Raw genomic sequence first — 72,089 nt, 5'->3', positions numbered from 1 at the left:
TGGTGCAGAAGGTGGAAGGTGGAGTTGTAACAGAAGCCTGTTTGTCAGATCATATAACACCAATATTGTGTACCACTTTTATTTTCTCCTGATTTGTTTTTCCAGCCCAATGGAAATTCTGGTTCTTACCGTTAAAGTCCTAAACACATGAGAGGCCAAGAGAATATCTGAAGGGCCACCTCCGCCCTTGTGAACCTAACCCACATGAGATCTGCAGATGAGGCCTTGATCCAGCATTATCTGTGTTGTGGGTATACAAAACAAGTGAGGGGCTTTTTGGCATGGCACCTAGAATGTGGGATTTGTGACCTTTAGAAATACACCTAGCTCCTTCCATGCTTGGATTTCGTCACCAGACAAGGATTGTTTAAGCAAACATTTGGCCTGGGTAGCAGTTGAAAGTTCTAGGTCTTTTTTGTTTGTTTTACTGTCGCTGCTGTTTTATTGATTTATTGATTGATTGATTGATTGATTTTATTGATTTATTGTTGTTATTGGCAAGTGGGCCATTTTTTAATATCTGTATTGTGTTTTACTACAGTTTTCTGTTTATTATGAATCACCTCCAATGCCCCTTGTGGACAGAGTGGCAGGAGAGAAATATTCCAATTAATATTTTTTTTCCTCTCTTGTTCAGATGTCTGGGGGATTTTCAACACAAATCCCATTTTACATGACTGACCTGCACTTCAAAAATGCACTGGAGGATACTCCAAGACTTCTGAGGAAAGCCACCTTTATTGAGAATTGGCAATGAATGCAGCAGTGATGCTTCTCTGTTAATGGTTACATTGAAAAAGCATCTTGGAGGTTGAGAGATGAAATGTTTAAGACAAAGAGACAGCTGGGACATGGTTGGATCCAAAGGACTGGTTGAACCATCAGTAGGAAAATCAAGGAGTGCTGTCTATATTTGTAAGAAGAGCCAGAGAGTCCTATGAAGCAAATTTTGGCTTTGTCCTCCTTCAACTTCTCAGGATCATTGAAGAGTTTCCTTCCATCAAGGGGCAGATCCTGCACTCTTTGCCAGCCATCATGCTGTGCAACAGAGGTACTGAGGTACGCATGACACTGTAAGGAAGTGGAGGTAGCTAAAGGAAATGCAGAACAGTCAGCTGCGCATCTGGATGTACAGAATGCTAGTTTGCCACTTTTATAGTCATTGCTGCCCAAGAATAAGCCTTCTGGCCCATAATGTCAAGTTTGCAGACTTCCTTGTCAAAATGGGAGGAGTATCGAGTAGATCATCCCTTAATCTGGATAGCATTAATTGTTAGGGAAAGAGAGCGTTCCACCCCCAGTGGAATCTGTGCTGGAACCACAGCTTGCAGTGGAGGCCGAAGCATTTCTAGAATGGATTGAGAACTTGGTGTGTTCCAACAGCAACTTTCAATAATATGGCCTTCTCCAAAGCGTGAGAGGCATAATTCATGAAGATCCCTCATCCTCATTTATTTATTAAAGTACTAACAGATCAGATTTGGGAACTGTATTCCTACAACTGGAGATTTAAAAGCAAACCAAACAACACAACCTTGTTGCCGTGCCCATTGGAAAGGTGACATAACATGGAGGACAATAATTTTCTGAAGGAATAAGTGGCTCTCACAGATCATTTATCAAGAGAGGTCCCTTCCAGCTGCTGCTTTCTGGGCGGTCAGAAAAAAACAGAGCTGGCTCTGCCTCCTCAGCCCCACACATGGGATGCTACTGTGTATGGATGTGGGGGAGCTCTGATCCTAATCTTCCACAGCTTTATAGAAGATTCCACCAGTGGTGTGCAGAGCCACATTCCCATATGTAGAACTGTACAGAAATCACAAAGAAGAACACCTGTATATTGTATATTGTATCAGCTTGCCTATTTTCAGCTATCAAGATGTAATTTGATTTATTCATCACCATGCCTTACATAAATGTCCACAAGTAATGACTGGAATATAGAGAGGATGTGGTTTGTGAGGAAAGGAGAAAACTTTCTTTTTTTATCGGAAGGGTTCCTCTTTCTCTTCAACTCCTGTCCAGAACTCTCTGTGACATGTACAGGCCATGCAACCCTATCTGTGACTAATAGAGAAGACCTCTTCCATTTATGTTCTTCTGGACTTTCTGCAGTGTGGGGGTAGTGTCATTATGTAGTGTAGTCCAACACGGTGCCCTCCAGATGTTGTTGTAATACAACTCCAATCAGCCCCAGCCAGCATGGCGAATGGTTAGGGATGATGGGAGCTGTAGTCCAACAATATCTGGAGGATATCACTAAGTATCACTGGTCTTAGTTGCATCTGGGTAGAGTCAGGTGTTTCCTGCTGCTGTTCTGTTCTTGTTTAAGAAAAACAATCAAGTCCTTGTCTAGCTTCCAGAGCAACTAGTGTATCCCCTACGCCTTCCATGACACATAAACATCATGTACATTTCTCCCATTAGCTTGCCACACCTCATAATTTAGAATAACTATTGTGCTGGCTATCTCCTTGGCTAAATGAGACTCAATTGTAGTTTAAAAATCTATCATTTGCTTTATTAACCATCACAAACCTGAACTATCCACTGAACAGAGGGAATTGTGTAAGGAGAGTGGAAATAAATAGGCAAGACACAAGGTATGGGTTTAAACTAGGGCCACTTTATTAAACACCAATGAATTTCTGATCCATATAGGTAAAATTCACTGTACAGGAAATAGTTCAGACTGATTATAATGATCCTAAGCCAGTCATAATTTGGGAGAGCTTACTTGCACAGTCCTCCCAAGTCCTGGCAAGCCTCCAAGGTGAAGACCAGAAAGTAGCTTCCTGCTCATCTTCCAGTCCCACCACAAAGTCACTCCCACCCAGACGTCTTTTGAGGCCGGATGGAGGAGAAATAAAATCATGTCACATACTAGCACAAAGCTCCCCAAACTTTTGTGTAAGGAGCCCTGAAATAAATAAGACACAAGGCATGTGTTAAAATAAGAGCAAATGGTTGTGGAAACCACAGATTTATACACTTTACTTTCTTCCATTTTTAATTTAATAATTGCAACGTTAATACATGTATTGTGTTCACTTATGATATATTTAATGCGCTGATCCAATCCTGCTTCTCTCCTCACCCATGCTGAGTCTCAGAAGTGTGAAAGAACAACACAAACTACAGAAGAGTTTGCTCCCTTCTACTCCCAACTTAAGTCACTGTTCTGGGAGTACCTCCTAATAGGCAGAGATCCAGATGAGGAACGCAGACCCATTAAGTCCAACTGGACTTAACCCCAGGTAAGCGTGGATTGGATTCCAGCCTTACACAGAGACTCAGTGGGCAGTTTCCTCTGCAGGTGAGCTCTTTGGGACCATAGGCACTTTTTCATTATTTAAAACTACTTCTCAATTCATATTTCACATTTTCACACACCAAATTGGCGTGCTGCACCACTGACCAATGGTGCCCCACTTCTACAGAGATCCCACTTCTACGGTACATTGCCATATTTTCAGAGCTTGGAAAAGTTACTTTTTTGAACTACAGCTCCCATCAGCCCAATCCAGTGGCCATGCTGGCTGGAGCTGATGGGAGTTGTAGTTTTAAAAAGTAACTTTTCCAAGCTCTGCATATTTTAAATGTGTCATTACTTGGATTTCCAAGTTAGGGAGAGGGAATGATTCCTAACTAGAGTACTGGAACTTCCCACTGAGATGTGCCAGATACATCGCTGCACTCGCTAAAATCTTGCTACAATGTAGGGTTACCAGGTGTCCATCTCTCTTGTGTGCAGGAGTTAAACAGGATTAAATTTCCTGGGCTGTTGAACAGAGCACTGTTTTGAAAACCTTCCCAATATGAAGCTTTAATCCAGTACTTGATTTTCTGGGAGTAAAGCTGCAATGCTAATCCCACATACCTGGAGTAAACCCCATTGAATTCAATAGGACTTACTTTCGAGTAGACATGGTTAGGATTGTGCTGTAAATTGATGGGACTTCTGAGTGAACATAACAAAGAATTGTGTTTGTGTTGTAAATCTCTCCTCCTCCAATCCTATTTTTTAAAGCAATTAGGCAGGGCTTACATAGGTATCACTGCTTTTATTATGTAGGAAACTAATACTGATTTTTTTAAAAAAAATATTCTGCAATGACCAACTGGTTTTGACAATAAACTATTATATGGGGTATATGAATTTTACATGTCCAGTGTGTGTGTGTATATGGAGTCTTTCCAACTACTGTGTGAGGTAGGGTTGCCAACTGGAATCCAAGGCAGCTCACAATAAGAAATAAATCCCTTTAACATCCAATAACCATAAAAACAAGTATACACAGTTGCAAAACAGTTTAAAGTGGCATGATTCTGAATTTTGGGTTGGGTGAGTGAAGTTGCTTATTACTTGAGGTGTCAATTCTCTGCATGCTTCCCTGTTTAAGTAAGCCCCACTGAATACATTGGGACTTGCTTCTCAGTAAACAAATTTAGGATTGCACTATAAATATCTTTACCGGTTGTGTAAATAATAAACATATTTGATAGTCAATATAAATTATTAATATATAAATATTTCTTCATACTATGTCCCGATAAGTATCTGATTTCACACTATGGTTGTACAGTATTACTTCCTCCACATTTTCAGTGCACCCTTCTTCCTTGGGGTGGTCATGGTTCCCCTCTATTATTTTCATCCTGAGGGGCAGATTAGGCTGACAGTTGGTGAGTAGACCATGGTCACCCAGTAAACATTATAGCTTATTTCCATTTAAAAATATTAAAATATTTACTTGCAGGCAAAGTTTATTAAGTGTGATTCATGTGCTTCAAATATGTATTGAATGTGCTTTAAATGAATGGTATGGATCTGCACTAGGTATGATGTGCATTCATTAGTGAATTGAAAAGAACAATTCGAAAAGAATTTTTTTAAAACAGGGGAAGTGTTGTAGCTCAGTGGTAGGGCATATGTTTTGCATGCAAAGGTCCAAAATTCAATTTCTGGAAAAGACTATTGCCTGGAATCCTGGAGAGCCAATGCTAGCCCATGTCATCAGTACTCAGCTAGATGGCACCAAATGGCCTGAGTCAGTATAAGGCAGATTCCTTTGTTCCTAAAAATGGAAGGAGACCCAAGGGCCACAGTGACTCTAAAATGTATTTATGTATTTTAATTAAATCATTTATATACTACTTTATTGTAAAAATCTCAAAGCAGTTTACAGAAAGAATTAAAACAGTAAAATTATTGGCAAAAACAATTAAAGACAGGTATTTAAAAATATTCAAAATAATAAAATCAACAATGAGTTAAAAATAGATAAAAACGTAATAGCTTCTATATGCCTAGGTAGGCTTGCCAAAACAAAAAATGTTTTAGCATGTGCCAAAAAGAGTACAATGAAGGCACCTGCTAATGTCAATAGGCAGGGAGTTCCAAAGAGTAGGTGCTGACACACTAAAGGACTGGTTTTTTACAAGAGCAGAACAAGTACTATGTAGCACCCATAACATGGAGAGCACACCTTGAACTTGACCTAGTAGCAAATCAGCAACCACTGCAGATTTCAGAGCAGAGGTATTATGTGCTGATAAGATCTCACTCATGTCAGCAATTGTGCCACAGCATTCTGCACTAACTGCCACCTCCAGGTCAGGTCGTGCTGCATGGGGATTTCTGTGACCTTGGCTAACTGGCTGCTGGGATTAGTTTTGGTTTTGGTTAGGAATCCTGACTGATTGTGGGATGCTGAGTTTTCTGCCTTACTCATAGGAATCTTGATGTAGTTGGTATGGTACTGCATTGCTGTGTTTTGTTTTGTTTTTCTATTTGCATTTCATTTATCTTTAACCTCACTCCCTTACATCCATAAAAGCAACAACAGTTGTCCCATGCGCTACGCTCAACCGCCTTAAACCTGCTGATGATGCACCTTATTGGTTGCATGACTGTTTCTTGACCAATAGTGGTAAAAGAGAATTCACATACTGGGCAGCATGGCTGCAATTGTTGTTGTTCCCAAGCTGCTGCCTGTGAAGGTAGACCAAACCATGTGTTTTCTCTCTGTTAATTATTATTCACTGGAACTGGGTTGGCTGTGAAAGTGAGTGTATAGCAGCACACAGTGTAGACAGAAAAGAGTAGAGAATCTTCTTATTCTTACTCATTTCTCAGACTTCTTTCTGAACTGAAGGGTCAAATCTGTAAAGAGGTTCGGAGCAGCCATGTTAAAAGGTCATTCCAGGCAGGGCATTCCAGGCAGGGGGTTACCAACCCTACTTGGATATGGATATCTTTGCAGAGGATCAATAGGGAAGCTTTACCAACAACATAATCCAAACCATATCTACTGAGAAGTAAGTCCTATTGAGTTCTATGGGACTTAGTCCCTTAATATGTTTAGAACTGCAGCCTTCAGGGGCATCCATCTTTACTCCTGAGTACTCCCATCTAACATCTCCAAAACCCTAGGCTCTCTTCCTACAATGGCCTTCTTGTGACTGGCCTGGCCTGAGAGCATTTAAACCCTTTTTGCTAGAATCAAGTAGGCTAGATTAAATGTTCCCTACCCAGGCTCCTTCTTTTAGCTAAGATTTCTATCTTAATTTCCAATCAGAGAAATGTTTTTGTTTGAATTGTATGCGCCAAGCAACTGTGGTTGATTCTTAATGTATCATGCTTAATGACATCACTCGGGCCCTCCCCATGACATCACTCAGGTACACCCCATGATCACTAGGGCCCGCCCCCCAAATCTCAAGGTTTGGGATGCTTCTGACCTGGCAACCCTACCACAATGCATAAACTTACCTTCATATTTTTTTAAAAAATTATATATGGGGCTGCCTTTAAAGACAGTTCAGAAATGACAGTAGTGTAGAATTCAGCAGCCAGATTGCTGACTGGGACCAGAAGGTCTGAGCATATGCCACCAATTCTGGCTTGACTGCACTGGCTGCCGATTTGGTACCGGCCTCAATTCAAAGTGCTGTTTTTGAACTATAAATCCTTATGCAACTGAGAACCCCAATGTCTCAAGGACTGCCTTCCCCATATGAACCTGTGGTCTTTATCAGAGGTCCTTCTCTGTATGACTCATTCAAAGGAGTTGAGGAGGGTATATTCACATAACAGACCTTTTCAGTGGTGGCTCCCTGTCTGTGGAATGCTCTTCTCAAAGAAACACACCTGGCATCACCATTGTCAGTTTTGGGGCACCAGAGTAAGACATTTTTATTTACTCAGGCTTTTGGTGGTAGATTAGCCTCTGTTGTGCTGCTCATCTTTTATTGAGTGGGGTAGGACTTGTCCTTATTGTATTGCTAGATTAGCATTTTAAGAATGTTGTATTGTACATCATTTTAAATTTGGCTTTTAATTAATTTTACCTGCTTGTATTTTATTGTTTTATTCTTATGGGCACATTTTGCTCTTCTTCCTCACCCTTTACGTCAATGGGAAAGGACCATAGAGCTATAGTAGCAAAGTCAGACCTACTTCAAAATGCAGATAGGGGAGCTCTGTCAGAATCTTATTTCTTTGTTTGTTTATTTATAAGAATTCTTGCCCAATCTTCCCCATAAGGTCCAAGGGTAGGCTACAACAATAGAATATACAATTATAAAACAAGTAAAACCATTCCAAATGGAACTGACAATATAACTTCAGCAAAAGAGATGGGTCCCACAAACCAATATACCTTAACTGCCAAAGGCCAAGGTGAAGAGGTACCTCTTTAGCATATGGCAAAAGCTGTACAATGAAGATGCTAGATCCACCTGTGTGGGGAAGGAATTCCACAATTTAGGGGCTGCCACAAAGAAACCCCTCTCCTGGGCCACCATTTTCTGCACTTCAGAGGGTGGCAGTACTACCAAGAGAGACCCCTCTGCAGATGTTAATACCTGAGAACATTGGTAGGGATGAAGATGGTCTTTCAGATATTTGGGGCCTAAGTCATTTACAGGTTTAAACAATAATGTGAACACATTGAATTGGGCCCAGAAATGAACCGGTAACCACTATAGCTGTTTTGAAACAGAAGTTATGTGAATTCTAAATGGACCCCAGTCAGTAATCTGGCTATTGTGTTTTGGACCAATTAAATGTTCCAAAGTGTCTTCAATGCCATTGTGTCTTAGGCTGCAATCCAATATGCACTTACCTGGGAGTAAATCCCATTGAACCCAATGGAGCTTACTTCTGAGTAGTCATGTACTGGATTGCAGCCTTAGTAGGCACATGCTGACTATATATTACTGGACTATATTTTTAAGCACAAGTATTTCATAGAGGCTAGACATTTTAAAATGTATTTTTCTGACTATGAAATTGTGGCTTCACTTTAAGGTAAAGTCTCTGCTAGCTGAATGAATAATTATACTTCACAATTACTAATATTTCATTTTCTCAATGAACTCGTCAGAATCAAAGTGCTGCAAGGCAATATTGCCGTTCCATGACAATGTCAACAAGAACTCATTCAATTTGCTCACACACATACACAGAGACAGTGAGAGAAGCAATTAACACTTCATTAATATGATATAAAATGCTAATTTACCTTGCATCTCAAGAGACCCAAAATACCCTTTTACCCATATGGGCAAATAATTGTTATCGTGACACAGTGTGTTTGAACTAAGTTTGTAGTGTGCTAGCAGAAATCATTGTATGTATGTTCTCTGTACAATAGTTATCAGTTAATGAGAAGGGTGACACATATTTAACCCTGTGACAAATGAAATCATCCCTCAGCAGTGATAGCTCTTCTTCCACTTGGGTAAGGTCCTCTGTACCACGCCAAGCCTGGGATAAATATGTATATTGGTGAATTTATAAGAGTAGATTAAAATGAAGACCCACAAGCACTCTGACTGTTGTTACAGACAAAAAATGTTCTCCATAAGCTGCACAGCACAGACATTACCCGGCAGTTCCCAGTGTCCAAAGTATTTGACTTAAATAATTTATTTGTACTAGTAAGAAGATATTATCATACCAATGAGGAGTTAAAGATACTCGCACATGCTTTGCGCTTCACAATGCCCTGTGGGTGTGATTAGGCTATTGTACATCAAAGGGATTTGCTCTGAAGGATTTCATATAATAAATTAATAAAAATAATTGAGTTAAATAATTCTGCTGATTGCTGACATCCCTTCTGCAAGATCTGGCACAAGATGCTCTATGAACAGTTAGCAGCTGTGCAGCATTCACATATAGACCCATCTAGGAAAATTTAGAACGTCCCTCAGTTTGAGGTTCTGGTGCCCATTTCAAATTGCTGTGCTGAAATGCATACACTTACACACTTTTGGGTGGAATACACATTGCAATATACATAGCGCTGCAGCTGAAAATGGCAAGCATTTCTCAGGTTCTCCTTCATAGGATGTAGTAACATTTATCCATGTCCTAACATTGTAATGTTCTGTTTCTCCTTACCTCTGTTCTTCATGCTGCTGGCAGAGCCAGAGAACCATTACATCATGATGTAGAGGACACTGATAACTTCTACAGCAGGGCCCCACTCATATGGCAGGTTAGGGTCCAGATCCCCGCCGAAAAGCGAAAACCGCCAAATAGCGGATCAGCTGTAGCACGGGGGTCTGGAACCTAACCCACTGATCGCGCTGAGGAGAAGATCAGCTGTGGAGCTTGATCAGCTCGAGCGCAGGAGTCTGGTCATGCCAGAAGAGGAGGAGATCAGCTGTAGCTCTCTACAGCTGATCTTTCCCCCCCTCCGGCGAGATCAGCTGGAGAGCGGAGAGCTCCAGCCCCCCCTCCAGCTGATCGCCCCGCTTGCGCCGTATTTGCGGAATGCCCTAAAGCGGGGCACCGAGAAGTGGGGCCCTACTGTACTACACATTATGAAAGAGAAAAGAAAGAACTCTACACAAGAATGCTTTTTCACTGGCATGCTCATATGTATTGAAACATGCCATTCTTAGCCATGCTCATACACAAGGGCTTACCTTTAGCTCCTTTATAAATAGGAGTCTTTGTGTGGTATCTTGTATCTATTAGGAGATAACAAGACCTAGGCCCCATGTGCATTAGCCATTTGAAACACTTTAAACAATCATGGCTTTCCCCAGTGAATTCTGGGAACTGTAGTTTGCTAAGGGTGCTGAGAGTTATTAGGAGACTCCTATCCCCCTCACAGAGCTACAATTCTCAGAATTCCCTGGGAAGAGGGATTGTTAAAACTGCTCTGCAAATTGCAGCTCTGTGAGGGGAACAGGGATTTCCTAGCAATTCTCAGCACCCTTAGCAAGCTACAGTTCCCAGGATTCTTTGGGGGGAACCATGACTGTTGAAAGTGGCATAATAATGCTTTCAATGTCTAGTGCAGGTAGGACCCTAGTCTGGTGTACTAGGCAGAGCGTGTTTGACTTGGACCTGGGTGCAAACTCCTGTTCAGCCATAAAAGTTACTGGATGGCATTGGGCCTAATCTACCCCACAGGCTCAAAAGGATAAGTAAAAACAGGAAAAACCAATCCATATTGATCTGAACCCAGGTATTCAAGTTCCAACTTGAAAATATATATCAGAACCATGCTGACATATAGTCCTGGCACCCTGCGAGGAGAGAAACCCAGAAGGCAGACTGCACTTGGCAGAAGCCTATGAGTCAGAGGTGAGTAATGCTTGTTGAATCCAGCTGCTTGTCATTCTACCTGTACTTGCTAAGCCAAAGTAGTGAAACTGCAGTACTCCTGGATGCAAAGTAACAATAATAGCAAAAAAGGCTCCACAAGTGAACTAGGCTTTATTCTAGTTTGTGTTATTTCAGGAAATGTCCTATTTCAAACGACAGCTATTCTTTTTTTGCTCTCTCTACTTATGCTTGCGTGGACCTAAGGAAGTGAAAGTTCTCATCCACAGTTTGGTGCCTGTGATACGGGACAGACAAAATCAGCCTAATCCCATGTCTGTCCCTTTCACATGTGTGCACTCATAAATCTGTTCCATCCTGTTTCTGCATTAAACTGTGATGGCGATGATTATTTTAAGTTCACATTGAAATGGATAAAGATCAAATTCCTGAAGGCTCTCTACTCTGTGACCAAAATGGAGCAGGGCAGCAAATACTAGGAGAGACTGGTGGTTTATTCTTTTTTTCCCCCAACACTGTTAACCATCTGAACTTTGGCATTCTTTAAATGATTCACTCATCTAACATTATGGGCATTAAAATGCTTTATGCTGAGTTGGATCACTGGCCCTTCTAGCTATTGTGGCAACTTGCTGGGATAACAGGCAGGAATCTTTCCCAGCGCTTGATAATGGGAGAGATGTCAGGAACTGAACCTGGGACATTATGCATGCAAGGTACATGATCTGCCACTGAGCTATGGCCTTTGGAGACCAAAACTACATTTCTTTCCCCCCCTCCGGCGAGATGAATGGATTAGCATAGTTCCATTCGGTTCAATACACATGCTTTCCATTCATTGTTCCATTCTATCCTGTATCCACATTGAATGGAAGCTGTTTCTTAAAAAAAATACAAAAAATGCTCACGTCTAAAAATATGTATTTTGACTATATGTTATTCCCTTATGACCTTTTTAACATTCTTTTGAACATGCTTTCTTGAAATATGTGCTTTTTGTGTGTGCTTTTTTAGACAAGAACCATATCAAAAAATTTGGAGATATCTGACAGATCATTGCTCTGCATTCCATCCATTATGTTGGAGGTGCATGAATCAGTTTGGTTCACTTTGAAAAGCGAACGAAATGAAATCTTCAACTATCCCTAACCTGAGATCCTCCTGTTTACCTGGCAACCTAAGCAGGAAGGCTCTGTACACAGCTTTGAACAAGGCCTCAGTAGGTTCAGTTTACATAATGGATATGAGCCTCCACACCTGCCCATAAAGCAGACATCTGTTTCAAGAGCTGCTTACTGTGCCCTCTCCAGTTGCACTCATGCCTGTTCTTAAAATGTTTATTTTTGTCACTGGGCATCAGGAATCAAGTCTCCAGTGTGTCTTGAACTGATGACCTGAAGAATCTCAGGCAAGGATTCATTCTCCAGCGCTGGCCAAGGGAAGGAACTACTGGAAGACCTGCCACACCAGCTGTTCTTAAGCACATACATGATTTTTTCCCCCAATTACAGTAGAAGCAGTAGCTGCAGATACAGGGGACAATCATATCAAGCCCTGACCCCAAACAGATACTGACCCTTTCCATTTCCCTAATAAGGAACATGAGATTATGCTACCAATGAAAGAATTGCACTGGCTGCCAATTAGCTACCAAACTAAGTTCAAGGTGCTGGTTTTGGTGTATACAGCCCTATGCAGCTTGGGACCAGGGTACCAAAAAGATCATCTCACCCCTTAACTCTTATTTACCCAATTGATCACTGCACTCTGCAGGAGAGGGCCTCTTGCTGCAAACACCCTCTTATCAGGAGGACCCTCCCATACGATATAGGAATCAGGCCATTAGGGTGGTGACATAGACCCTTTGGAATTCCCTCCCATCACATATCAGAGAGGCATCATCATCTCCGCCATTTTTTCAGTGCCTATTGAAAGACTTTCCTTTTTCAACAAGCCTTTTACATTGAGATCTTTATCCCAGTCTGTATCAGTATTGGATGTGAAATTGTTTTTACGTATGAAATAGTTTTTAAATATGGAATGGTTTTTAATTGTTTATATATATGGAATTATTTTTTAATTGTTTTTACATATGGAATTGTTTTAACTGTTCTTAATATTGATGTTTTTCCTGTGACATTACTTTGAGATATTTTATGGGAACTGATTCATGAAATGAATCAAATAAATAAATATTTGGAGGACCAGGTTTATGTTTTAAGCAACTCTATGTAGCCTGGACTTAAACCACACATACTCATATCCAAGGTGGTGCTTAGAAAACATTGTGAGGAGCAGACATGCTTTTCAATTGTTTGGGTGTCGGGTTAATTAAAACAATGGTGGGGATTACTCGACAAAAAAACCAGCTCAAAACCTGTAGAAGCACTTCTTCTTTGAAAAAGCTTCAAATATTAAAAGCGAGCTCTGTGGGCTGACAGCTTCTCCCATGACAAGGGTATTTAAAAATCACTTTCAAACGTTATTGCTAAAACAAATCTCCGTGGCATTGGAGAGCTCAGCTAAAGCTGTCCCAAATGGAGGCAGATCCCGGACAGGAAAAGCTACCACAAATTTGAGGGCGTTGATATTTACAAGGACTCATAATTAAAGCGAAAATGGGTCATATTTAGAAGTGTTGAAAAAGTCTAATTAGGCTCAGTTCAGATGTAACAGTCACCCACTGCCCCCATCACTACATAAACTCATCATCATGTGCGACCAACTTGCCAGCTTGCAGCCAACAACCTTCAAGTGGAGGTGTCATTTCTGAGAACTCAACCACCACATACAGCCACTGAAACCCTGTGCAGACAATTAACAGGTTACACATTGAATCCATGGAAAGGGGAACAAAATCACATCTGTAGACCCCACTCCCAACTTCTGGGCAGTTAGCTAGACCTCCAGTCACAGCCTAAACACAGAGTCTACTCCAAAGTTTTAGTGTGCATGGGCTCTGTGCAGAGCTTTGACTGCATTCGTAAAGGGTGGGGCAGACCTACCATTGTGGCCCCAACCCTTCTCTCCATTCATCCAATATACCCTGTTCACTTGTGATTTAAGCAATCATAGCAGTGCATAAGAAGGCCATGGAGACCACATCTGTGAAAACAAATGGTCAACACAACACTGGCCAAGAGGTGTGAATTGACAATCTCAACAGCACTTGTGGGGGGTTGCATTTACACCTTCAACTGATTCTTAGTTAAGAATATAATTCAAGTGCAATGTATAAACCTGGGACATTAAATTATATTGAGAGGGAGGGAAGCATGAATGTGTCAATTTCAGTTTCTCCGTTTTTTTCATTCTTAAGATCAGTTTGCCCCGTTTCCAAATCAATTTGTGTTGTCTGTTTTTTTTAAAAGAAGCTCTCAAAAATTCATCAGCATTTTAGCTCACATTTCTTCTAATATACACATTTTGCAAGTGATTCCCCCCCCCTTTCATTTTGCATGCATATTTTGTTTGGTGAACTGCATTCATGCAATTTGGAGAAGTGTGGAGTTTGAAAGATAGCTGCCTTTCAGTTTGTGCATTGCTTCAGAAACAGCAAATGAAAATGCAGACTGAACCAAATGTCTCCCCCATCCCTAATGAGGAGGGGCACTTTTAACACGCAACGGGAAAAAATAACCCTTCTCCGTATTGTGCCGTAGTTGGGAAGAGAAAGGAGGGTGGTAAGAAGCATTCATAACACTTTGAAATAAGGAGGAATCACAGTGCTTTGCACTTAATTCTTTTTCGGCTGAGAGGCTCTAAGCATTTTGCACTTATTACAACAATACTTAAAACTATTTTTTAACACCGCTAGTGTTTTTCCCCATTATAATTCTGTGCTATGCTGCCAAATCACATGCTAATATCTGAGGGGGCAAAGTTCTCATGTGGGAAGTCTGTCACCTAATTTTCATGTGTAGAAATGTTAACGCAGAGGTAGGTGAAAAAACAAAGGAATCTTTTTCAAATATTTTCACTAGCTTTGTGAGTTTTCTCCCTCTCTCTTCCCCCCCAACATAGGGTGGGGCTCGTTCACACAAACAGCTCCACATATGAAAATGAGGCAGTAAAAAAGTCACCACATGTGAGAACATTACAACCCCCCAAATAAATGTGTAAAGTGGTTATAAACCCATACTGGCTCGCAGAGTTGGCTGAGGCTGCAATCTAATACATGTCTACTCAGAAGTAAGCTCGATTAGGTTCAGTGGGACTTACTCCCAGGTAAGTGTGTCTTGGATTGTAGCCTAAATTCTTAGCATCTCTGAAGGATACCAACATTGCCTTTGACAGCTACTCTCCTGAATACCTGACTGAACTGTAAAATTTATTTATTTATTTATTAAATTTATACCCTACCTTTCCTCCAAGGAACCGAACGTGGTGTACATGGTTCTTCCCTCCCCATTTTATCCTCACAACAACTTTGGTCGTCTTGCTGGGCAACCTTTCCTAGGACAGTGAGAGTGAGAATATGATTGCTGATTGTTGGGCCTCTCAACGACTTTTGATACCATAGCTTCCTGCAGGATCAGTGGGCTTGGACAGGAATTGGGGGCACCACACTCTTATGGTTCTATTCCTATCTGACTGTTTCCAGAAGGTGATAGTGGAGGGCTGCTTTTCTTCACCATTGTATTTTGCTCTGGGGATCTATGGGGTCCCGTCTTGTCCCCCTTTTTGTGTACCATCTACATGAAACCTTTGGGAGAGGTTGGAGGTTTGGAGGAATATACATTCAGATCGCTGGTGACATACAGCTGTGTATCACCTTTCCATCCATTTCAGGTATAGCTGCAGACATACAGAACAGGGTCTTTTAGAGTCTCTAGTGAGTTGGATAAAGAAAGACCAACAAACTGAAGCTCAACCCAGGTAAGACCAAGGGGTGTTAGCTATTGATATGGTTGACTAGGAAAATGGGATTCAGCCTGTTTTGAAAAGCGTTGCACCTCCCCCACACCCCAAAAAAAGGATCCAGTTTGCTGCTTTCATACGGATGCACAAAATACAGCGAACCAGCTTGGCCTGTATGTCAGCAGCAGCCTTCCCTGGAAAAACAAGATATTTGGCAACAGTTGTCCATGCCCTGATAACACCCTAGTTAGATTGCTACAGTACATTCTATCAGGTATTGCCTTCAGAGACTGGATATGAACCTGGGCATATTCCTAAAAAAACCCTGAGAACCCTAAATAAACCTGGGATTCATTTTTTAATTGAAATAATCAAACCTTTCTTGTTATGTATAGAGAAAACAACCTTATACTGAATCAGACCAATGGTTTATCTAGCTTAATACTGTCTACCCTGAATGGCAAGAGTTCAGACAGGAGTCTTTCCAATCGCACCTGGAGTTGCCAGGCCCAGCCTCCAAGAGGTCTTTTGTACCTTTAAAAGTTGTGCAGGGGGAAGGGAGAATTCCACCTTGTGGTTTTTCCCATTACAGTGTTGCAAGACCACCTGCACTTGGCTGACTTTCTCTTCTCCTAAAGATACAGGATCAGTCTCAGGCTCTGAACCTGGCAACCCTAGTCCTGAGGTCTTTTGTGTGCAAAACATGCACTATGACTGAGCTATAGCCCTTTCTTTTCTCTTTTACTTCTCTTCAAGAGGACAGGGTATGAGGTGATGGGTGGGACACCATGCTGAATCTTTTTGCTGATTCTCATCTTCATCTTTCATACATTCCATTTTACATAGCTTTAACATTTCTGATGGACTGCTTCCCATCCCCCTACTCACTGTGTATGTGAGTCCATATGTCTCCAACATCCTACAAGCCAATCAGCATGAAAGGCCACAATCAGCATGTTGGCCACTGAGAAGAGTCTTCTAACGTGCTTCCTTGTCCTTTCCTGCTGAAAGAGAAATGAGGTGAGTCAGCCTCTAAGAAGACTCTTCTCAGTAGCTAACACACTTCCATTACATGCTGATTGGCTCCTAGGGACACCTGTTGTTGTGGGAGAAGGAATTAACTAGCATCTCATTCTCAACCCAGCAGCAAAAATGGGAGGGGGGTGGTGGAAGATGCATGGTTTTGTTCCAGCTCAAATCCAGGAGAAAGGAGGAGGGAGAGGGAGAGAGAGAGAGTTTCAGCTTTTAATGATATGTTATATATGTTTGTGTCATGCATGGTAAGGTGAAATGCAAATGTGTGTGGTGCAGCCAATAACAGAGGTTAAGATCAGGAATTTCCATTCTTAAACTTCCTCCTAAAACTCATAAGCTCTGCCCAAATGCAGTTACTATGAGTCTCAGTATGGCAGCCAAGAAATGAAACTCAGCAAAGGAAGTTCCTTACCTGACAGCATAATAATAACGAGATGGGGGGGAGCCTATGCACACAGCAGGTTTTTTTAAAGTTTGTGCTTTTCTTTATTACTGTAGGGCTTTCAGAGTCAGTTATGCAGGCCCCAATAAGTCTCAACTGCAAGCAAGCCTTTATTAGTTCCTACTTCAAAAAGCCAAGGCAAGTTGTGGAGAGTGAGAATTCTACAATTTTAGAAGAGACAGTGAATCCTAATGATAGCATCCCACCTACATCATCAAGCAGTTTAGCAGCACCAGGAGATAAACATGTAGACACTGAATTCAGTACTTCAAGCAATATCTCTGACAGTGAGAAAGGACAATCAAAGGGTGACAATGGCAGAGAAGCAAACAGTAATATTCAAGTCTGGCCAGATTATTCTATAATCTTCGAAAAGAGCATGGCTGTGACTATCATGAAGGGACCCTGCACTTCTGAATTTGCCACTACAATACTGGATAATACTAGAATCTAATGGAGTCTTAAAGCAGGCGGCTTCTCCCAGAGAATCCTGGGAACTGTTGTATACGCCTCACAGAGCAGTACCTATAATGAACTGCAGTTCCTAGGATTCTCTTGGGAAAGCGACTTGCTTTGAATATGGGTTGAATGAGCTTTAAATGTATGGTGTGGATGTGACCTGAACGTTGGGAGATGAAGGGCAGACAAAAGGAAGCCCTTCTTGACACACTATATAGTTAATCTACGGAATTTGCTGCCACAAGATGTGTTAATGGCCCCCAATTTAGGTGGCTTTAAAGGGTGATGAGATAAGTTCATGGAAGACAATGAATTCACCATGGTGGCTTCATGCTACTTCCAGGATCAGAGGCAGCGGCATGTGTCTGAATACCAGCCCAGTGCAAGAGGGATAGAGCCTTTGTATCCTGCTTGTGGTCTTCCCCAAAAGGCATCTGCTTGGCCACTGTGGGAAACAAGAAGCTGGATTACATGGACCCTTGGGCTCGGCAAGCAGGGCTGCTTCTTACAATAGCCAGACTTGAGCAGGGGAGCCTGTGTGGAAGAAAGTGTTGTTCTTTTCCACCAAACAAAAATCTCATGTTCAAACAACATGATGTTCAAACAACCGACTGGGTTCTCAAGGCGAATTTCAGATCATGCCCATTTGTGTTTTCACCCAAGTTGGCAACTCTTACTCAAAAGGGATGAAACCTAAAACCAGGTAGAGTAAAGCAGGGAGTTTTTTGTTCGTGAGAAGAGGTGTCTGCATTGTGGCCTGCTTCCAGTCTACAAACCACACTCCAAGGTCAGCTGTAAAGTGGGCCAAAGTTTTGCTATTGTGTCGTTTGCACTTATCAGAAGCCCTCAGGCAAGAGGGGTAACAGGAAGTAGGTAGGCTCCAAATGGTTATTTCTAAGAAACACACATTCTTTGTATACCAGTTTAGGTGTACTGTTACACTCAGTTAATTAAGAAAACCCTGCTGGATCAGGCCAGCAGCCCACCTAGTCCAGCATCCTGTTCTCACAGTGGCCAGCCAAATGCCTTTGGGAAGCCCATCAGCAGGACCTGAGTGCAAGAACACTCTTCCTTCCTGCGGCTTCCAGCAACTGGTTTTCAGGCACATACAGCCTCTGACTATGGTAGCAGAGCACAGCCGTCATGGCTAGTAGCCACTGATAGCCTTAACCTCAATGAATTTGTCTCATCTTTTAAAGCCATCCATGTTGGTGGCCATCACTGCCTTCTGTGGGAATGAACTCCATAGTTTAACTTTGTGCTGCATGAAGTTTTTTCTTTTGTCTGTCCTGAATCCTCCAACATTCAGCTTCGTTGGATGTCCTAAGGTACAAGAGAGGAAGAAAAAACTTTTCTCTATCAGCTTTCTGTCCAGTTGTTGGGGGGGGGGCAGAAGTGGTATGGAGAGTTTAGCAACAGTTTTCCATCTTTTCCCCCTTGTAAAAGAACAAAGGCAAGTGAAAATGATAAAGATGCTAACACTCCCATTGCAAAGAGGTGTGATCACATTTACGCTGGCATGCATCCCCCAGTCTCCCATTATCACGCATACATTTAAATCCAAATCTCTAAAATCTTACCTGTAATTGGAGCCAGCTGCAACCTTCTGACACAAACTAATTGCCAGTAATGATTTAAGTGCAGTAAATTCACATGCCCCAATTGTTTTAAATAAGGGAATCTCTTGCAGCTTTTCCATGACTTGTTAATCTTTGCATTTGACTTATCGGATTCTCCTGTCACATGTTTGCCATCATTTTCATGACCTGATAATGTGTTTATTAGAGCCATAACGTGCAGGTGGCAGTATAAAGGTCTCAGTAGCATATAAAACCCGCCTATAATGTATTTACTATGGGAAACCTTTGTTTCACTCTTGTGCTTTCCTATTATAGAAAACAGGGGCTGCCAAACAAAGAGCCTTTTGAGTTAAAAGCTCTTTTGGTATTAGTGTCCCTATGTGATATAAAAACAAAAGGTTTTCTTAAGAGTTGCCAACTCTTTTACCAGATCCTGCTGTTCTTTTAACAGCAGCTTCATCTACGGAAATTAGCGAGTGATAATACTAGTCTCCATGCCATGAAAACCTTCAGTTGCATAATGCCAAGATGCTCATAAAGGGACAGGGACAGGCCAGGTTATCTTTTTCCTGGTTAGTTGGCAAGCCTTTCCTCTCAGTCTCAGACAATGTATTCAGCCCCCATGGCTACGATAATTTGTTAGTCTGATGTCATTCTGCTAAATTCCTTCTCTCTGTAGAAGTGAGTTTAAAAAAACAAAAATACCTGAGCTGCAATTTTTGAAAATGTCTTTCTTGACCATCAGTGGTTGGGGTAGGGGTCAAGTGAAGGCCTTCCAAAAAATCATGGGGGAGATTTAAAAAAAATTGGAAAGGGTTACTACTTACTTTGCCTAACCTTATGAAATGGCCAAGGGTCTTCCATTCCCAACCACCACCCTTGATTGTCTGAGGCCGGCCCTGGTCATATGAGTAAGGCAGAAAACTCAGCATTCCACAGTCAGGATTCCTAACCAAAAACCAAAACTAAAAAAATCTTGGCAGCCAATCAGCCAAGATCACAGAAGTCTCCTTGGAGCATGACCTGACCCAGGAGCTGAAGTTAGTGCAGAATGCTGTGGCACAATTGCTGACATGAGTGAGACCCTATCAGTGCATAATACCTCTGCTCTGAAATCTGCACTGGTTGCTGATTTGCTACAGGCCAAATTCAAAGTGTGCTTTCCATGTTATGGGTTCCACATAGTACTTGTTCTGCTTTTGTAAGAAATCAATCCTTTAGTGTGGCAGTACCTACGCTTTGGAACTCCCTGCCTATTGACATTAGGCATACATCTTCATTGTACTCTTTTCAGCACCTGCTAAGACATTTTTATTTAGACAAGCCTACCCAGGCATATAAAGCTATTACTTTTTTATCTGTTTTAAACTCATTGTTGGTTTTATTATTTTGAATGTTTTTAAATACATGTGTTTAACTGTTTTTGCCAATAATTGTATTGTTTTAATTCTGCTATAAACCGCTTTGAGGGTTTTTTTTTTACAATAAAGCAGTATGTAAATGTTGTTAATAAAAACATAGAGGAGTCACTGTGACCCATGCCTCTCTTTCCTCTTTTGTACAGAGTCAGGCCATTTGGTACTATCTAGCTCAGTACTCAGTAGCTCAGAAAGGCACACTTAAAATATAAAGGAAATAATAATGTACAACCATATTGTGAAATCAGATACTTATCAGGACATAGTATGAAGAAATACTTATACAAGCATGACTGTCCAAGATATTTATAGTGCAATCCTATGTTTGCTTACTGAGAAGCAAGTCCCAATGTATTCAATGGGGCTTACTCAAACAGGGAAGTGTGCACAGAACTGCAACCACAAGTGATAAGGTACTTCACTCACCCAACCCAAAATTCAGAATCATGCCACTTTAAGCAGTTTTGCAACTGTTTATACTTGTTTTTATGGTTATTGGATTTTAAAGGGATGTATTTCTTATTATGAGCTGCCTTGGATTCCAGTTGGCAACCCTACCTCACATGGTAGCTGGAAAGACTTCACATATATATATACACACTGGACATGTAAAAATACATACACCCCATATCATAGTTTATTGTCAAAACCAGTTGGTCATTGCAGAACATTTTTTTAAAAAATAATATCAGTATTAGTTTCCTGCATAATAAAAGCAGTAATACCTAAGTGAGCCCTGCCTAATTGCTTTAAAAATAGGACTGGAGGAAGAGAGAAAGATTTACAAAACAAACACAATTCTTTGCTATGTTCACTCAGAAGTCCCATCAATTTACAGCACAATCCTAACCATGTCTACTCAAAAGTAAGTCCTATTGAATTCAATGGGGTTTACTCCAGGTTTGTGGGATTAGCATTGCAGCTTTACTCCCAGAAAATCAAGTACTGGATTAAAGCTTCATATTGGGAAGATTTTCAAAACAGTGCCCTCTTCAACAGCCCAGGAAAATTTAATCCTGTTTGACTCCTGCACACAAGAGAGAAAATGACTGAAAGCTATATACTTACTCAATTCATGAGATTTTCAGATAAGCAGGAAAAAACAACCTTTTTCCAGCCTTGCAAAGGGGTCCAGCTACTGCCTGGAGGCCAACAAATCCTTTGTCAATCACAACGCTGACTTCCCTTACAAACCTGAAAGGGCAGGGTTAGAGCAGCCAGCTATGAGCTCATTTTACAGAAGTTGCGGGGTGTGTGATGTTTTGGTGTGTATCTCGTGAACCAGACCACCTAGAAACTTAATTATTTTAAAAAATGAAAGCTGAGAGTCTGGAGATCAAGGCAGCTCATGCTTGAAACCCAGAGAGGACCCAAAAAATCTGGAGTCTGCAGACAAAAACTGGAGACCTGGCAACCCTAACTAGCATTCTGATTTCTCTCTGTTTTCTGAACAGAACATTTTACTTTTTTCATAAGAAATCTTACCTGGCCATTTACATACTACAAGAACAAAGTATTGATTGGTGTCTTCAGAGGGGAGGCATGGTTTTTGTGAAATCAAGCTTCCCCTGACACCCAGTGCATCATAATATCTGCCTACCTGGATAATTAACAAAACTGATCATAGCCACAGTGGGTTGAAGGGACATGGGATCAATGACAGGACCAAGCAGAAGGTCTTTCAGGTAATTTGCTCAGGTAAGGAAGACGTCTGACATAAGCAAAACTCTTATGCACTGATAAGAGCATTGAGGCTGATTACCTACAACAGCAGGCTCTACCGTATGTCTAGTGATACAGCCTTCGAAGATCCATCTAGTGAATCCCTATTGCATGGAGGTCACCTGTTTGGAAAATGCAGTGCCTTGGCTAAATGCGGCTACAAATCTCTCAACATGCACTACTTTTTCAGCATATAGCAAACAGCAAACAAATTAGTAGTGGTGTGGCTGCCATGTAACATATGCTAACTCAAGAGAACAAAAAATAATAATTAGCAAGCAAACTTTCTCCTTCGCGTACATAGCTCCCTAAATCATTTGTGGAAGGAAAGTTTGGAGAGTGACTGATGATTAGTGACAGATTGTGACTAGTGACAGAGACATTGCACACTTTCACACAAGACGCTGAATGCAATGCTTGGGAATGAAATGTCCACATTGTCCAGAATACTTATGCACATTACAAATACGTCTCCTTTGTTTTTCCTTCTGAATTCAAAACAATCAGATGATAACACAATGTTCTCCTTCCCCTGTCAGAGACTGTATGCCTCTGAACAGCAGTTGCTGGAAACCTTAGGTGGAGAGAATGCTCTTGCATTCAAGTCCTGTTTGTCTTCCCATAAGCATCTGGCTGGCCCCTGTGAGAACAGGATGCTGAACGAGATGGGCCACTGGCCTGCTCCAGCAGGGCTCTTTTTTATGTTCTTACCTGCATCAGTAGTAAGAGTGGTTAAGCCCCATTTATGACAAAGGGCCACTGTGAGAAAAAAATGCTGGGACTGGATGGCATTCTATGACCCGATGAGGCTTTTCTTATGTTTTTATGTTATGTTAAAGGCACCTCACCTGTATTACAAAACACATCATATTTATTAGCTCAGGTAAGGTAGCCTGAGGTAAAATTGCAACATACACAAGGCAAAGATAAAGGTTACCCTTCGATGGCCAGGTGCATTGGAATGTTATTTTGCATGGCAGAATGTATGACTAGATCTTGACTTGTCACCTAATAGACCTGTTTTAACTTTCTTTAATACTATCTCCAAGTCCAAGCACATTTTTTGACTATGTAATGTTTAGGCACAAACATGTTCTACCATGTCTCCTGTAACAGGATGATATCAAGTTTCTTAAGATAGTCCAGGAAGTTTAAGTCAGAAGATTTATTCTTCCACCCGGAAATATTCCAAGACAGGAATACCAGGTTTGCCATAAGGGCTGCCTGCTCTTATGTGACCCTGCACAGATGGTAAGATCTTCCTCAGATTTCCCTGCCTTTAGAGGAGATGCAAGTGGTGACCCAAGATATAGCCTTTTGAGTGGTGACATCCCATCTCAGGAATGCATTATCCGGTGAGACTCACCACAGTCACTGATATATTTTGGGCATAGCTAAAGACCTTTCTTCTTTTTTTTTACCTAGCCCAGAGCTGGGGAACCCTTGGCCCTCCCAGAGCTTGGAAGTAATTCGTTACAAGTACAAGTTACTTGTGATTCATTACTTTTTTGAGGAACGAGTGGGTAATTCCTTTACATTTTGATTGTAATAGAACTAGGAGTAATTTTATTACTTTTGTGGAGTAATTGTAACATTTCCAGCATTACCTTTGGGCATTACTTGGGGGGGGAAGCAGGGGAAGTCTTCTGTTCCTCTGATTTGTGGATGAAAATCATGTGCCTCAAACTGGGCTTCTGTGCAGTGTCGCTCTTCCCTTGTGCTTTGTGGGTGTTTAGGAGGCGACAAGGGAGAACGTGGAGAGTGAGACAGGGTGCAGCCGAGAAAACCATTGTTTTAAAAAATGGACTCTGGTGGAGAAGAATGGAGTGGAGGGAGAAAGGAGCTGGAGAGCAAGAACATGGATAAAGGAGGAGGAGGAGGCAGCAGCAGAATGGAGATAAAGAACTGTGAAGATGAAAGATGACAACGTGTGTGTGTGTGTACTGTGTTTGCACCTGGCACACAAAGTGGCCCCCACCACCCTCTCTGGCTACTGTGCTGCATTTGCAGTATTTTAACTTTTTTGCATCTCAGGGGAAAATGTTTGCTTGGGTGAGTGTCCCTTAGTTGGTGGCAGGGCAGGGTCCAGGTGGTGGTTAAGTGAGACAGATTATGCTTGCTGGCTGGGGGGGGGGTTGCACTTGGTTTGACGTGCAAAGATCTGAGTAGTGGCCTCTGCCTCCCTCCCCACCACCCTTACCAGCAGAGAGACCACCATTGCTATCTTATGGATAAAAATAATTATGCTACTAGCCCTGTATGTGTGTGTTCATTTTTAATGTTGTTTTAAGCTACTTAGGTGTGCAGCAGCCAAGGCCAGCACCTTGTAGGTGTTTTTGAAAAAAGTAACTGAAATGTAATTGTAGTGATTACTTTTGAGAAAAAGTAATCAGTTACTTTCAGAGCAACTGGAATTGTAACGGTAATTACTACTTTTTTGGGCCATGTAATTGTAACTGTAATTTATTATGTTTTAAAAATAATCTTCCAGGTTCTGGGCCCTCCAGATGATGCTGGATGCCAAATTCATCAGTCCCAGCCAAAGGTACGAATGATCAGGGCTCATGGAGGGTAGAGTCCAATAACATCTGGAGGGCCACAGGTTCCCCATCCCTCACCTTTTAGATCTCCAACAATTTATCTAATTGAGCTTTCTGCTTCCCACAAACAGGACATGAAGGCAATACCCTTCTTGCACTGCCTGTAATCTGGGAGATAGCATATAGCAATAAGGACTAGTAGGATTGCCCAATTTTTCCTTCATGAATATGTCTAATCCCCTTTTAAAGCCAACTAAGCTACTGGCCATCACCACATCTTGTGGAAGTGAATTCCATAAATTAATGATGTGCTATATCAAGAAATCTGTCTGGAACCTCCTCTTGTCTGTCTGGAATCTCCAATTTCATTGGATGATCTTGAGTTCTGGTATTATAAGAGGGAGAAAAATGTGTCCCTTTCCACTTTCTCCATACCATGCATAATTTTATAAAAATCTGTTATATCTCCCTTAATTGCCTTCTTTTCTAAATTCAAAAATCCTGAGCCTGAGTTTTGCAACCCTTTCTCACAGGGGTGCTGGCATGTTAGCCCTGATATAGTCCTGGGTTTTAACCTCTGCTGTTTCGGCACGTTTGATTAAGAACAGCCATCGCCGTGATCATATCACTCCGGTGTTAATAGATCTACACTGGCTACCAGTTGTTTACCGGGCCCAATTCAAGGTGTTGGTGTTGACCTTTAAAGCCCTATACGGTTTTGGCCCAGTTTATCTGAAGGAGCACCTCCAGCATCACCAATTATGCCGCCTAACAAGATCAACCACACAAGACCTTCTCTCGGTCCCACCAGTTAAGATAGCAAGGCTGGTGTGGACCAGAGAGAGGGCATTTTCAATTGTGGCCCCCACCCTTTGGAACTCCCTTCCTTTTGACCTCCGCCATGCCCCTTCCTTGATAGGTTTCCGCCGGGCCTTAAAGACCTGGCTGTTCAGGCAGGCCTACGGGACCTCTGGGGTGGGTTAGTTTTTAATATGGTAATATTATTATTGTTGTGGTCCTCATTGGCTTTTATTGTATTTTTACTGTGAAGTTGTACGTCGCCTAGAGTGGCCATTAATTCAGCCAGATAGGCGACTCACAAATAAAATTTTATTATTATTATTATTATTATTATTTCGCTTTAGAATTCATTGTTCCAGCATTATGTTCATTATTTTATTATGTTCATTCTTGTTAATTACCATGAAGCACTCTGAGTACCCTTCTTGTTAGGTTGACGGAGGTGAGAGAAATGTTCAAAATAAATGAAGAAATATACCACCCATCTAACTAATTGGGAACTTTTAGTAGCAAGGTTTAAATGTTGGTTCTCCCACAAAGTGGCAGCATGGACTCAACAACAACCTCTTGTGAAGATATATTTGCAAATAGGTTGTGGAAAATATATTTGCAGATTTGAGTATCATCATTTATCAGCAGATAGATGATAAATGGTGATACTCAAACCTGGAAATATATTTTCAACAACCTGTTTGCAGAGAGATGATTTTTAAAAAGAAACACCTCTCTGAATAATTGATTTTTATAAGTGTGCAACATGGTCTTGCAAAATACACCGGACATGAGCCAACATCAGCCCTCTGCATATAAACTGGCAATGAAGGCAGAAAACACAGAACAGGAGGAACATTTTTTAAAAAACAAAGTCTCTGAGAGGAGATATGCTGTTGTGCACTGTCCAACATATTGAACCAGTATAATAATTATAATGAAATCCAGCAGCACGTGAAGCAATTGTGCAAGGAACTGGAGGACGGGGGGGGGGAAGACCGCTACAGTGAGACACGTTGGAAAGAGGCTCTGCTAAGTGTGTATGTGCATTGCGTTTGGTGCCAGCAGAGGATGGACAAAGGAGGCAAATGGAACAGTTTAGTTCAACTATGAAGGCTGAGTGCTGGGGTTAACATGGGATTTCTGTCTTCACGTTCCCAGCTTGAACAGTGGCAATATTGGGTCCTAACAAACAATTGGTCTCTGAAAACTATAGAGGTTTTTGCCAAATGTATCATCAGTGGCTGTCTGCCATCTCACAGCCCAGTCCCTAGGGACAATGAGACACTGTCTTGGCTGTTCCAGAACATATGCCAGATTCTCTTTTCCAAAGAGGTGTTTAGAATGCTCAAAGCAAATGGCAAGCTTGCTAGCTTAACATTCTTAAGTGCTTTAACGTTTATAATGTTCTTAAGGCCTGTTCTTGTGCCCAGTAATCTCCTGAATCTTCATTTTATGTAAACTTGATGCCAGTACTGGCCATGCACAGACTAACACCTCTTGGAACAGGGTTTTCTACAGCAGAAAACTGTGCCAATGTAAATAAATGCACCAGTTTATTGGGTAATCTATTCCAAATCTCCTTCCAGCTTTAACCACTTCCAGTAGTTTCCAGACCTGCAACAGCAGCTAATTTAATGGCTCCACCTGAACAAACTGTTTGTTCTAACTTTAATTTGTAAATAGCTGGCAAACTGTTATTTTGCATGCAGGGCAGAAAACACAGCAGTGGGCACTGCTAGGTTTGGCTAGCCAATTGGTGTAATGGCCAGGAGTGGGGAAGTCATCATTCAGTTTGGGATGATGGCAGCGGATGGTTAGGCCAGTCTGCAGAACAAAACAAAATTCCAGCTACCAACATGACCCAATATCACTGTTGTAGTGGCTACGAAAGGTCTCTGCAGTGCTGACTTATCCACCCAACTGCATTACTCCACACTTAGCACCCTGAAAGAAGTCCAGGGAAGTTCTGTAGCTCAGTGGTAGAGCGCATGCCTTGCCTGCAAAAGGTTGCAGATTCAGTTCTTGGCATCTCTAGGTAGGGCTAGGAATAGATTGTCCAGGTGTCCTCTGTTGTTCTGGACAGTCTGCTATTTTAAGATTGGGCCTGGTTCCAAATTTGTCCTCTAAAAATCCTGAAATTCTAGAGGAACGCTGCTATGTGACTGTGATTTTTTAAAATATTTGTTTGTTCTTTTTATCATTCTTTTCGGCAAGGAGAGCACACTGGACAGGCATAAAGTGCTCAGACTGCAAATTTTCATCTGGCATATGTTGCAATGACAAATGCTACTTCTTGCACTGTTGGAGTTCCTACTTTTTTCTGTGGTTCCTGTGCACTTGACAATTCCCTGAAAAGCAGTGACAAGGAGACATTCAAGGGACCAGTGGAGGCAGGTCAATTACAGCAAATGTGTCACTGTCCCACCAACCTCAGTCTGCCCTCAGCCAACCCACCTGCCTGCCTTCTTACTTACAAACAACCCAGGGGATAGCACTTCCTATCAGCTCCTCCCCTTTTTTCTCAGTGTTGCCTATGTAGAACTCAATATAGAGGAAAATCAGGACAAAACTAGAATCAGTTGGCCCCGCCTGTCATCAGCTCTGTCTCCACCTACTGTTGGCCTCTCTGTCTTTCACCCTATCAGCCCCAGTTTGCAGCAGTCACCATTACAAGGGGCATGGCCTTTCTGGCATGGAGGTGCAGTGATGTTAAAAACTTCAGAAGTTGTTGAACTACATCTAAGAGTGCTGGAGATAAGATCAGGAACACAGAAGCAGCATTTTCAATGTTCCACATAGGATCTCCTTGGTCATCAAAACACCACCCTTGATTGCTGGTTGATGGGAAATGAAATATGATGTTCTCTAGTGGCAAGTGCTAAATAATTCCTGGGAAGAAAAGAAGGGCATACATCAGCACATGAAGAAAGGAGAAGTGACATATCAAAGGTCACAAATATGTTGAGGCCCAATATATTGTAAGTTGTAAGATCTTTTTTTCAGAGACAACCAGCTCAGTCTTGAGTAGGGTTGCCATATTGCCCAGTTAGCTAGATTTTACCTGGATTCTAGCCATGCTACCCAATGACCGCTTAGCCCATTAGGTGACCCAAATTCCCAGTGTCATTTAAAAAAAATAAGCAAGTCTCTAGCCCTTGTGGATCCAGAGGGGAAAATGTTCTGCGCATTTTATGGAAAACAGCCTTCCTCTCAATTGCCTCGGTGTCTCAGGGCATGTGGATGCAATGGGAGGGTCAGCATGCCATCCTGGAGGATGAAATAAAGGGGTATGAATCCACCAAACACTCTGTCCCCTGAACAAATACAAGATATAAAAGCAAACCTCTCTGTAGAAAAGACTGAGGTATAAGTATTTGCATTTTTCGGCCGTGGCCCCACCCTCTTAAATTGTGCTTACTCCCAAGTAAAGTTGCATTGCAATGCAGCCTCACTCACCCTGTTGCCTGGCAGAGTCTCTGTTTAGCAATTCAGAAAAGGCTAAAAGTATTTTTGATACATATCCTTCAAAATGATTGGCAGGCATCTCCCCAGGGCTGGCTCCAAAGGGCAGCCAGGTGAGGCCCTGACTGAGGGCCCTGCAGCCCACAGGGCCCCCTGAAGGGCTTCTTGCTGCAGCGCTCCCCTTCCACGGCAAGCTTCCTGCTGCGGATCGCATGGAGGAAGATACCCGCCTGCTCGCCGGCCCGTCCACACCTGCTCTCCCCTGGGCCAGCCTTCCACCCCCCTGCTCCGCTCGCTCCCTTGTTCACCCTCTGCCCCTACCGGCTCCCTCGCTCGCCCTCTCCCCCTGCTTGCCCTCTTTCCCCGCTCACTCCCTTGCTCACCCTCTGCCCCCGCCAGCTCCCTCGCTCACTTGCTCGCCCGCTGCTGTGAATTTGTTCTCCATTCATGATTAATAGGCCTGCTTTTCAGGCCGCAAAATGTGAACCTGAGTTTTAGTTGCTTCTGATTGAGTGATTCAAATAGCCTAAGAAAGAACTGGCAATTAAGCAAGGAATGCACTTCAGGAACCCCCTAAATACAAAACTAATTCCTTGTAGTCTAATTTCAGGTCAAAAGACAATAAGCAGGGGGAGGTCTCAACAAATAATGCTGAAATTTAATGCACACAATTTTTTGAAAAGCAGGCCTAGATTAATTTATGTTATTAAACTGCCTGAGATGCTTGCTTTGTATAACAAAGCAGACAGTAAATTGTAGCCTGACAATGCTGCCATAAAAACAGCAAGAGGGAGGGATGTCTTTGTCATATCATTGTTTACAAGATTTAATGCTTAGTTTGGGTTTGACATGCAAGGCCATGGAAAGTGATGTTTTCTTGCCAATGTCTCCCTGACACTATACATTATGTTTAGTATATTAAGAGCAAAGCCATGGAAGAACAAAAATGATTAGTCATTTATGTCCTGAAACAATGGAGTGGGGACAGACATCTGTGAAGCTTCTCTGTCTGGTCACCTTGTAGGCAATTATGCTTCACCATAGGAGATCAGGTAAAATATTCTTTAACTATTGGAGTGAGTGAGTGGAGATAGAACAGTTCACATGATAATTCAGACTTCTGATGAGTATACAATTAAGTTCTACGCCCATGGAATCCCAGGACCTTCCTAAACCTTAAGCTCACAAAAGACTTTACTGTGTTTACATGATTATTTTATTTTATTGTGATGAGGACTGAGCTTGTAAAGGCCTCAGGCTGTAGCAGATATTCTGCTCTCCCAGCTAGTTCTCACTAGTATGTTCATCACTAGTTGACAGGTTCATCTGGTGATGGTTTACATGTGTAAATGAAACAACACACATCAGGGCTGCAGTCCTAAGCACAAGAACTAAAGAGTGCACCTCATTAAACTCAGAGGGACCTATTTCTGAGTAAACAGGAGTACAGGCGGGCCCCGCTTATACGGCAGGTTCCGTTCCAGACCCCCACCGTAAAGCGGAAATCGCTGTAAAGTGGAACCCCATTGAGTATAATGGGGCGCGTCGCGCAAAAATGACGCAAAAATGCCACAAAAGCGGCAAAAGCGGCTTTAAAATGGGGAATGAAAGCCGCCGCATTAGCGGAACGCCGGGAAGTGAAGCACCGGGAAGCAGGGCCCTACTGTATGCTGTAAATGTTGGTCTTTTGTGCTTTGGAATCACTACCTTGGGTTAAGACTTAGGCAGGGTACAACATATATATAAGACATTGGGCTGGTTCACATTTGATCTCATTACCTGAATACTCAGTACTTGATGAGTGTCAGCTATATTTGAAATATTCACACTGACAAGCTTTAATGGTGGGGATAACAGAACATATTTTGGTCACAATGTCAAAGAAGGATTTTTAAAGATGATGTTAAATTACCATACACCAGAGATGCTTTAGGTTCAACAACATCAATCTCAGATCAAGGGATGGGACTTGAGAACTCAATTAATTTCTTCCACCATATATGGTGTTTGGGTATAAATATGTCATCATGCCTGTTTAAAGTGGTATACCAGCAGAGTGTGATGTCACAGTTCTTGATACATATTCACTAATAGGCAAAAAAACCCTTGCAGTTTAAGAAGCTATTTATAGCCAACAGATATTTCTATCAAACTTTTAAAAGCAAGGAAATTGGGCCGCTACAGTGAATATACCAGGGGAGCAGGAGACCTGACCTCCTCTCTGAGATATTGTACTGCCCTACAAATTGGTAAAAATGCAAACACAATTTGGGTTGGTCTTTCACAGTCCAATCCAATCCTGTGTAGCTTGGAAGAATTTGGTAATATGTGCCACTGTTTTTTGCCTTAGTGAATTTCTTTGCTTTTTAATCTGGGAGGTAAGATATGGGATCTTGTGCACGTTTGCTGCAAATGGATTGATCATTTGCATGATTATTGAGTTCAGTGGGATTTACTCCCCTGCAATCATGGTTAGGATAGGTGAAACTGACCGTAGGGAATGAGGAGGGGCGGAGGAGGGCAGGTTTGAACATTGGCATGTTTATTGAGTTTGGTGGGATTTACTCCTGTGTAATCACTTAGGATAGGTAAAAGAGACCATGGGGAGGGAGGCCTGGAGTGGGCAGGGGAGGAGGAAAAAGGAAGAGGGGAGGAGAGGAAGAAGGGAGAGGGAAGGGAGAGGAGAGGGAAGGAGGGGGAACAATCATGCATAGGATAGGCAAAACTGACCATGGTAGAGGAGGGGGAAGGGAGAGTAGAGGGAAGGAGGAGGGGAGAGGGGAGCAGAAGGAGTGGGAGTGGGAGGAGAAGATTAGGGGCAAAAGGGAGATGATGGGAGGAGAAGGGGACAAGTTTGATCAGTTGCATGCTTATTGGGTTCAATGGGATTTACACTCATGCAATGCTTAGGATAGGTAAAACTGACCACGGGGGATGGGGAAGGAGGGGGAAGGAGGGGATTGGAAAGGAAGGCAGAGGGAAAGGGAAGGAAATTGGATGGGTGGGCACTGGGCAGAGGCGAAACCCCTTTCCTTTCCAAAAGGAAAACATTGTGAACAGTATCATTCTTTTTCAGGGTTTCCCCCACCTTTTTATTCTACAGCAGGCACATGTAGTCTCCCACCCAAATTTAAACCAAAGCTGTCACTGGCCACATCCACACCAGACATTTATTCTACTTTAGACAGTCATGGCCTTCCCCAAAGGATCCTGGTAAGTGTAGTTAGTGAAGGGTGCTGAGAGTTGCTAGGAGATGCCCTGTTCCCCCACAGAGCTTCAATCAGAGTGGCTGACTGTTAAACCACTCTGGCCACTGGAGTTCTGTCAGGGGGATAGGAGTCTCCCCTCAGTACCCTTCCCAAACTACACTTCCCAGGATTCTTTGGGGGAAGCCATGACTGTTTCAAGTGAAATAAAGATCGGAGTGGGTGTGGCCCCCTGATTAGCCAAGCCAAACAGCTGTGAGTCTGGCTTTTAGAACACTGACATTTGGTTCTTACTGAGCATGCCCCAGCTTATCATTGATGTCAGTGCTAAATTTCTTAAATTAATTAAAAATCAGCCAGGCATATTTTTAACTTTTAAACTTCAGAGGATGAAGGTCAGAGTATAGGATTACAGGTACTCTGTAAACATGGCTGATCTTTAATTAATTTCAACAAATTATGAGAATTCTGCTCTCACAGAAAAAAATCCAAAAAGGGTCTGGTTTCTCTCTCTTTCTACACTTTGAACTCTCAATTCTCTCTGACTGTTTTGTGTATTGCCATGAAAATTTAGAGGGCTGTTAAGCAAGCATTTCTGAGTTCAGGACTATAGGTTTTGTAAGGTTTTGTTTTAAAATGAGCTTATGGGAAGCATAAGAATGGCATGAAGGTATTTTCAATTTAACATTGCGGAATGTGAAAAATCCATGCTGGCTATAGTATACAGCCACTCTTGTATACTCTTAGCTGTATAATTTATTGTTTAGTCATATGCTAATAGAACTGCTGTTCAAGGGGTTGGACTGGTGGCCTTCTCACAATCATGTCCCCAGTATTTTGGTACGAGGTTTTGGTGTCTTTGGTTTTCACCAGAACCCCCCTCCACGAGACCAAGTTTATCGATGGCATGTACTGGAGGTTGGGCCCAAAGGGCAGTTTAGGGATTCTACTTGTGTACCGCCCACCCCGCTGCACAGCAGACTCCCTGGCCGAGGTGCTCGAGATGGTCTCGGCTGTGCGATTGCTCTCCCCCAACCTATTGGTTCTGGGGGACTTCAACGTGCATGCTGAGGCCTTTCTCACGGGAGCCCCTCGGGATTTCATTGAAACCATGACTTCTTGGGAACTGCACCTTAGTAATATAGGGCCCACCCATGTAGCCGGTCATGCTCTTGACCTTGTGTTTGTCTCGGCTGGGGAGGGAAGTGCTCTGAAAATGGGGGTTGTTTCTTCTAACCCTGTGTCATGGTCAGATCACTATCTGGTGAATATAGACCTCTCAATGCCGCACACCCTCCGCAGGGGTCAAGGACCCATTAGGATGGTCCTCCCCAGACGCCTAATGGAATCTAAAGGATTCCTGGATGCGCTGGGGGATTTGGAGCTGACTGAAGGACACCCGGTTGAAACTCTGGTGGGGGAATGGAACAGGGAGATCGCTGGGGCGGTAGACCGGGTGGCTCCAAAACATCCTCTCCCCCTGAATAGAACTCAGACAGCACCCTGGTACACGCCACAGTTGCGGGGTCTGAGACAGGAGGTGAGACGACTAGAGTGCCGGTGGCGGAAATCTCGCACTGAAGATGATCGGACACTGGTTAGAGCAGCAATAGCAGCCTACCAAGTGGCAACAAAGGCAACGAAGAGGCAATTCTTTGCTGCCTCTATTGCGTTGGCAGAGTGTTGTCCCAGGAGGTTGTTCCAAGTGGTCCGAAGCCTGGTCGGTCCAGTTGCTCAGGAACCCATGGAGCATTCTAAAGCCTCCTGTGACACATTTGCTAAACACTTTGCCGATAAAATCGAGCACCTGAAGAGCACGATTCCACACGCCGTGTATACAGGAGGTGGGCCAGAGTCGGCCAGTTGCACTCCGGTCTGTTGGGATCGGTTTCAGCCTCTCTTCGCTGAGGAAGTGGACAAGGTGCTCTTTACTGTGAAGCCAACCACCTGTCTGCTGGATCCTTGCCCTTCATGGCTCATCATGAGCTGCAAAGAAAGACTGGGCGAAGGGATCAAGGCAGTGGTAAATGCATCCTTGAAAGAGGGTGCAATGCCATCAGCCCTCAAGGAGGCAGTGATTAAGCCCATCTTGAAAAAGCCCTCCTTGGATCCCCAAGAGCTGAATAACTTTCGCCCTGTCTCCAACTTACCATTCTTGGGCAAGGTGATAGAGCGAGTGGTGGCCAAGCAACTACAGACACACTTGGATGAAGCAGATTATTTAGATCCTTTCCAATCGGGCTTCAGGACTGGGCATGGAACTGAAACAGCCTTGGTCGCCCTGGTAGATGAAATGAGGAGGGCGTTGGATAGGAGTGAATATACCTTCCTCGTCCTCCTGGATCTCTCAGCGGCTTTTGATACCGTTGACCACGGTATCTTGTTAAATCGCCTTGAGGGATTGGGAATAGGGGGCACTGTTTTACAGTGGTTCCATTCCTATCTCTCAGGCAGGTACCAACGGGTGGCATCGGGGGATGAGGTTTCAGACCCTTGGCCTCTCAATTGTGGAGTCCCACAGGGTTCTATCCTCTCCCCCATGCTATTTAACATCTATGTGAAGCCGCTGGGAGCCATCATCAGGAGTTTTGGGCTGCAGTGTCACCAATATGCGGATGACACTCAGCTCTATCTCTCATTTAAATCTTCACCAGAGTTGGCTGTGAAGACCATGTCCAAGTGCCTGGAGTCCGTAAGTGGATGGATGGGCGAAAATAGGCTGAAGCTGAACCCCGATAAGACTGAGGTGTTGCTTGTGGGTGACAAGAGAAGGTTGGGAGATATCGACTTGGTACTTAATGGGGTGAGATTACCCCTAAAGGACCAGGTCCGCAGCCTCGGGGTCATTCTTGACTCCCAGCTGTCCATGGAGGCTCAGGTTTTGGCAGTGAGCCGGGCAGCTTGGTATCAATTACATCTGATACAAAGGCTGCGACCCTACCTTCCTGTACATCTGCTCCCACGAGTAATACATGCCCTGGTCTCCTCTCGCTTAGACTATTGTAATGCGCTCTATGTGGGGTTACCCTTGAAAACGGTCCGGAAACTGCAGCTGGTACAGAATGCGGCGGCACGCTTGATTAAGCATAGCCGCTGCCGGGATCACATCACCCCGGTGTTGGTAGATCTACACTGGTTACCAGTGGTGTTCCGGGCCCAATTCAAGGTGTTGGTGTTGACCTTTAAAACCCTATACAGTTTCGGCCCAGTTTATCTGAAGGACCGCCTCCAATATCACCAATTAGGCCGCCTTACAAGATCAGCCACACAGGACCTCCTCTCGGTCCCACCAGTCAAAACAGCTAGGCTGGTGCGGACCAAAGAGAGAGCGTTCTCAGTTGTGGCCCCCACCATCTGGAATTCTCTCCCTTACGATCTCCAACATGCCTCCTCCCTGATGAGTTTCCGCAGAGCTTTAAAGACCTGGCTATTCAGGCAGGCCTATAAGAACGTTGGGGTGGATTAGTTTTTCTTGATCTTTTAATTACTGTTTTTGATGTTAGATTAATCTGATAAATGTGTTGATTGTATATTGTATACTGTATATTTTATTTTATGTAAGTCGCCTAGAGTGTCCGTTAAGCCGGACAGATAGGCGACTAACAAATAAAATTTTATTATTATTTATTATACAACGAATCCCCAGGTAGCTTAATAGCTCTGCCAGGCTGAAGTTATATGCAGTTGACTCAACACGTGAAATATCTGTGAAGACAGCTCAAAATTAACCTGGTACCTAGCTATATGATTGGTCCCATGATTTTGGATAAGTATTCAGCATAGCTGTCAAAATCCATCACAGATACCTCAATTTCAATCACTAGAATTCAGTTTTCTTTCTTTTTCTTTAACGATGCAGTTATGTTCCAAGACCCCAACTCAGTTAACAATTTTAAGAGCATTGTTACCTTATTCCGTTAGGGGAGTCACCTTATTCTTTATCTACTCTTACTAATGGACACATCATGTTTGTGAAGGGTCAAATCCCTTGTTTGTTTCAAACGAAGGCTGAGCCTAGCAAGTAAAAATGAAGGAGAAATTTAGTTCAGTAAACATTTAAAGCCGAATTTATCAAATTCTCACTTTCCAAAAGCATATGAGAACCAAAACATAACCATCCTTCAAAATTCACACATATCCGAATTTTGAAATGCAGTTCTCCAACCAAACAAGGTTTGCAAAAATGCATAATGGGAAGTGTACATAAAAATGACTATATTAGTCAAAATAATATACAAAAATGAATTATATTAGGAGAAATTGCTTGCAAAAATGTGTACATTAGTGTATTGCCAAAGGTTTTTTCCCTTTCCTCAGGCAAGTAAGTTTGAGATTTCAAAAGGACAATGAACATGCTGTGGTGAAGAAGTTGCATTGTTTAATAAAGCACGTTGGTTACATAGAACTGGCAGTATTTACAGGCAATAAAACACTGAAACGAAACTAATGGCTAATGGGTCCCTGCCTCTCCCCCCTGCCTTTGCTCTTATCTTACATGTATTTCACTGGCTGGAAGCCTCATGAACAGCCACAGCAAGTATCTCTTGTCTGGGAGGAGTTACGGCTCTTCAGTCTTCTTGATGTTGCTTCGAGGCTTGTTGAGTCCCCTGGAGGCTTACTCTCCCTAATCTAGGGGTCCTGTATTTATACCCAAAAAACCTTATACCTATTAGATCATTATCTTCCCAGCATCCAGGTTGCAGGTTTCTGCCTCAGGTGATTTTTATTTATCTTTCCTGACCCTACATGTGCTACAGTTGTGACATTTATTCCCAGCTGCTTTCGCTTATGCCCTCCCTTGATGAGCTCATGGGCATAACTGCTTGTTTTGACTATCAAGAGTTATGTTTACACAAGTAGAGTGAGAACATTTGTAAACCAATTAAGCTCACTGTCCCTTCTGAGCTTGGGAAAGTCATAAACAAGTCCACCTTGCAGAGCAGGAGTGTGAGACAAGCTGGAGTGTTTTGGTTACTTGAACAACTTTCCCAAGTGCTGTTTTTTAACACAGACAGAGTGAAACATTTCTTAGCTTATTATCAGAAAGCCTCTGTTTTAAGCTCTCCAGACTCCAATACTACACAGTTGCAGTGTGTAGAAGCAATAAGCACCCCAATAAATCAGGGGTATGAGATATGAATTATGGGACTAAGGCCATGCACGTGCCATCCTAAGTCTCCTTGTCTACATCAAGATTCTTCCGGATATGGGCAATACAATTAGTCAAAACTGCATACACAAAGATGTTTAGTAGGAGAAATTTGCACTAAAATGCTGGAGAATTTGCATGAGGAGAAAAAATCACAAACTGCGACAGAACGAAATTCTAAGACTGGGAAAAGTGAGAAAGTGAGAGAACCTAAACTGAGAGATCTTTCCGTCCCTACTGGCAAGGTAATATTAAATTGTGTGTTTGCAATACTGCTTAAAGCAGGCTGCTTAGGTTCATACACGTTTACACTCCCACTCTGATCAGGCAATCAAAGCAAATAGGGAACAAATGTGCTTCCCATAGGCATCTGGTTCGCCACTATGAGAACAGAATGCTGGACTAGATGAGCCACTGGCCTGATCCAGTAGGGACGTTTATTCACCCATTGAAAAAATGATTTTAATACCTATTTATAAGTTCACACAGACAAGCTTTAGGTGGCTGTCATACAGCTGAATTGTGATGGGGAGGAAAAGCCTTTTAATTTACATCAATTGAAATAAGTAGTTATAACATGCCAAGAGGCAGTTAATCCACATAAAATGGCATCAACAACAGAACATTGCAGAATAGTGTTTTTTAATCAGATTTAGCTATGTTCATGACTGTATTGAAGAAGACACACACACATACAATTCAATGCTAGTCCTATTCAGAGTAGACCCATTGAAGTTAATAGGTTCATTCATTTCAATGGGTCTACTCTGAGTAGGACTCAGTTCAATACAATCCATACACACGGTCTTGTTCGTCATGTAGAAACAACTGTCTAATTCAGCTTGTGTAATGCGCAGTGAATATGGGTCCTGCACAGGGATGCACATTCGCATCCCAGTCAGTGGGGACCACATGAGCATCACAACGTGGAATGTACATTGTATCACTGCTCCATGTGGAAACTTGCTCCCTGGCCTGATTGATGTGAACAGTTGCTAACAAGTAGTAAGGAAACTCACTTGATGGTAAGACCTAGTGTTCACAGGGGTCTGTGGGGCTGGGAGGTGAATCCTAGAAATGGTTGTAACTGCTATTTAAATTTAGCTTTTATTTTGTCTTTATTTATTACTTGCATTTAGGATCTATAAATGTCCCAGTGTGCCCCTCATCCTCTCCAAGAAAAACCAGTCTGCAAGAAGAAATAGCATTGTATAAACAGTTCTGTCAAGATAGCCTAACCATTACAAATTTCCGAGATATTTATCATGAAAAATTCCTATGAAAACAATAACTCAGCAACCCCAGAGGTCCTTTATATCAACCACAAAAGAGAACGAATGATTCAAAGCTCAAGGGGCAGTATGGGGGAGAGAAAGGGAATCCATGATAACGTTCTTTCCCAAGGAAGACTGAATTATGAGTCATTTTGATAAGCCCTTAGTTATGGATGTGATATGGCCCATGCAGCCATGATGCTAACTGGATCCTAATGTGTGTGTAGACCAGTATATCAGAAACAGAAACTATGAACAGGTACATTATTTTTTCATGTTTGTCCCAACCTACCTTCAAAGATATCGAATCCAGACAGTTACTCTAGTCCAGCCATTCTTTATTGGTATGTGGTATCTGCTGAATACAAACTTCCTCCCTCCTGCTGTATGGACTTGAGCATACAGTTTACTTCCTGCAGTGAAATTAATAGCTCAGTCACCATACAAAACTCCCAACAAAATACATACATTGGGTTGTGTCCAATGTCAGTTCTCCTCAGAATAGACCCACTGAAAATAATCAGTATGACTAACTTAGGTCCATTAATTTCATTGAGTCTATTCCAAGTGTATGATGATGATCATCATCATCATCTCCTGCCCTTTTTCCTGAAGGAGCCCAGGGCAGCAAACAAGACAATTTAACAACAACCAAAAAACATTCTAAAAACAATAAAAAACCTTCTAAAAACAGTCACAGTTAAAGCATTCTGAAAAACCTGCATGAATACAGCTGAATACAGCCCACTGTTTTCTGCAAGAGCACACCTTGGCTTCTTGGAGGAATCTTATAACCTTTTGATATATCTCAGCATCTTATATTTATATCCCACCTTTCCTCCAAGGAGCTCAAGATGGCATACATGGTTCTGCTCCCTCTTCATTTTATCCTCACAACAACCCTGTGAGGTAGGTTAGGCTGAGAGACAGTGACTAGCCCAAGGTCACCCAGCAAGCTTCATGGCTGAGTGGGGATTTGAACCCTGGTCTCCCAGGTCCTAGTCCAACACTTTTACCACTACACCACACTGGTGTCTATGTGGGTCAAAATGGCTAATGCCAATTCACCTCTACCCCTTTCCTCCCTTTTGCCAAGTTAGACCATTGGACCATGTAACTCAGTACTGTCTACACTGACTGGCAGCAGCTCTCCAGGATTTTAGATAGGATTCTTTCCCAGCCCTGTCTGAAGATGCCTGGGATCAAACCTGGGTCCACTGAGCTATGACACTTTCCCAAGCAGTTTGGAGAGGGACTGGCTGGGTCCTCAAATGTTAATGTTTCTTTATGTTATGGGGAAAGAGAGAGAGAGCAATTACCAGTTACCTGTTTTGTTTCACTGGCATGCAACAATTCAGAGACTTCTGACAACTCCACACCTGGTTGATCTCTTGTCTGGTCTGGCCAGGATGCAGGTTTTTTATGCCTGGACTTATTTTATTTTTAATTGCCTGTTCCCTAGGGCTAAGATTTAATACAAACAAAAGATTGTAACACTATCTGCATGATGCATGGTTTGATCTACCTGCCTTTAGGCCCCTGATGAGACGCCAATCTACTGGTCAAGTTTGTTTGTTTTGTCTAATTATACTTGGGGCAGTGATGAGTTTTTCCTTCACTAACTAACAGAGTCTGAGGAACCCTACTCTCTAATGGGTGTGAAATTCACCATTCTTCTCAATCAAAGCCCTATAGATGCATTTATCTGCCTAACCATGTCATTAAATAAACACATAGTTTAGTAAAAAAAAATCGCAATGGTAAACCAACCAGCTCACAACATGGATCATAAATAGATATGGCAACATTACATACAACAAAGAGTCCTGCAGCACCTTAAACACAAAGCTGTATATTGTGGCATAAACTCCTCAAGGAACCGTTACAGCCCACTTCAACAGATGCATGAAGTGGGTAGGCACATTACATGGGTGCAGAAGATGGGGAGTATCTAAAGAGCAAGGTCAAACTACATCATGCTGTTCTGATCTGTATTATACAGCCACAAGAGTGCCTGTATACTATACCCAGCATGGATTTTTCGCATTCTGCAATGTTAAATTGAAAATACCCCCATGCCATTCTGCTGCTTCCCATAAGCTCATTTCAAAACAAAACCTTACAAAACCTATAGTCCTGAACTCAGAAACGCTTCCTTAACAACCTTCTAAGTTTTTATTGCGATACACAAAACACTCAGAGAGAATCAAGAGTTCAGAGTGTAAAACGAGAAAAAAATATCCAGACTCCTATTGGACTTTTTTCTGTCAGTGGTCTCATAATTTGTTGAAATTAATTAAAAATCAGCCATGTTCACAGAGTACCTGTAATCCTGTTACTGACCTTCCCCCATACTCTGACCTTCATCTTCTGCAGTTTAAAAGTTAAAAATATGCCTGGCTGAATTTTAATTAATTTAAGAAATTTAACATTGGAGTCAATGATAAGCACTGGCATGCAAGTAAGAACCAAATGTCAATGTTCTAAAAGCCAGACTCACAGCTGTTTGGCTTGCCTAATCAGGGGGCCACATCCATGCCAGCCATTGATTCCACTTTAAACAGTCATGGCTTCTCCCAAAGAATCCTGGAAAGTGTAGTCTGTGAAAGGTGCTGAAAGTTGTTAGGAGACTCCTATTTAGGGTTACCAGACCTCTGGATATCAGTAGAGACTCTGATTTTTGGGGTCCTCTCCGGGTGTCTAGGTGACTCACCTTAATCTCTGGACTTTCCGCTTTCATTTTTTAAAAAAAGTAAGTTTCTAAGTGGTCTGGTTCCCGAGATACACACCAAAACATCAGACACATACCCCGCAACTTCTGTAAATTGCTCTAAATTCTGCTCTAATCCCTGCCCTTGCAGGTTTTAGCCAATAAGAAGTCAGGGTTGTAATTGACAATAGCAAGAGCTAAACATCATTTCAGGTTCTGAGAACAGTTTAATTTCATTATGTAATTAAATAAATAAATAAATAAATAAATAAAATACTTTCACATCAGGAATTCAATAACTATATAGCTTTCAGCAGCATAAAGAGTACTTTCTCTGTACAGGATTGGGACTTGCTTCTGAGTAAACATGCATAGGATTGCACTACAACAGAAGATCACAGAAGGATCTTGGTAGGCATAATAGGGTACATGTAAGGTTTTTTTAATTACTTGCAAAACTGGTATATTATCCTTTTTATTTTTCAAATAATTTTTGAACAAACGTTTTAAAAAGTGTACATGCTTCAGTGTTATACTTTTCTAATTAAGGAGTCAAACAAAGTTTAAATTTTACAGGACTGTGGAAGAGGGCAGCTTATTTCTCTTATTCATAACCTATTTTGAAACTTCTCAATATGAAAAAATTTTGGGAGTAAAACCTAAATGCTAATTCCACATACCTGGGAACTAACCCCATTGAATTCAGTAAGACTTATTTTTGAGTAGACATGGTAAGGATTGTGCTGAAAATCAGTGGGACTTTTGAGTGAACATAGAAAAGGATTGTGTTGTAAATCTTTCTCTCCCCCTTTGATCCTTTTTTTTTTAAGCAGTAAGGCAGGGCTTACATAGGTGTTACTGCTTTTATTTGGCAGGAAACTAATAATATTTTTTTAAAATAACATTTTTTAAAAAATAAAAGTGTTCTGCAATAAACTGTTATATGGGGTGTATGCATTTTTACATCTCCAGTGTGTGCGTATGTGGAATATTTCCAAACCTTGTGAGATAGAGTTGGAAACCAAGGCAGCGCCCAAGAAATAAAGCTTTTTAAAATCCAATAACTGTAAAACAAATATAGAACAGTTGCAGAACAGCTTAAAGTGGCATGATTCTGAATTTTGGATTGGGTGAGTGAAGTTCCTTATCACTGAATTGCAGTCCCATGCATGCTTCCCTGTCTGAGTAAGCCCCATTGAATATATTGGGACTTGCTTCTGAGTAAACATGCATAGGATTGCACTATAAATATCTTTACAGGTTGTGTAAATAATAAACATCTTTGACATTCATGCTTATATAAATATTTCTTCATAATATGTTTTTATATGGGAGGAAGGGCAGGATATAAATCAAATAATAAATGAATAAATAATAAATAATATGTATGTGATTTCACACTACAGTTGTAAATTATTATTTACAAATTATTATTTCCTCTACATTTTAAGTGTGCCCTTCTTCCTTGGGGTGGTCATGGTCCCCCTCCATAGTTTTCACCCCGAGGTGCAGGTTAGGCTGAGAGATGCTGCGTAACCCATGGTCACCAAGTAAACTTTATAGCTTATTTCCATTTTTAAATTTAATTAAAATGACTTATATGTAGGCAACGTTTATGAAGTAATAGAGATCCACATAATACATTTAAAGCACATCCAACTCGCATTTAAAGCACATGGCTTCTCCTAAAGTATCCTGGGAAGTGTAGTTTCCCCCCTCACAGTTATAGTTCCCACCACCCTTAACAAACTACAGTTCCCAGGAGTCTGTAGTGGGATTCATGTGGTTCAAATATATATTGAATATGCTTTAAATGCATGGTGTGACTCTCCCCATGTATGCTGTGCAGTCATTAGTGAATTGAAAAGAACAATTTTAAAAGATACATATTTTAAAAGGGCTGTAGCTCAGTGGTAGGGCACATGCGTTGCATGCACAGGTCCAAAATTCAATCTTTGGAAGAGACTTTTGCCAGGAATCCTAGCAGCCAATGCTAGTCCATGGCATCAGTACTGAGCTAGATGGTACCAAATGGCCTGACTCGGTACAAAAGAGGAAAGAGAGGCATGGGTCACAGTGACTCCAAAATTTATTTTTTTATTTTATTTACAACATTTATATACTGCTTTATTGTAAAAAAAACAACAACCCTCAAAGCGGTTTATAGCAGGAATTAAAACAATAAAATTATTGGCAAAAACAGTTAAAGACAGGTATTTAAAAACATTCAAAATAATAAAACCAACAATGGGTTAAAAATAGATAAAAAATAATAGCTTCTACATACCTGGGTAGGTTTGCCTAAGCAAAAATGTTTTAGCAGGTGCCAAAAAGAGTACAGTGAAGGCATTTGCAAATGTCAATAGGCAGGGAGTTCCAAAGCATAGGTGCTGCCACACTAAAGGATCTGTTTCTTACAAGAGCAGACCAAGTACGGCACCCGTAACATGGAAAGCACAGACTTGAACTTGGCCTGTAGCAAAACAGCAACCAGTGCAGATTTCAGAGCAGAGGTATTATCTGCTGATAGGATCTCACTCATGTCAGCAATTGTGCCACAGCGTTCTGCACTAACTGCAGCTCTTGGGTCAGGTTGTGCAGATTTCTGTGGCCTTGGCTGACTGGCTGTCAGGATTTTTTTACGTTTTGGGTTTTGGTTAAGAATCCTGACTAGTTGTGGGATGCTTAGTTTTCTGCCTTACTCACAGGAATCTTGTTGTGGTTGGTATGGTATTGCATTTAAGTAATCATCACTGTCTTTTGTTTCTCTTTTTCTATTTGCATTTCATTTACCTTTATCCTCACTCCCTTTCATCTATAGAAGCAACAGCAGTTCCATGTGCTCTGCTCAACCTTCTTAAACCCACTGATGATGCACCTTGTTGTTTGTTTCTTGTCCAATAGTGGTAAAAGAGTAAATCCCACTGAACTCAATAAACATGCAAATGATCAGAGCTTCCTTTCCCCTCCCCCTTTCCCCCTTTCTAGTTCCCCTCCTCTCTCCCCTTCTCTTCCTCCCTTATTCCTCCCCTCTTCCTTCTTCCTCCTCCCCTTCCCACTCTAGTCTTCCCTCCCCATGGTCAGTTTTACCTATCACACTGAACTCAATAAACATGCAAATTATCAAACCTACCCTCCTCCTCTCCCTCGTGCCTCCTCCCCTCCCCCTCCTCCCCTCCCCATCCCCTGTGGTCAGTTTCACCTATCCTAAGCATAATTGCAGGGGAGTAAATCCCACTGAACTCAGTAAGCATGCAAATAATCAATCCATTCTCAGCAAACTTGCACAGGATCCCATTTCTTACCTCCTGGATTAGAAAGCAGAGAAATTCACTAACAGGCAAAAAACCTTGGGGTTTAAGAACGTACCTATAGCTAACAGATATATCTATCAAAGTTTAAAAAGCATGGAAATTGGGCAGCTATAGTGAATGCAACAGGGGAGCAGGACACCTGATCTCCTCTTTGAGATATTGTACTTCTCAACAAATTGGTAAAAATGTAAACACAATTTGGGTTGGTCTTTCATAGTCCAATCCACTTCCTGTGTAGCTTGGAAGAATTTGGTAACATGCCTCTGACCATATGGTGACTGGTGGCAACAGCTGGAATCAGGACTACATCTCCAAAGATGGAGAATTACTTTTTTTGTATGTTTGTTGGTGTTCTTATTTTGCTTCTTTCCTGTGTTACTACTGTTTCTACAGAGAATCTAACCCAGAAAATTATATTTCTCTCATTATTCATCCTAGAAATCTGTGTCAAATTTATATTTATTAATTTCAAAGCCTATTTATTGGTCAATGTCATATGATGGTGAAGACAGTCTTTTGTGTTTCAAACTGGAGGTTATGCTCTATTTCTATTTTGCATCTATTAACAGTTGAATCTGAAACTGCAGTTTGATGTAAAATCAGACTGATTACAATATTTTGCTACTTAATCAATGAATCTAACTGTTGGAAAAAACAAACTTGGCCTGCCCAAGATGCATGTGTTCAGCCTGCTATGCTTAAACCACTCCACTTAAAGAAAGGTGGGCAGGGTCAATTAAAAACATAGAGCACACGTAGAAATTTGCTAGAATATATTTCACCTCCCACTGTTTAATATTATGCAAACTGAGACATTCCTTGTGTCCATTGCAGACTATTCTGCGGAATAGTCAGTGCCATTATTCCAAAATTGTTTTTGGAGTTTTTTTAGTGTAAATTATGCAAAGTGTCTCTGTACTTCACATATTCACAGAAACAGAAGCAAAATAAAATGATTTACTATAGGAAACTTCATTAAAATTGCAAAGTAAATCAAACATATTTAAAGTGACTATCTGAACTCTATCAACTGTCTTAATATTGTTGCTTCCTCCCTGCTAAAACAAGATCAGCACAGCACATGTCTTGTTTCTGTTATTTGGGCTGATTGCAGGTGTTGCCACCACTCACCATATGCTCAGAGGCACGTTACCAAATTCTTCCAAGCTACACAGAAAGTGGATTGAATGGTGAAAGGCCAACCCAAATTTTGTTTGCATTTATACCAATTTGTAGGGCAGTACAATAGAGATGAGGTCAGGTCTCCTGCTTCCCTGGTGCATTTACTATGGCTGCCTTATTTCCCTGCTTTTTAACGTTTGATAGCAATATCTGTTGGCTATATGTACATTCTTAAACCCCAAGGTTTTTTTTGCCTATTAGTGAATATATTTCAGCTTCACATAGAAATGCAACAGACTTTGGCTGCATACACACCATACATTTAAAGCACATTATTTCTCCCAAAGGGTCCTGGGATCTGTAGTTTGTTAAGAGTGCTGGGAATTGTAGCTCTATGAGGAGTAAACTACAGTTCCCAGGATTGGAAGGGGGGAGAAATCATGTGCTTTAAATGTATGGCATGTAATGTATGCAGTCTTACTGCTATTGTTTGCATTTCATGGGGTTTTATCCAATGAAGTTGTTCTGTTAGTGCAAAGTCTTCTGCCTACACAATAGGACTTCCCCTCCATCTCTTCTCCCCACCCACTCCCTGTGGTCCCCCAAATCTGCCCCAAATGGTTGGGGGATACCCCAGAACAGATTTGGCGGGTGCATAGGGGAAGAGAGGGAGGGGAAGTTCCATTGGGCAAGCAGAAGGCCTTGTGCTAATGGAACAACTTTGCTGGATATAACCCACGGACTTTTGATCCCACTTTGGATGTTTGATCAAACTTTTTTTCTGGACCTGCTTATAGATCTGCCAACAAACATCTTATTTATTTATTTATTTATTATTTGATTTATATTGCTCCCTTCCTCCCAGCAGGAGCCCTGGGCAGCAACTTCTGTCATAGTGAACTCATATCCACAGAAATCAATACCAAAATAAATTATTCTATGAGGTGCCACAAGACTCCTTGTTGTTTACGATACAACAAACTACCATGGCTACCTCTCTAGAACTTGTAACATACAGTACATCCTGTAACAAACCAGATGTCATCCTAGAAATCTTCACATGTGGCTCCCTCAGATAAATCCTAAATGGCATGTAATACATCTCTCTAGATCCAAAGCATTTTAACATGACATAACATTACTCTTCAGCACACAGGTTTGAATTTTGAGTTGCGTTGCAAATGGGTTTCTGGCAGTTGTTACCAATTACAATATATAATCACTTCTAGAGTGACTGGCAGAGCTAGCTGCAGGAAGTAGGGAGAGGTGATCTCCATTCTTATCAATATGGGGAAGTGAAGATATAAGCCCCCCTTCCCTATACATTACTTTCCCATGTACAGGGATGGAAGAATATGTCCATTTTGGTTTCTCTCAGTTTCCAGTTATAAGTTTGGTTTGTCCCACTGTCACACCGGTTTGTGCATTTTGTCAAAAGAAATTCTGCATGAACATCCATACGCATTTTGTGCACATATGAATATTAAGAGAAATGTGTATGTTTTTGTACACAATAGAGAAACGTATGTTTTTCTACACAATTTTGCCTAATATACACATCTTTGCAAACTATTTTCCCTTAATATAATGCACTTTTGCAGGTTACTTTCACCGACATACACATTTTTGTTCATCTTTTCCTCAAATATTTACTTTTTTTATTAATACATTCAAATCTCACCTTTCCTCCAAGGAGTTCAAGGTGGTGAACAAACATAGTTCTCCCCCTCGCAATTTTATTCTCACAGCTCTGTGAGGTAAGTTAGGCTGAGAGACAGTAATTGGCCCAAGGTCACCCAGTGAGCTTCATGGCCAAGCGGGAATTTGAACCCTGGTCTCCCAGGTCCTAGTCCAACACTGTAACCGCTACACCAGATTGGCTGTCACACTTGTGCATACATTTTGGTTGGCAAACTGCTTGCCAAATTCGGAGCAGTACAATTTTTGAAGGATAGCTGTGTTACAGTTTGGGTATTGGTTTGAGAAGTATAACTTACGTGAGATCCCGTTAAAATGCAGATGAAAATGAATTTTTCTCCCATCCCTCCCAGCAAGAGTTTGGCTCACCTGCACATCTAATTAGCTAAGGAAAAAAGAAAACATGTAGCTGCATATCATGTATTAAGTACTCATCTAATCTGGCTCTGAGCTGAAGTGTTTAAATCTGTCATCTCTTCTCTCCATTACTGTTGATTTTGTATTTTATTGTCATTTTACATAAAAACAAAAGAAGAGTCCTGCTGGATCAGGCCAATGGCCCATCTGGTCCACATCCTGTTCTCACAGTGGCCAACCAGATGCCAATGGGAAACCCACAAGCAGAATCTGAGCACAAAAACACACTCTCCTCCTGCGGTTTTGAGCAACTGGTATTTGGAAGCATACTGCTTCCAGCTGTGGAGGCAGAGGAGAGACATCATGGACCTTAGCCATTGATAGCCTTGTCCTCTGTGTATTTGTCTAATCCTCTTTTAAAGTCATCAAAGTTGGTGGCCATCATTACCTCTTGTGGGAGTGAGTTCCATAGTTTAACTATGTGTGCTGTGAAGAAGTACTTCCTGTTGTCTGTCCTGAATCTTGCAACATGCAGCTTCATCAGATGTCCACAAGTTCTAGTGTTATGAGAGAGGGAGAAAAACTTCTCTATCCACTTTTACTATGCCATGCATACTTGTATACACTTCTGTCATGTCACCTCTTATTCGCCTTTTCTGTAAACTAAAGAGCCTCAAATGCTGCAGTTTCCTCATAGGGGAGTTGCTCCATCACCTTGATCATTTTGGTTGCTCTTTTCTGAACCTTTTCCAACTCTACAATATCTTTTTTGAGGTGAGGTGATCAGAATTGTAACACAGTATTCCAAATATGGTTGCACCATAGATTTGTATAACAACATTATGACATTGGCAGTCTTGTTTTTAATTCCTTTCCTAATGAACTCTAGCATGGGATTTGCCTTTTTTCACCGCTGCTGCATGCTGGGTTGACATCTTCACTGAGCTATCCACTATGACCCCAAGGTCTCGTTCCTGGTCAGACACCGCCAGGTCAGACTCCATGAGTTTGTATGGGAAATTCAGCTTTTTTGGCCCGATATGCATAACTTTACGCTTGTTTACACTGAATTGCATTTGCCATTTTACTGCCCATTCAGTCAGCTTAGTGAAGTCCTTTCGGAGCTCTTCACAATCTGTTTCTGTTTTAAGAGCCCTGAACAATTTAGTGTCATCAGCAAACCTGGTCACCTCACTGCTCCCCCTAACTCTATGAACAAGTTAAAAAGCACAAGTTACAAAGTTTCGATATACCTATTAGATGGTAAATCTGCTTTAAGCATTTCTTAATGGAAAGGTGGAATAAAAATACTTTTAAATAAATAGATGAATGGTCAGTCCCACAATGCTCCTGGAAGTTTTAAAAACCTCCACTCATGTGGAGCGTGTTTACATAACATGCTAGCAGTGCCTGTTCCTTTGTGAGGTGTGTCGTGTGTACTGCACAGTAGCGCTGTAAATTCCATATGAGTGGAAGCCTTTTAACATTTTAAGAGCTTTCTGGAGCAATATGCCATAGAAGAGGTGGCTCTAAGTATGTGTAGAAGTGGTCTCAATTCTTATCAAGTGGTCCTTTATTCAGCCATAGTAAAGTTGGACCTAACGTAGGGATGGGCAAGAAATTCAGTTCACATTTCAAGCCGAATTTATCAAATTTGCATTTTCCGAAACAAAATGAGAAGCGAAACATGGCCATCCTTTGAAACTCACATTTATCCAAATTTTGCAGTACAGTTCACCAACCAAACAGTGTTCTAAAAATACATATAAGGGGAAATGTGTATAAAAATGTACACATTGGTGAAAATAACATACAAAAATGCATTATGTTAGGATAAAATGCTTGCAGAAAATGTGTACATTAGTCAAAACTGCATACAAAAAAGGATTTATTAGGAGAAATTGGGACTAACATGCTGAAGAATTTTCATCAGGATTTTTTTAAAGAAAAGTTTGCAAATTGCTTCAGCAATGTGAAGAGCCACATTTAAGATTAGAAAAGTCAGAAACTGAAAGAACAGAAATTGGATAGATCTTTCCATCCCTACCCTAGTGGCACATTTTGCAATAAATAACATTGTAAAGTACTTGCTCTGAACTGTAGGGGTATTTAGACAGCACATTCAACAAGTGTACAATACACAAGTAATTGCGCTGAGCTGCTCAGGTGTAGCATTCTATGGATGTGCAGTCTGCGTGCCTGCATACACAATAGTTAAGCTGTACAAATCAACAAGTGCACAGTCTTTCACACAAACACATGTACATGAGTCGAGACAGCGTGTACCTGTATTCAGTATAACGTGTGAACAAGCCTAGAGTCTTACACATTGCACCATACCGCATCTTCCATTCAGGGGTCATAGCATTAATGAGGAATAAGCAATTAGCTAAAGAAAAAATCTCCCTCTGGAAAACAAGTTGCTTTTGGGGGACGCAGAGTCGAAGAAAGCAGCCTCACTGTGGTAGGTTGAACTTGGCAGCTGGAGAGCTATGCTCTCTGTACTAATATTATTCTATCAATTTTGGCCACTTAGCCCTGATCACCTGTGTCAACAAGGAATTTCCTCTTTTCTGTATTGTGAACCATCCCTGTTGCACCTGCAGGTGAGGGAGGAGATTGGATTACCCCCATGGGTTCTTTTTTTAAAAAACAAACAAACTCCTGGTCGCTCTACCAAACGACTTTTCAAAGAAAAAAACACCCCGAGTCAGCCCTGAGTTGCCATTTCACTCATAACCAAAATCCCCACCCCCATAATCATCAGATGTCACCACTATACATGCACAACTCAGAAAGAATTACCTCAGTGTGAGTAACCACCCCAACAACAACAACGAAAAGGAGTGTGGAAGTCTGCTTATCTCAACACACACCCACGCTGCTGGGACGCTTCCTACACCTGCAATGGTGCTGGGCACAGAAAGAACTCTTTGTTGTTTGTATTGTGCTATATGGCTTCTCTCTCTCTCTCTGTCTCTCTCTCTCTCTCTCTCTCTCAGCTGGTGGAGGGAGAGTAAGAGAGAGAAAATGTCAGAGCAGGCCTCCAACGGAACTCACATGCCCAAACATGTTGGAACATGTTGGTTTCACTACCTGAACTGGGGCCATGAGAGAGACGGCAGCAAGAGTCATTAGCAAGTGCATTTCCTAACACTGCTGCTGGCTCCACTCCAGGCCCCCGTGTCACCCTAGGGTGCTGCTAAGCAAGCTGCTCAAGCCAGTGAACCGAAGAGAAAGAAGTCCCCAGTGCTCTTGATTGTGTTGGGCTGCACCTTGCTTTAGCTAACGCTGCTCTCCCAAGACTCCGGTGGGCACTTAAGAAAGGAAAGAAAAGAAATTGGCCAGAGAAAGTCCCCAATCTAGTTATGCTTACCAACTTTCTTATGGAAACATATTCCCCAAAACGGGGGAGAAGGGGTGGGGCGGGGGCTACCATTAAGCAAAAAAGTGCCACTCAGTGCTGTAAAATCTATGGGCCATTTGCCCATTTATGGAGATGTGGCACATAAAAGATCCTTCTCATGATCGGCTTCTTCAAGGAGCAGTTGCGATTGCAGCTGAAAGTTAAACAGGAACTTGTTAGTGCCAACTAGCAAAGGTTAGATAAGGAAAGCAGGTGCTGAAAGACCTTTTCTTTGAACACTTGGCTTCCACCTGTGAGAAGGTCTCACACAGCAGTATTTCTTTCTCCCCTACAATGCAGACCTTTCCTGCAGATACATCCTATCGATTACAGCAGCCTTTTAATAACAACCTCCTTGTTCAGTCCCTGTCCTTACAGCAAGCAGCTTTAACATGCTTGCTTCCACCACAACCTCAGAAACCACCGTCTTTCTCTCCTGTATTTCTTAAAGACTTCAGGCCCACATTCTCAGCCTGTGGTTTGGCTTTGTGGGTTTGTTCCACATTTGGCTTCATCCAGTGATCTCACCAGGTGCAGGGATTCAGGTGCACCTGTGCAGGACTCTTCCATCTGCAGGAGTTTCCTCTATGGTTGCCAGGATATATATTCCCTCTGCAAATCTTAGGAAGAAAAATTAAGGGTGGGATACATGGAGCATCATAGAAACTATTGCTCTTGATCCACCATGGCAGAACAAAGCACCCTACAGATATACACAGAGCTCAGTGCATTTTCGTTAGTAGTAGTCGTCGTAATAGTAGTAGTAGTATTTTGTTTATTTGTTGTTGATAAACAATTTTTATGTTACTGATACTTGACAGGCAGGTCTCTGCCCCAGGGAGATGTCCATCTAAACCTTGAAGTTTCAGAGAAGACAAGGGTGGGAGAGGAGAGAGAGAAAGGGGTGTAATAAGGATTACAAAGGGTGAACAGGAAATGTACTACCTACACCAGTTTAATTGTGTTGGGAATAAAACTATACACAGGTTTAGATGTTTGGAAGAAGGATCTGAATGAGGAAAGAAACTTATAATAGTGATGAGGGGGAAAGGAGGATAGGGCTTGTGCACCTTTAATATTTGTGAAGAAGGCAAGCTACACTTGCTGAAATTCCCTTTTCTGCACAACTATTAACAATGCAGGGGCCCAGGCCCGGCACCAGAGGGAGACCAGATTGGGCACTGTCCGAGGGACTCTGTGGCTGAGAGGGGCCCCTGCTGCTGGGGATGGGTAGATGCAACTCCTGCTCCACAATCCATGTTAGCATCAGGTCATGGACCATACACCCTACAACACAATACTGGCATGGATCGCGGAGAGGAAGCTACCCTCCCAGGCAACACCCCGCCCCTCACTGGCATGGGCTTAAAATAGGCCCGGCTGTGCCACTTCCCACGTTGCCTCATTAGCGTGCCGTGCTGCCACTGCCGAGGGCCCACTGCAGTCTGGTGCCCGAGGACCTTCTACAGTCTGTTGCCGGCCCTGCAGCGGTCTGTCCTCTTTTCCACCTAACCCGCCTAGAAAGTTAGCTTCATGTAGGTGCTGTAAAAAACAGGGTGTTTCAGCATAATGGCAAGGGAGAATGGGCCACTCGCTGCCCTCATGGTAGACTAGAGCCACCCTCCTGACACTGGAGTTGCTGCAGCTTACCTGGACAAGGCAGAGCAGCAGCGAGATCAGGACTTTGTGGGCGCACAGGCAGGAGTGCCGAATTGACTCTGCTGGTGCATCCATGCAGACATGACCCCATTGTTGCCCTGCTCCAGCCCAGCCCCAGCCACGTAAGCTGCAGTGATGCAAGTGTCAGGAGGGTGGCTCTGCCCCCCCCAGGCTGCTACCCCAGGTGGGCAGTCTCTCCCACACACTCACATAGACCTTTATTCCCTTCCCCCTCCCCACCTGCCAATTTGTGCGAAGAGATCTAAATGGTGGTTGGCTGAGAAAAAGGCTACTTTAAGAAATCAATTGTTTTTAACTGGCAGCAGCTTATGGCTGCATTTAATGGCATATAATGTTGTGTTTTCTCTATAACATCTATACCACCTTGAGAGACCTTGGTGAGAGAAGGCAGAGAAATGCTTTTTAAAATACACAAAATAAACTGTTACAGATGAATTGGAGTTGAAGGGATGGGGAGCAGAGGGTCAGAGAATGATAATGATATAAAAAAAATACTTGTTGGTTGACAAGTATGTACCGATAAAAAAAGAGAGAGAGAATAGGTGGAGTAATTTTATTTATTTATTTATGTGTTCAGTTACATGCTGCCTGACTGACCATGTCCTCTGGATGGTTCATTTTTTTCCCCCCAGCATTAATTATTGCGAAGCAGTTTCCAACACAACTGGGAAATAACACAGCATTTAAAACAATAAAACAAAATTAAAAACAATCTTTCTGTACCACCAAACAATCCTGTGATGCGCAGCAAATTTAACCAAGTCCACCATAGGCCTGGATGAACAAATGTGTTTTACGTAGGGCAAGAGAATTCCACAACTGTGGTGCAACTGTTGAGAAGGCTCTGCCCCATGAACCCACACGCTTGTAAAACAATGGGAAGGCGTGCCCTCTCAGAGTTCAGGCAGGTGGTATGGGTAGAAGCGCTCCATCAGATACTTAGGTCCCAAGTCATTCAGGGCTTTGTACGTTAACATCTAGCTCTTAAATTGGCCCTGGTAGCATATAGGCAACTAGTGCAAATCCCACAGGTGTGATATGACTTTGGAATGAGGCACCAAACAGCACTCTAGTAGCAGCATTCTGCACTAGATGCAATTTCCAGAATGTCTCCAAGGATTGCCCTACAAGGAGCACATCGCAGTAATCAAGATGGAAGGTTACCAGAACATGCAAAACTGTGGCCAGAACTTTGGTCAGGTAACAGCTGTAGCTGGCAAACCAGCTGGAGATGGAAATAGGCACTCCTTTACCATTGAAGTCACCAGGGCCTCCAGTGACAGAGATGGATGCAGATTTGTTATTGTTGTTGTTGTTATGTGCCTTCAAGTTGACTACGACTTATGGTGACCCTATGAATCAGTGACCTCCAATAGCATCTGTTGTGAACCACCCTGTTCAGATCTTGTAAGTCCAGGTCTGTGGCTTCCTTTATGGAATCAATCCATCTCTTGTTTGGCCTTCCTCTTTTTCTATTCCCTTCTGTTTTTCCCAGCATTATTGTCTTTTCAAGTGAATCATGTCTTCTCAAGATGTGTCCAAAGTATGATAACCTCAGTTTCATCATTTTAGCTTCTAATGATAGTTCTGGTTTAATTTGTTCTAACACCCAATTATTTGTCTTTTTCGCAGTCCATGGTATGTACAAAGCTCTCCTCCAAAACCATATTTCAAATGAGTTGATTTTTCTCTTATCTGCTTTTTTCACTGTCCAACTTTCACATCCATACATAGAGATCGGGAATACCATGGTCTGAATGATCCTGACTTTAGTGTTCAGTGATATATCTTTGCATTTGAGGACCTTTTCTAGTTCTCTCACAGCTGCCCTCCCCAGTCCTAGCCTTCTTCTGATTTCTTGACTATTGTCTCCATTTTGGTTAATGACTGTGCTGAGGTATTGATAATCCTTGACAAGTTCAACGTCCTCCTTGTCAACTTTAAAGTTACATAAATCTTCTGTTGTCATTACTTTAGTCTTTTTGATGTTGAGCTCTACTCCTGCTTTTGTGCTTTCCTCTTTAACTTTCATCAGCATTCGTTTCGAATCATTACTGGTTTCTGCTAGTAGTACGGTATCATCAACATATCTTAAATTATTGATATTCCTACCTCCAATTTTCATATCTCTTTCATCTTGGTCCAGTCCAGCTTTCCATATGATATGTTTTGCGTACAGATTGAATAAATAGGGTGACAAAATACACCCCTGTCTCACACCCTTTCCGATGGTGAGCCAATCAGTTTCTCCATATTCTGTCCTTACAGCAGCCTCTTGTCCAGAGTATAGGTTGTGCATCAGGACAATCAGATGCTGTGGCACCCCCATTTCTTTTAAAGCATTCCATAGTTTTCTCATGATCTACACAATCAAAGGCTTTGCTGTAATCCATAAAGCACAGGGTGATTTTCTTCTGAAATTCCTTTGTCTGTTTCATTATCCAATGTATGTTTGCGATATGATCTCTGGTGCCTCTTCCCTTCCTAAATCCAGCTTGGATGTCTGGCATTTCTCACTCCATATATGGTAAGAGCCTTTGTTGTAGAATCTTGAGCATAACTTTACTTGCATGGGATATTAAGGCAATAGTTCGATAATTACTGCATTCCCTGGGATCCCCTTTCTTTGGAATTGGGATGTATATTGAATGCTTCCAGTCTGTGGGCCATTGTTTAGTTTTCCATATTTCTTGACAGATTTTAGTCAAAATTTGGACAGATTCAGTCTCAGTAGCTTGTAGCAACTCTATTGGTATGCCATCTGTTCCTGGTGATTTGTTTCTTCCAAGTATTTTAAGAGCAGCTTTCACCTCACATTCTAAAATTTCTGGTCCTTATCATACGGTTCCTCCATGAATGAGTTTGTCATCACTGCATCTCTTTTATAGAGTTCTTCAGTGTATTGCTTCCATCTTCCTTTTATTTCATCTCAGTCAGTCAGTGTGTTCCCCTGTTGATTATTCAGCATCCCTACTCTTGGTTTAAATTTCCCTTTCATGTCTTTAACCTTTTGGAATAGGGCTCTTGTTCTTTCCTTTTTGTTGCCCTCTTCTATTTCTATACAATAACTATTGTAATAGTTCCCTTTGTCCCTACTTACTAGCGGCTATATTGTTGCATTTAGGGTTCTGACCGTATTTCTATCTCCTTTTGCTTTTCTCTCTTTAACCATTTTAAGAGTTTCTTCAATCATCCATTGAGGTCTTTCTCTCTTTTTGGCTAGAGGTATTGTCTTTTTGCATTCTTCCCTGATATCTCTGACTTCACTCCATAGTTCTTCTGGTTCTCTGTCAACTAAGTTTAAAGCCTCAAACTTGTTCCTTATTTGATCTTTATATTCTTCTGGGATGTTATTTTAATTGTATTTTGGCATTATGATTACTTTGTTCTTCTTTAGCTTTACTCTGATTTTCGATACGTCCAGTTCATGATCTGTACTGCAGTCTGCTCCTGGTCTTGTTTTCGCAGAAAGTATGGAATTTCTCCATCTTCTGCTACCAATTATATAATCAATTTGATTCCTATATTGACTATTTGGTAATGTCCACATGTACAGGCGACTTTTCAGTTGCTAAAAAAATGTGTTTGCAAGAAACAAATTATTGGCTTCACAGAATTCAATAAGTCTTTCTCCTGCTTCATTTCTGTCTCCTAAGCCCCATTTCCCCACAATTACTAGTTCTTCTTTGTTTCCTACTTTTGCATTCCATTCCCCCATGATTATCAGTACATCTTGTTTTGGTGTGTGATCAATTTCTTCCTCTACTTCTGCGTAAAATCTCTCCAATTCCTCTTCTTCTGCGTTTCCTGTTGGAGCATAGACTTGGATGATGGTTATGTTAATAGGTTTCCCATTTAATCTCATTGATATCACTCGCTCAGACCTTGCGTTGTAGCTCCTAATTGCTTTTGCTACATCACTTCTCACTATTAAAGCAACCCCATTTCTTCTTAATTTCTCATTGCCAAATTCCTGAATACAAAAACCACTCTCCAACCAAGTCTCTCTTTCATCCAACGCATTACTACCTTCAGGCACCGGTTCAACATCGAGACAGCTACATCTAGTTCAGATGGTACAGAGATAACTATGTCAATTCTGCAAATTTCTTTCTTAGAAATAGAGAGCTATTGCTAGTCGGGCGGTATATAAATTTAATAAATAAATAAATAATAAATAAATAAATAAATAAAATAAATTGCTGACACCAAGCCCCAAACCCTGTGATGACAGCACCCAACAGCTTCAATATAGATCTTAATTAGTATTGGAGACAGAAAGGAAGCCTGTTGGATACTACAGCTCACCTGCTATGGGGCCAAGCAGAAGTCATCCAGTGCTACTCTCTGGAAATAGCCTTGCAGCTAGAACTACCAAATCAGCATAGCCCCAACCCACCAAGCCACTCCAGGAGGATACCATAGTTAATGGTACCAAAAGCTGCTGAGATCTAGGAGAACCAACAGAACAGATCAAGGAGAACTCTCCCTGTTTCTTGAAGCAGATTATCAACAAGAGTGAGCAGTGCCAAAACCAGGTCTAAACTAGATTAAAATGAATCAAAATCAATAAAATATCATCAGCAATAAGCTAAAACAATCAATGCAGAAGCTAGCACAAACACAAATGTTAGCATAAAACTAGCGTGAGTGCCAAAAAGATCCTAATGTAGGAGCCAGGTGAGAAAGAAACCTGGCTTCTTTCTGGAGCCAATATTTGGAGAGAAAATTACACAACTGGGGTGCCTCCACTGAAAAGGCCCTCTTCCTAGTAACCAACCATCTCGGGTCATTAGGTAAGGGAACAAAGAAAAGGGTTTCTAAGAAAGATCTCAGGGTCCAAGCAGGTTTGTAAGGGAGGAGATAGTCCTTTGGGTATTCTGGCCCCAAGCTATTTAGTGCTTTAAAGCAGGACTGGGAATCAGCAGACCTCCAGATATTGTTGGATGCTGTCTCCCATCAGCCCCATCCCACACAGCCAATGGTCAGATATGATGGGAATTAGAGTCCAAGAATGTCTAGAAGACCACTGGTTCTCCAGCCCTGTTTTAAAGGTTAATACTACCTCTTTGCCTGGAAACAGACTGGAAGCCAATGTAGTTGATAATGCATTGGTGTAATGTGTTGATATCTACCAGTCCCTATGAATAATCTCCGTGTCCCATTTTAGGCCATTCTCAAAGAAAGTCTCACATATAATGCACTGCAGTATAGAAAGCAAGAGCAAACAATCTGGTCCACAGACTTCCATAGGAGGGTGTACATAGGCCAATGCCAATGTTGCTGCATGGCTGGATGTGGCCAGCTTTTAGGTATGAATTGTACTCAGATTTTATGCTGCCACTATGACTAATCTGGATTTGGGAGCATATCAGGGAAGAACAAGAGGGGGAAAGCCCATGGTCATATAAATAAGCAAATGAACATAAAGAAGTCTGATCCCTTCCACTTGCAGACTCTCCTAATTTCTTTTTTTTCCCCTTAAAGCATCTACTATAATTCCTTTCTAAGGGCTGGTTTCACAAGTGTATATGATTCACTTGGTTTCCCTACACTTGACAGTTCACAGCTGAATATGTGAACTAGCTCCATTAAAAAGTTCAGCGCTGGAGAGGATATGAAAGTTCTGTCTATAGTACCAGATGTTAGATCTGTATTGGCTTATCTACACTCGCAAGCCATCATCTGAAAGTGCATGGGTGAGTCAGCTCTGTCAGGAATAACTGTGTGCACTAGAGAGCTGTGACCTTAGCTGTAGCACTGTGGTTTTTAATAATCCCCAAAGCACTGATGGCTGTCTCCATTCAGCTTCTGTACAGTCAGCATCTAAATATTTATTTTGCTAACTTATTTCACAGACACTTGGGGTGAATTTTTGTTGTGACTTCCTCCCCCCCCCCCAATCTCCCTCGGAAGTCCGACACCAAAGGAATAATCACATCTTTTCATTTTAGTGCATCAGAGCTCCTTTTTATTCAGGCAGTTGGTTTTTTGAAATTCAACCGGCAGTAAACTGAGCACCACATCATACATACACATCACCTTATTACTCCATTTGTCTGCTTATATTACAACCAGCTCATAATGTACCTAATCAAACCTTTTACAAGTGTTAATTACAGAGCAGAAAGGAAAAATTGTTGCAGAAAGTTTATATATTAATAACATTGTTCTGTTGACATAAAACTGACAGCAGTTTGCATAATGTCAACATTTGTACACCGCCCAGAGAGCTACTAGCTATGGGCGGTCTAGAAATGAAACGAAATAAATAAATAAATAAATAAATAAATAAATAAATAAATAAATAAATAAATTTGGGGAGGCATCTTGTCTATGGAAGCCAAAGGGAATCATTTGAAATCTTTCCATGAGATTACGTTAAGTGTATATTTTATGTGGGGCATCAGCTCTCAGCATAGACTGAGTTGTGAGCAGACGTGGTTGGCCCTGCCTTTTAGTAGCAGGTTAGACTAGAGCAGGGGTGAGGAAACTCCGGCCCACAGGCCAAACGTGGCCCACTAGGGGTTCAAATTTGGCCCATGAGGGATGGCAATCTTTTGTATGTTAAGGACTACATTCCCTCAGAGGAATTCTCTCAGGGGTTTCATATTGGTGGTGGGTAGGGCCAGAGCCAGCAAAGATGGCAGTGGGTGGGATCAGTGGCGTCCCATTTTCTCTCTCTGCCATGCCACACACACACACACCACTTTTCTCTCTTGGTTTCTGTGCTGGGGAGAGAGAAAAAGGCTTCTCTTCCTCTCCATCCAGCCCAGAAGCCAAGAGAGCTGCTAGAGGTAGAAGAGAATGCCCTTCTTCTACACTCAGCTCCTAAACTCAGCGGGATGGTGGTCTGCAGCTGGGTGAGGAGGGTGGAGCTGACGAGAGACCCCAAGCCAGACAGGAGCATGCCACAACTTAATCCAGCCTGGGAGCTGGTGATTTCTCTGGTTTAGATGTCAGAGCTGCTTGTCTGCTGTTGTTTTGTCTCTATTTATTTATTTATTTATTCAATTTATATACCACCCCATAGCTGAAGCTCTCTGGGCGGTTCACAACAAGTAAAACATCTGATATACAATTAAAACCACATATCAAGCAATTTAAACATACATTAATAATATCAAAAATTAAAGCATATGTATACACATACAAATGCATATTAAATATTAAAAAAGCTAAAATACTAAAATACTAAAAACTAAAAAACTAAAACTAAAATGCCTGGGAGAAGAGGAAGGTTTTTACCTGGCGCCGAAAAGATAGTAATGTTGGTGCCAGGCGTACCTCATCAGGAAGAATATTCCATAGTTTGGGGGCCACCACTGAGAAGGCCCTTTTTCTTGTTGTCATCTTCCGGGATTCTCTCTGAGTAGGCACCCGGAGGAGGGCCTTCGATGTTGAGCGGAGTGTACGGGTAGGTTCATATCGGGAGAGATGTTCCATCAGGTATTGTGGCCCCGTGCCCTGCAAGGCTTTATAGGTTAAAACCAGCACCTTGAATCGAGCCCGGAAACATATAGGCAACCAGTGCAAGCGGGCCAGAATCGGTGTTATATGTTCGGACCGCCTGCTCCCAGTTATCAGTCTGGCCGCTGCATTCTGCATGAGCTGTAGTTTCCGAACCATCTTCAAGGGCAGCTCCACGTAGAGTGCATTGCAGTAGTCTAATTTAGAGGTTACCAGAGCATGAACAACTGAAGCAAGGTTTTCCCTGTCCAGATAAGGGCGCAGCTGGGCCACCAGCCGAAGTTGGTAGAAAGCACTCCGTGCCACCGAGGCTACCTGGGCCTCCAGTGACAGGGATGGTTCTAAAAGAACTCCCAAGCTACGAACCTGCTCCTTCAGGGGGAGTGCAACCCCATCCAGAACAGGTTGAACATCCACCATCTGGTCAGAAGAACCAGCTATTAACAGCGTCTCAGTCTTGTCTGGATTGAGCTTCAATTTATTCACTCTCATCCAGTCCATTATCGCAGCCAGACATCGGTTCAGCACCTTGATAGCCTCACCTGAACAAGATGAAAAGGAGAAGTAGAGCTGCGTGTCATCAGCATACTGGTGGCAACGCACTCCAAAACTCCTGATGACGGCACCCAGCAGCTTCATATAGATGTTAAAGAGCATGGGGGACAGAACAGACCCCTGTGGAACTCCATATTGGAGAGCCCAGGGTGCTGAGCGATGCTCCCCAAGCACTACCTTCTGGAGACGACCCGCCAGGTAGGAGCAGAACCACTGCCAAGCAGTACCTCCAACTCCCAAATCCGCAAGTCTCCCCAGAAGAATACCATGGTCGATGGTATCGAAAGCCGCTGAGAGGTCAAGGAGAACCAACAGAGTTACACTCCCCCTGTCTTTCTCCTGACAAAGGTCATCATACAAGGCGACCAAGGCCGTCTTCATGCCAAAACCGGGCCTGAAACCCGATTGAAGTGGATCCAGATAATCGGTCTCATCCAAAAGTGTCTGGAGCTTGTCCACAACCACTCTTTCGAGGACCTTGCGCAAGAATGGAACGTTTGCTACTGGCCTGTAATTGTTAAGGTTTTCTGGGTCCAGGGAAGATTTCTTCAAAAGTGGTCTCACAACTGCCGCCTTCAGGCAGCCAGGGACCACTCCCTCACGCAGTGAGGCATTAATCACTTCCCTGGCCCAACTGGCGGTGCTATCCCTGCTGGCTTTTATTAGCTAAGAGGGGCAAGGATCCAACACAGAAGTGGTTGCTCGCACCCGTCCAAGCACCTTGTCAACGTCCTCAAGCTGCACCAATTGAAACTCATCCAAAAAATCACGACCAGGCTGTGCTCTGGATACCTCATTTGATTCAACTGCTAAAACATTGGAGTCCAAGTCCTGACGGATGCAAGAGACTTTATCCTGGAAGTGCCTAGCAAATTCATTACAGCATGCTTCGGATGATTCTATCATGTCCCTAGGGCTAGAATGTAGACACATCACTCCTGTCTGTTTCTATCGAACAGCTGCCTTCTGAGATGGAGCAACAGCTGTAACGATGGTTTATCAATTCAGACAGTATGTCAAACCATAGTTGATCCAAATCCATTGTTTAGAAAATCTAGTTCCAAATCATGATTTATGATTCTGGTTTGCAGAATGATTACAAAGAGTGTTTTCCCTATTTTAGACTTTCTTAACCATGGTATGGCATGATGTCTGGAGCCACTGTCTCTCAGCCTAGCCTACCTCACTCAGGCACTGTGAAGTAAAATGGGAAGGATTGTATATGGAAGGATATCCAGCCTTCCTGAACCTGGTGCCTTCCAGATGTTTTGGAACTCCAATTCCCATCAGCTCCAGCTAGCATGGCCAATGGTCAGAGTCCAGAGAAAATGGAAACTGTAGTCCAAAATGTCTGGAGAACATCAGGTCAGTTGGGAAAGGCTCGATTGCCCTGTTTTTGGTCTTTGTACTGAAACAGTTGACCGAAATAGAATATAATGGAACAAAATAGAATGAAATGGAAATGAATTTCCTTTTATTGTTTTCTGTTCATTAGTGTTGTACTGTTTATCATTTTAACACTGTATATGTTTTTAACTTATTTTATCAGGTATTATATGTTGGCTTGGAAAATACTGCATTTGAAAAGGGGACTTATAATTCTATCAAACAAATAAAATAAGAAAATACAATGCCCCAACCTCTTTGCAAGAAAGGAGCAATTGATTAAATAAACAGATGGCATTTTAAATACCTTCCAGTTCCATGATTCCATGCAGAGAAATCTGGATCCACAAGAACATAGGGCCCAACGCTGGTCAGAGCGGCACTTCCTTTCAAGCAACGTATCTCTGGAAGCTCGCACAGAAAAAGATGGGGGGAGGGGAAATGCACAGAAGTACAATTACAGGAATCAGAGTGCCCCTCCTACCAAGCGGGAGGTGAACATAGAACAAAGGAAGCCGCCTTATACTGAGTCAGCTCAATGGTCCATCTAGCTCAGTATGATCCACAGTGGCTGGCAGTGTCTCTCCAGAGTTTCATACAGGGAACATTTGCAGCCCTTACCTGGAGATGCAGAGGATTGACCTGAGACCTTCTGCATGCAGGAAACTACAGCCCTTTCCCCCAATCTTCTGGCCAGCAGAGGATGAACTGCACAGTTCGGGGGTTTGGATGCAGCTCCTAACTTAGCTCACAATATGAGACCACATTGAAAATCAAGATCCAGCAACTCCCAGCCTCACTCTTTAAGTGTGAAGACAAGATGTCCTCTCTCTCTCTTACAGAAGTATAGGGAGAACTCGCTCATATAGGTTGAGCTAACTAGCACAAGTGTATCTATTGCCACTCTGGGCTCCTTCTGAGAGGAAGGGAGGGATATAAATCTAATAATAAATATATACTGCACAATCCCCAGTCAAAGTCTTCCCTGGGGCACTGACACTCTATATTGTTGTTTACTTGAGCATATGGCTTGAGAGTGCCATAGTACTGCTCTTTATGGTCTCGGGGTTTTCTTGCTTTTTGAAGATAGCCTAAATTCAGCTTTTCTCTGGAAATGTGATGTGACATAACAAGAGGTAGCTTAAAAAAATGTAAGCAGCTCATTCCTCATCCCCACCTCCACATAAATAAGAAAGGCAAAGAGCAAATGAATTTGAGTGAGATGTTTATGCCCCACATTTTCAAGCATATTATAAACCCCCCCAAAAGCAGAAAACATTCACACCAGCTTAAGGAAATGGATTTAAATGATGAGGATATGACACAGAACTACAAAAGGAAGTAAATACCTCATAGACTTCAAGCCAGCTTAACTCAGTTTAAGATCCTGCCCCTATATCTTCAGTGCCAATAGAGCTTGTTCTTTTAAATTGCTGTTGCTGCATCCTCTTATGGTGGAAGGAAATTCTTTCTTTCTTTCTTTCTTTCTATTTCTTTCTTTCAAGTCTATATCACCTGCATAAAAAGTAGATTAAAAAGTAAAGTTTGTTGTTGCATCCCACCTTTAGAATGCTCTCCACAAGGAAGTTCAGCTGGCACCAAGTCTTAGATCTTTTTGGCACTAGGTGAATAATGTTTTATTTCCCCAAGCCTTCTAAACTTCTTAAACTTTTAATTTGGATTTTTAAATGCTGCCTAATATTACTGTTTTGTTGTTTATGTGAAGTACTGTGCAAGCCTGGTGATCAGCTGATTGTATGTACAGGCAAAAATGGGTCACCTGATGTCATAATGATATCAGGTGACTGACAGGTGGGCAACCCCGCCCACCTCTCAAACTGGGGCGGGAATGGATCCATCTGGATCCAGCTCCCCATTTCTGCAGAACTGGCTGTATTCTCTGGAGGAGTATGGGGGAGTTCACCTTTCAGTGTTTCATATTCTGCCGTAGCAGCTCTTTGGAGCTGAAAAGCAGGGAATTAAATTTGTTTCATAAATAATAAACAACTCTGCATCACTCAATGCCTGAAGCTTGAAGTGGTGAAGTCATAAGGATGCATGTAGGATTTGATCGTATTGAGTAGAATCAATACATGGAGGAATATAGCAAGTTATGTGTGTGATGGAAGGAGTGTGTGCTTGAAGTCACCAATGGCTACTTGCAGGGGTTTTTTATTTTAGTAATTAGAGTTTTAAGTGGCATGGTAAAAACGCTACCAGACTAGCATGATTGATATGGAAGGGCTGTAGCTCAGTGGCAGAGCATCTGCTTCATGTGCAAAAGGTCCCAGTCTCAGTCCTTGGCATCTCCACATAGGGCGGGGTGACACCCCTGTCTGAAATCCTGGAGAGATGCTGGCAATCAGTATAGACAACACTGAACTATACGGACTAATGGTCTGACCCCAAACAAAGTAGCTTTCTATACTCTGTGTTCCTATCCTTTGGGCCACACCATCAAGTGGATACTCAAGGATAGGGAACCTGCGGACCTCCAGGTGTTTTGGGACACTGACTCTTATCAGCCCCAATCCACATGACCAATGATCAGGGATGACAGGAGTTGTAGGGCCACAGGTTTGCCATCCTTGAGTTATTCAGATGTTCCTGAAGCTTGTATCAAACTGTCTGTGGGCAATCCAGACAGAAACTGAAAGCCAGATGAGAGTTACTGGAAGATGGGGAGATGGAAAACCCATTTGGTCTGTGATGCACCAGCTGGTCTCGATAATGCCACTGAACTACCCAGTAACAAATTAATGGTGTTTGCAACTTTCATGATGAATTTGAGCAAGAGAAAGGGAAGGTAGAAGCTTGTGGATTCCCGGGGAAATTCCGTCGTCATCCCTTGCATCTGGAACTTTATCTCACTCAAATCAACTTTCTCTCACTTAAAGGGGGGAAAACAAGCCTAAATCTTAAAGACTGCTGGTGCATGAAATGATTGAGAAATACTTTCAACATGAAAACAATTTCATTTCCTGCATGTTACCACAAAGAACCTACTTAATAAAGATTATAGCAATGCAGTTTGCTTTTCATTCTCTTCTCTGTTTGTCTATGTAAAAAGCTTGTTGAACAACTTAAGCACTGGCCCCAGTGCATTCCCTGTGAGGCTATCCTAGCTTCCACTACTTCTTGCAATTATTAAAATAATTTACTCTTGTTGTTATTGTTTTTTTAAAAAACTTTCTGTTAATACTGCCTGCCTGGGACTGCAAAAACACTGAAAGAGAGAGGAAGTTACAGACATCTCCTAGTCCTAGTAGGTTACATTTCAGGACTGGTGGGGTATGTTTGACTTGATGGATCACCGCTCTGCAGGCCTAAATTGAAGTGATGACTATTTCATGGCCACTTTCCATGATTGTGCCTCACACACAAGATGAGCAAACTAGTTATTCTACTCAGGACTAGGGGTCAGTCAAAGTGAAGGGGGGGGTCGTGGCAGTGGTCTGTCTGAAAGCCAAGCCCTTTGATCTGGAAACCCTTCTCAGTCGGAGCTGGCAAAAAGGCACTCAGAAACATTCTGTTATGACACCACATACCTCTGGGGAAACTTGGCATTTGCCAGGTGAAGAGGGCTAAGCCCTTAGTTGCATTAAGCATAGTTGTACTTGCAGATATATATTTTTTCTTGTATTCATTATACCCTATTTCCCAGTCAAGGTTCCTGAAGGTCATTAGCTGTCCACTACTCAGTCTTTATCAGCTCAGAAACACCATCCATATGCCCACTCGCCCTCATGCCCACCGAAATATTTCTAGATCTCCCCCTTCCTCCTTTGGCTCTCTTCCCCCCACCCTCCCCTCAAGTTCCAAACAGGCTCCTCAGAGCTACCCAAATATAGGAACAACTCACAAAACCAGAAATCCATCAGAGCCAAACTTGGCAGATTACATCATCTAGTTTCTCTATATTGAAGGCCTGTTTGAGTTCATGATTTCCTTTCCCCCCCCCTTTTTTTTGCATTGTGTGCTTTACTGTTTTAATGTCACACAAAAGAGCCATGCTGAGTTTCCTTGAGATATCTGAGTAACATTCATGGGCCTCATTGCAATGCCTTTTTGGAGCATACCTAGGTATCAGGTGCACAATACAGGTTGCTGTGTTATTTCTTTTGGAGTATATTGACGTCAGCATGGGGGCACATGGTGGGCATAATTCTTCCCCTGTCTTCTGCCCCAAAGAGTTTATGTAAACCACCTCTACTATATTTTCCTTTATATGAAAGGAAATGAACCCACATGTGTGACCTCCCCTTCAGACTTTTCCACAATGAGAGGGAAGGTCTGACGTGGAGCTGGTGCATGTGGGAACACTGGGGGTGGGGCATGCATGGACATCCCTGCACCCTCCCCATAGTTGTCCCACGCACATTAAAACCATATTATCTTAATTTAACACACACACTCCAAAATTACTAAAACCAGCATTAGATAAACAAACTACCCAACAGAACACAGTCAAAGCAAAAACAGAGTTGTCAAACAATTAGCCATTACAAGCTACTTTTTTAAAAAAGAAGTGGTCTTTAAAGTCCATTTGAAAATATAAAAGAATTCATTATGCAGAATAAAGTAAGAGACTAGAGTGAAAGAATTCTGAACTGCACCTCTTCAGACTGTAGTGGAAAGTGATTGTATTTTTTTCAGTTTATTTGTTTTTGTTTCCAAACTTCCTGCATGTAGTAAATTTGCATATCAGAGAGAGACTATGCGAAAACTTTCTCTCATGTACTACCTTACTACAGGCGGGGAATTTCTTACATAGCAGAAATTTTATTAAAAACCGCCCTACTTCCTGCAGTCCAGAATATCCCGCCAGTCTGCCCCTCAGTTTGTATAATGGAATGGATCTATTTTTATTATTTAAACCATTATTTTTCACCCTCTCTTTCACCCTTGTTGCTGCCGCTGCTTTTATTATTTTGACTTTTAAAAATCCTTATTGTTGTATGAAATTGGTTCAATCCTTGCCCCAAAAGCAATATATGTAGTAAGACTTGTCAGTCAAGTGTAACTAAAGCAAGCTGAGATGTGTGAGGAAAAATGCATCTCTCCCCACCCACATCTCTTAAGAAACAAAAGTTGCTAAATAGTACATGTCAACACACACATATATAAATCGCTGGCATTGTTGCTGTATAGTTTTACAATTTAGAAAGGATGGCTCTGTGGGGGTGGAATAGTCATAAGGATACAGATAACCCCTTATGGAATACAATGTATATAATTTCCAACCATATTGCTATTGTATGACCTCAGTGCTTCCTTCGTGATTCAAGTTCAGCATGATCTGCTGATCATTCTCGTACAGCTAATGCACACGAGTGTGTCCTTACACACACACACACACACACACACACACACACACACACACACACACACACATACTTTTCAGATTGTGGTGTGTTTTTTTAAGCGGGTCTAATCCTTTCATTTTCGGTTTTAATTTTAAAAAGAGAAGGACGTTTCTAGTAAAGACAGGAACAATTCAGGAAAAGCTGCTGGCAACCACTCCACCAAAGCAACACCTGTGCTGTAACTTAGTTGCAACCCTATGTGCTCTCAGTAGCAAAGTTGAAAAGCACAACATATGCAGTAGAAACAACAGCAACATCAAGTGTGTGTGTGTGTAGTCCTTTTTTGTGATGGTATTCCCCAGTACTGAGTACCAATTGCCTTTTTTAAATTATAATTTTATTATTTTATTTATTATGATTATTTATACCCCACCTTTCGGCCAAAGGCCCTCAAGGCAGCTTACAATATATATATATATATAAATACAATATAAAATACATCAATAAAACAATATAATTTACAAAATACAATTTACAATTTACAAAAGTTAAATAACTGTTCTTAGGCTAACAATGTAAATTTTTTGCTGCCACCCACCAATCAGAGTGAAACTCACGAATGACACCCCAAATTAGCCATGCCTAGAAGGCACCAACCAACACAAGACGATGGCTGGAAGACCATCATGACATGATGCAACCTACCCTGCATAGATGCAATGCACTACCACAAGGGTGGGGAACTTCAGGCCCAGGGGCTGAATGTGTCTCACCAGGTGCCTCTGCCTAGCCCTTAGGACTCTCTCCGGGCCACATCCCTCATCAGCCCTACTCTGTATCCTCCTCGATGGAATGTTCTCAGCTGTGTTAATGCCTCTTGCTTGCCTAAACCGAGGATATTTGGGAGAGAGTCTAGAAACCTTTGACTTATAGCAGACATGTGGCCTACTGTACAAAGGTAAGAGTCACATCCTTTGCTCCACTCCCTTTTTGCATCTGGCCCTGCCCACTACTAGCATGTGACAGCCCCCCAAAGGTTGCCCACAAGGGAATGAGGCCTTTGGGCTGAACAAGGTTCCTGCACTACCAGGAAGAACCCACAGAGCCTCCCAGCACCCAAAGGACAAGCAAGCAGCAACTGGCACCTAACATTACAAATATCTATGGTACCCTCTTGTCGGGGCTGAGCCACAGCCCTCAGAACCAGAGGGCAGTCAGGTGTTGTACCACAGAGATAGAGCCAATGGATGAAGCCAGGAATTGGAGCCAAAGAGCATACCAAAACACACAGAAGCCATGGGCGCTGGATTGGGTCCATCAGCGTAAAAGTGAGTAGTATGTGCCTGTATTATTCTCTCTCTCTCTTTTCTATGCTTTCCACTATGTTGATGAAAATTGCCGTTAAATTTCAATTATGTTTGCTTGTAACACTCACACTGTAGTATTTCCCTTCTCAGTTTCAATACATTCCAATATATTTCACTGTTTGTGCTCTTATCATGTTGTTATTCATGTTATTCATATGTTGATCATAGTTGTCCTGTGATAGCCTCATTGTTTGAAGGTGTCATTGTGTTGTCATTGTGATGACCCTTATTTCTCCTTTTTGTTGGACTGAGGTGAGGCAACGGAGGGGCTAAAATCATGTTCTTGCTGTATTTTAAATATTGTGGTTTTATCATGTTGTACACCGCCCTGGGAGCTGCTAGCTATAGGGCGGTTTAGAAATGCAACTAAATAAAATAAATAAAATAATAAATAATGTTCTGGCTACAGTAATGGACTGGATGAGGGCCAACAAACTGAAACTGAATCCAGACACAATGCATGTACTATCCATGGGTAGTTCATCTGCCGAGCTGAGTGTAGTTGAATCTATGCTAAAGAGGGTTGTACATTCCCTAGATCAGGTTCATCATTTTTTGGGGGGGGGGAGTCACAGATGCATCTTTTTTGTCACTAAAGGCCCAAGTGTTCCCTGTAGCTCAGGGAATCTTTTACCAGATAAAGCTACTATCCCAATTAAGACTCTACTTCTATGGAGACAGCATAGCTTCAGTGGTCCATGCCTTGGTCAGTAGCAAGTAGTGTGGTGAGGTGGAACAGACTGCCCAACACTGGCATCACTGTAACTTACATGGACAGCAGGTGGCTAGGGCAACAGCACTGGAGCTGCACAGAGGCACTAGTGGAGCAACTCCAGTGCCCCCGCTGGTGCACCCACACAACCCCAACCTCACCACTACTCTCTCCTGCCCCATCCCTACCCAGGCAGGTTGCAGCAATGCCTCTGTCAGGAGGGTGGTTCTGTGGCTCCACCATACCACACCAGCCACTACTGCCCTAGATTATTGCATACATGTTGTTTGAAAATGGTCCAGAAATATGGCGGCAAGAACTAATTGGGAAAAGGTGTTATGGATATATCACACCAGTACTTTACCATCTTCAATGGCTTGCTGTCCATTTCTGGTCCCAATTCATAGTGCTGGTTTTAAACTTTAATTCCTTTCCTGGCTTGGGTCCAAAGTATCTGAAGGCTTGACTCTTCTCATATAAACTTACCGAAGCCCTGAGATTGTCAACAGGCCCTCCTCTTAAGTGACTTTGGAAGAGAAGATATGGTGGGTGGGTGAGAGAGAAAGCCCTTATCAGGGGTACCCTACCTCGCTCTGCCTTGCCCTCCAACACAAACAGAGGTTCAGTTGGTGCCCACTTTGATGCCTTTTTGGCACTAAGGAAAGAGACAGTTTCATTTTCTTACGTCTTTAAGTCCATGCTCCTAATGTTTGTTTTTAAGCTGTGTGTCAGACTGATTGCTAACTCTGTGGGAATTTGTAAAAAAGGTTTTGTATTAATTGGTGCTTGCTATGGTTTTGAGATTTTCTGTGATCACTTTGTTAGCACTGCTATATAGAATTTTCTGATATATGTGAAACTATTATTTTCAACTATTTTATTATGTCTGTATGTCACTCAGGGTACTAGTGTTGTAAGGCATCCAATAAATAGAGATGTGTGGATGTCAGTCATCACCTGGCGGAAACCTCACTGTCAACAGACTTAAAGATGTGGATTGGCTGTTAACTTGCCATATGAATTGGATCCCTGTTCTTGTCATCCTGTGCTCACATAACCTCCTCTCCCCCCCTTTCCCTCCATCTCTTAAACCAAAACTAACACATTATCAAATTTGGCTCTACTATCATGTGGCCTAGAAACTTGACTTTAAAGAACAGTTGCTTGTGCTCTTAGGATTTCATGCTAGATGTCATTATTCTACCTTCATAATATAACCTGAGTTAGATTCTTAATGCCATCATGCAAGAGGGCAAAAGTGTGAATGTCTCTGGGGAAGCCATAGACAGAAAGTTGAGCTGCATCAGCTGACACAACTCTGATTTTGGCACTTGCCACATATTGAGCAAAATTTCCACCCAGATATCTGTGATACAAAGAGAGCCCTTCATCATCCTTTCACACAAAGGCAGCAGAAAACTTTGCCTTTCTATATTAATCAGTCCAATTAGCATATGGACTAATTTGAGCATCATTCTGATCTTGCTTTTACACCCAGATAACTCCTGATGTTTTGGTCCAGCTTTAGACAGTTTATTCTGACTATTTTTGTACCTATTAGTAACACACACGTATTCCCAGTGCCACCTCGCATAGCCATGCTGTCGGTTTTCCAACCCAAAACCTAACTGCATCCCATAACCAAATACTGTGTTCCTTTATTTTCTTTTTAAGTTATGAAAGCAACTTGGTTAAAGGGGAACATTTTGCAAAGCAGGCTTTTACTGGTGGAAAGTCTTTACTTCCCAGAAGGCAAGAAAACAATTGTTTCCAGTAATTGGACAGTTTGATTAGAGGCAGGTGGTGCCTCGCTGAGGAAACTGGAGCCACGCAGCCAATTTTAGCGTCAAGCACATTTCCATTCACTTTAGGATCCAGCAGCCTAACATGCAAATTGCTTCCAACAACAACCAAAAAAGGGGGGGAATGTAAATTTAGTTCCTATTTATTACCTCTAAGTACCAGGCATTTGGTTCAAAGTTGACGTTTGCAATACTTCATACCTATTTTGTGTTTAGTAGCATGATAACTACAAAAAGCAGAGAAATATAAGACTCATAGGAGTTAAGGATGTTACTGACTAGATCAAGAACATCTTTCTGCAAAGGCAGATTAGAAGTAAATTTAGGATCTGATCCTACAAATGTCTACTCAGGCAGCTAATCTTAGCTAATACTAATAACCCCATTGACTTCACTGGACATTGACCAGGTGATCTGAGGGGATCTCATTGGCAAAGACTCAAATGAACTTCAGAGAAATTACTAGGCTCAAGGTTCAGTCCAGTCTTTGTCTTATTATGCTCCCAATGCATGCTGACTGACATCTGCCATGCAGGCATCAGATACATGAAAACTGGCACAGAAAGCACTACTGGAACAACCTGAGCCTTTCCCTCCTCCTTCCCTCACTTCAGCCAGGCAGAGTCCAACACTGAACTGAACACCTTGGAGATAATCAATAAATCTAAGTGCAA

At 42.1% G+C, this 72,089-nt stretch overlaps 1 long non-coding RNA gene across 1 annotated transcript; it reads right to left on the bottom strand.

Annotated features, from left to right (window-relative positions):
- Positions 1–26,413: 26,413 nt before the first annotated feature.
- Positions 26,414–50,642, bottom strand: LOC133384308 (uncharacterized). Its single transcript, XR_009762493.1, has 4 exons — positions 50,537–50,642; positions 38,823–38,943; positions 36,016–36,121; positions 26,414–28,328 (listed from the first exon to the last, which is right to left on the bottom strand). It is a non-coding gene; the product is annotated as an uncharacterized LOC133384308 (long non-coding RNA).
- Between the last annotated feature and the right edge of the window lie 21,447 nt (positions 50,643–72,089).

Source organism: Rhineura floridana, chromosome 4, assembly GCF_030035675.1.
Source record: "Rhineura floridana isolate rRhiFlo1 chromosome 4, rRhiFlo1.hap2, whole genome shotgun sequence".
Classification (NCBI taxonomy): Eukaryota; Metazoa; Chordata; class Lepidosauria; order Squamata; family Rhineuridae; genus Rhineura; species Rhineura floridana.
The sequence above is the reverse complement of the archived record's forward strand: the minus strand, read 5'-3'. Positions and strand labels throughout refer to the sequence as shown.